The sequence below is a fragment of the Triticum urartu genome, chromosome 3A (assembly GCF_056163025.1).
Source record: "Triticum urartu cultivar PI428250 chromosome 3A, HENAU_Tu73, whole genome shotgun sequence".
Lineage (NCBI taxonomy): Eukaryota > Viridiplantae > Streptophyta > Magnoliopsida > Poales > Poaceae > Triticum > Triticum urartu.
Window position 1 is genome coordinate 44,194,475 of NC_141875.1, and position 72,089 is coordinate 44,266,563.

A 72,089-nucleotide genomic window follows, 5' to 3' on the forward strand; every position below is an offset into this window, starting at 1 on the left:
TTGCATTAGATCAATCCTCACACATTGCATGATTAGGATCTAATTAAATTGTGGGATGGGAAGTAGATGAGGTAGTACCTATTACCTGTTTATTATCAAACCTTTGGGAGTTACTTCTACGTTTGCTTATTATGCCATGCTATGCTAGTAGACATGGATTGGGTGAGTGAAATCCATGACAGATGTGAGATTGTTAATTAATGGTTTATCTAAGGTGGCAACTTAAACACACATCTGGGTGGATTGAGGCACCTGGGTATTCCAGGACTTACCTGTTTTCTTTTGGACCGCCACCCAGGCTCAAAGGGATCATGAGACTATTCATACTAGAAAAACTTCCGTGTGCAGCCACAAGCTATTATGGGCTCTAGCATAGTTGACTAAGTCGTGCGAACTCTTACAGTGGTAGACTAGCAGATGTAGGGGATGTAGGTGGTACGGTCTACCCATCGTAAGGTGCTAGCGCTTCTGAAAGACTATGTCTCGGTCATCCGTCTTCTCAAACACCATGCAGTGCGAGAAACCAAACGGAGGCGATCGAGTCTTGTGGAAAAAAGTGCGCAAACCTCTGCAGAGTGTAATAAACTAATCATGGTTAGCCGTGCCCCCTATTATGGACATCTTGAGTATCTAGTACCTGGATTATCATGTGAATCTCAACATGTTACTCTAAATTAATTTTGTTGGGTTATGTTTAATGATGATGCTTAATTGGGATTGAGAATGCCGTCAACCATTCTCAATGTTTAACAACCACCATGATAGTAATTAAATTTATTCCTTTGAAGTAGGGAAAAATTGGCATTACGCAAAACTGTAACCATAGAGCTTTCCACCAGCCAAATATGCATATAGTATAGCTGTTTCATTCTATTACTCTCTATGTGTTACCTTGCCAGCATATTCCATGTGCTGGCCCATTTCGGGCTGCAACGTTAATATTGCAGACTTTTCAGATGACGATTAAGGAGTTTTTAGGTCATGGTTCTATACTCAATGATGCCGTTGGAGTTGATGGACTCACTTATCTTCCAAGCCTTCCGCTATTATCGTTATTAGATGGCCTTAAGCCATATCTATTGTAATAAGTTCTCTTCTGAGACACTCGATGTAATAAGTGTGTGATTGCTACTCTGCTATAAATCCTCCGAGTACTGTGTGGTGTCAGCATTACTGATCCAGGGATGACACCGGAGCATAGAGATCAGACTGTTTGAGGTCTGGTCGCTACAGAGATGGTATCAGAGCACACGCTGACTGTAGGACACGACCACTAAGCACAAGACCTAGGTCACTATTCACTCTCTTCTCTTCTGACCTCTCATCTTTTCTACTCTTTAGGATGGCGGATGCAAGGAACAAGTTCACACAACCGGATGAAGATACACCCTTTGGACGACACTTGAAGGAAGTCACTAGATATCTGAACATAGGAGTACCAAGCTTCACGGGAATCTACAACGCCACTTTACCTGAAGAAGAGCGCTGGATGATTCAAGTTCAAGTTCCAGGAAGGACGTTCATGCCAGTCACTGAGCCCATAGAGTTTTCTTTTGATGCACCAACTTGGAGTCTAGGAAAGAGCATGGCAGCTCACATCGCCATGGGACGCATTGGAGAAGTCTACCGCAAGGATCTCAAGGATACTATCTACCAGATTTGTGGGCGCCGAGATGAACACTGGGAGATGATCAACACCAGGAAGGATAGATCAATTGCAGCTTTTATCCAGGAGTTAAACCAGCACATTCGACGACAGGAGAACCAGATGTGCGCCGACATGATAGATCTGAAGAAGGCTAAGACTAGAATCAAGGAACTGGAGGAAGAACTCAAGGCTACACGTGAAGATTATGAAGAGGGAATTGAAGTATTGGTGGAGAAGAATGACGACCTGATCAAGAAGATTGGAATATTTATGGGAGACACTATGCCCGTAGATGAAGACAAAGAACCCCAGGAAATTAGCCCGGAAGACTACATCATCATCGACGGCACCGACTCGGAAGCAGATAGTAGCGATGATGACTATGTTGATGAAGCTGGAGCAGATATTATGGAGTCAACAACCGAAGAATATTTCTAGTAGACCACCTCATCAGTAGTAGTAGTCCACCATGTAAATATAGTAGTCTGAGCACTTTTGCGATAGTTAGATCGATTGTATGCCCTTGTTTGATTGATTGAAGTGAATTGTTTGTTTTGCCTCATGTGCATATGGGTAGTGTTTTCTCTTTAGACCCCCTCTATTCTTATATCTCATCTTTTCTAAACCCTCAGATGCCTCCGAGACGTGACCCCGGATTTGCCTTTCCACCGGAGCTCACCCAGTTGATCCAGCAGCAGAACACATTGATGTAGTTGCTAGTCCAGAATCAGAATCAGGGGAACAACAACAACAACCCACCACCACCACCACCACCTATTGACCACTTAGCCCGTTTTCTTAGGCTGAATCCGCTGGTGTTTTCCAGTAGCACCGAGCCGATAGTAGCAGATGATTGGCTCCGCAAGACAGCTAGGGAGTTGACCACAGCAGGATGCACAGATGCGGAGAAGGTGAAGTTTGCCGCACATCAGCTAGAAGGACCCGCAGCATCATGGTGGGAGAATTTCACCGCCACTTTCCCTGTCGACACTATCACATGGGACCAGTTTCAGCAGGCTTTTCGTACTGCCCATGTTTCAGCAGGAGCTATGGCCATGAAGAAGCGTGAGTTTCGCAACTTGCGCCAAGGAGGAAGGACAGTTTGCCAGTATGTGGAGGAATTTAGTAAGTTAGCACGTTATGCCCCAGATGACGTCACTACAGATGCAGCTAAGCAGGAGAAGTTTCTGGAAGGACTGATGATGAGTTGAGCATGCAGTTGATGGTAGCAACATTCAACAACTACCAGGAGTTGGTAGATCGTGCTCTTATGATTGAAGGGAAGCAACAACAAATTGAGAATCGCAAGAGGAAGTATGGACAAGGAAAGTACAATTCAGGAGCTCAGCAGAAGCCACGTTTTACCCCTAGACCGGGAGGACATTTTCAGCATACCCATGGAGGAGGTAGCTCGCACAATCACAATGGCACCAAGAATGGTAATGGCAACGGAGGAAGCAACGGCCAAAACCGCACCAACCCCTCAACCCCAGCCAAGAAGGACCTAAGCCAAGTCACTTGCTTTAAGTGTTCGAAGACAGGACATTATGCCAATGAATGTCCTGAATTACCAAATGGAAATAGCAATGGAAGTTCAGGGAAGAAGCCGAACCCTTTTAACAGGGGATAGGTGAACCACGTTAGCGTGGAGGAGGTTGAAGCTCAGCCCGATGCAGTAATAGGTAAGTTTTTGGTTAAGTCAATTACTGCACTCATTCTTTTTGATACTGGAGCATCACATTCATACATCTCAAGGGGATTTGTGGATAAGTATAACCTACCAACCCAAGCCCTTAGGTCACCCATGTTAGTAACCTCGCCCGAAGCAGAGTATGTGGCTAGTCTATGGTGTGATCGGTTACCATTAAGGATTGGTAACTATGTTTTTCCCTCAGACCTAATAGTATTGGAATCTCAAGGATTGGATGTGATATTAGGCATGGATTGGTTATCAAAGTATGAAGGGAATATTGAGTGTGCTACTAAGTCAATTTTGCTTACCACACCAGAAGGGAGAAGGATCAAGTATGTATCCCGGCATGTGCCAAAGAGGACTCAAGTAAATTGCCTAACAGGAGTTGTGCAGGAGGAAGTACCAGTGGTAAGGGATTTCCCTGATATATTTCCAGAGGAGTTGCCAGGCATGCCACCGGATAGAGATATTGAGTTTTGATTGAGATATTGCCAGGCACAGGTCCAATATCAAAGAGACCATATAGGATGCCAGCAAAGGATTTGGTGGAAATTAAGAAGCAGATTAAGGAGTTACTGGATAAAGGATATATTCGCCCAAGTTCTTCGCCTTGGGGATCGCCAGTACTTCTAGTGGAGAAGAAGGATGGATCGTTAAGGATGGTTGTTGATTATCGAGGATTGAATGAAGTAACGATCAAGAACAAGTACCCACTACCAATGATCAACGATCTATTTGATCGATTGCAAGGAGCTAAGGTATTTTCCAAGATTGATCTGCGATCAGGATACCACCAGTTGAAGATTCGAGAACAGGATATTCCGAAGACAGTTTTTACTACCAGGTATGGGTTGTATGAGTATACCGTTATGTCATTTGTTCTGACTAACGCACCTGCCTATTTTATGAACATGATGAACAAAGTGTTTATGGAGTTTTTGGATAAGTTCGTCGTAGTGTTCATTGATGATATCCTGGTTTATTCAAAGAATGAAGAGGAACATAAGGAGCATTTGCGTTTAGTACTTGGAAAGCTCAGAGAACATCAATTATATGCCAAGTTCAGCAAATGTGAGTTTTGGTTGAAGGAAGTAGGATTCCTCGGACATGTTATATCTGGAGAAGGTATAGCAATGGATCCCGCTAAAGTTGAAACTGTGACCAAGTGGGAAGCCCCAACAACAGTTGGAGAGATCCGGAGTTTCCTTGGACTCGCAGGATACTACCGGAGATTTATTGAGAATTTCTCAAAGATTGCGAAGCCTATGACTGAGTTGTTGAAGAAAGATACCAAGTTCATATGAACAGGCGAATGTGAGGCTAGTTTCCAGGAGTTGAAGAAACGTTTGGTTACCTCACCAGTGTTGATTTTGCCAGACCAGACCAAGGATTATGAGGTGTATTGCGACGCTTCACGTCGAGGACTTGGAGCAGTGCGTATGCGGGAAGGGAGAGTTGTTTCATATGCCTCAAGACAACTGAAGCCTCATGAGTTGAATTATGCTACGCATGATTTGGAGTTAGCAGCCGTAGTGCATGCATTGAAGACATGGAGACATTTTCTCATTGAAAATCATTGTGAGGTGTACACGGATCATAAGAGTTTGAAATACATCTTCACACAGAAGGAGTTAAATCTCAGACAAAGGAGATGGTTGGAGCTCATCAAGGATTATGATATGAGATTCCATTACCACCCCGGAAAGGCTAATGTAGTAGCTGACGCATTAAGCCATAAGAGCCATGTCAATACATTAATGACGGGAGGAATACCAAAGGAGTTAGCAGATAATCTTCGTGAACTATGTTTGGAAATAGTTCCGAGAGGCTATGTAGCAGCATTGGAGATTCAGTCAACTTTGATGGATAGAATCAGAGAAGCTCAGAAAGCTGACAAAGAGATTGCCGCTATAAAGGAGAAACTGAGCAAAGGAAAAGCTAAAGGATTTCGTGAGGATGAGCACGACACCTTATGGTTTGAAGACCGCGTTTATGTGCCCAATGACCCGGAGATCAGAAATTTGATTTTGCAAGAGGCACACGACTCACTGTATTCGATTCACCCAGAAAATACCAAGATGTATTTGGATTTGAAGGATATTTTCTGGTGGACCAGAATGAAAAAGGATATTGCGGAGTATGTAGCAGTTTGTGATGTATGTCAGAGAGTAAAGGCAGAGCATCAGAAGTCAGCAGGATTGTTACAACCATTGCCGATATCCGAATGGAAGTGGGATAAGCTAGGCATGGATTTTATCACGGGATTGCCCAGGACTCGTTCAGGCTATGACTCGATTTGGGTTGTAGTTGATCGATTGACGAAAGTAGCTCATTTCATCCCAGTAAAGACCACTTATACCAGTGCTAAGTTGGCAAAGATATACATGACCAGGATCGTATGTCTGCATGGAGTTCCAAGGAGTATCGTATCAGATAGAGGAACCCAGTTTACCTCAAAGTTCTGGAAGCAGTTGCACGAAACTTTGGGAACCAGGCTAGAATTCAGTACAACTTTTCATCCACAGACAGATGGACAGACCGAGAGAGTCAATCAGATTTTGGAGGATATGCTGAGAGCTTGTGCGCTAGATTACGGATCTAGTTGGGACGATAATTTGCCATATGCAGAGTTCTGTTACAACAATAGTTATCAAACCAGTTTAAAGATGGCCCCTTTCGAAGCTTTGTACGGAAGGAGGTGCAGGACACCGTTGTCATGGGATGAAGTTGGAGATCGCCAGTTGTTTGGTCCTGACTTGATTAAAGAGTCTGAACATAAGGTGAAGTTGATTCGCGATAGGCTCAAAGTAGCCCAGTCCAGACAGAAGAGCTATGCAGATTCTAAACGCAAGGAGACAATTTACGAAGTCGGAGACAGAGCTTATCTTCGAGTATCTCCACTTCGAGGAACAAAGCGTTTTGGAGTTAAAGGGAAGTTAGCGCCACGATTTGTAGGACCATATCGAGTTTTGGAGCGTATGGGAGAAGTGGCCTACAAGTTGGAATTGCCCGAAGGATTGTCAGGAGTACATGATGTGTTCCACGTTTCTCAGTTAAAGAAGTGTCACGCGGAGATGGCTGACATACCGTTGAGAGACACAGTGCTATTGGAAACTATTCAGTTGGATAACGATTTGACCTACGAGGAGAAAACAATTAAGATCCTCGAGTTTGCCAGCCGAGTTACTCGCAGCAAGGTTATCAAGTTTTGCAAGGTTCAGTGGAGCCACCACACGGAGGATGAAGCCACCTGGGAACGAGAGGAAGATTTGCTCAAAGACCACCCTCACCTATTTTCTAGCCAACCCGAATCTCGAGGGCGAGATTCATCTTAAGGAGGGTAGGTTTGTAACATCCCAAATTTTCAATTTGGAATATTATATATTAGATCATCATGCATATCATATTTTATTTTGCATTTTGGTTGATCCTAGAAATTCTACGCAACTCAATGACCCACAGAGAGAGTTGGGCATTTCGTTATTTTCATATTTGAGTTCTCTCAAATTTTGAGAATAGGATCATTTGATTTTATTTATTTTATCATCAATTATTTCTATTACAAAAATATGAGAGAGGGAATAAAATGACTTTCCCAAGATAAAGAAATATTGAGGATTTAATAAAAAAATCAAATAAGATTTTATTTCGAAGTTTTTCGGTGTTTTATTTGAATTTAGGAAAAAAGTGCGTTTTTCAAAATTGCATTTAGGGCCCAAATAAATGTTCACCTTGTGCGGCTTGATTTTAGAAGCCCGCGAAAATTTATTTCGGAATTTTTGGAGTCCGTTTAGTATTTCTTTTTATTTTTCTTCCGAGCGGAATAATTAAAAAAAACGAACCGACTTCGGGCCGTACCCGAGCGGGACAACGCCCGGGGGCAGCCTTTAAATAGCGTCGCCCCAGCCCATCAGCCCCGCCTCGATCCGGGCGCGCCGCCGGAGTCGCCGCCGCCGATGATCCCGCCGCCCGAGGTTCGTCGCGCCTCGATTTCCGTGTCGAAAAAAAATTCAACGTTCGTCGTTTTTCTTTTTTCTCGGATTAAATCCGCGATTTTTCTGATCGCGATTCCTGATCCGATTTTTGTTTTAGTTTAATTTTTCGCTCGTTTATCGGAATCAGGCGATTCAAGCGCCTAGAGTTTCGTCTCGAAACCCTTTATCCGTTTAACCAACTTAAACAAGATTTTGCTACTATAAAATTTGACCTAGATCCAGATTGCTAGAATGAAGTTGTTTTCTTTCGCCATTTGACTTTCGTTGCTTCGTTGGATTTGATTCTTTTTGCCAACCGGAGTTCTTAAGTTGAACCTTCTGGTTAGAGACCTAATTTGAGTTTTACATGTGCATTAGATGAGTACTTATTGTATGCTTGTTTGTTTGTCTGCGATAGAATACCCGGAGTGTGCCGCCTGTTACTTATCTTCCAAGCCTTCCGCTGTTATTGTTATTAGATGGCCTTAAGCCATATCTATTGTAATAAGTTCTCTTCTGAGACACTCAATGTAATAAGTGTGTGATTGCTACTCTGTTATAAATCCTCCAAGTATTGTGTGGTGTCAGCATTACTGATCCAGGGATGACACTGGAGCACAGAGATCAGACTGTTTGAGGTCTGGTTGCTACATGGAGTCGTGGGGGTGTCATCATGCCAGTCGATGAAGCCATATTGTTTAGTTCATGACACAGAAAATTCAGAGTTTGTCACAATAAAAACAGAGAAAAAGAGTGAAGGAAATATGCCCTAGAGGCAATAATAAAGTTGTTACTTATATTTCCTTATATCATGATAAATGTTTATTATTCATGCTAGAATTGTATTAACCGGAACTTAGTACATGTGTGAATACATAGACAAACAGAGTGTCACTAGTTTGCCTCTACTTGACTAGCTCATTGAATCAATGATGATTATGTTTCCTAACCATATACATGAGTTGTCATTTGATTAACGGGATCACATCATTAGAGAATGATGTGATTGACTTGACCCATCCGTTAGCTTAGCACGATGATCGTTTTGTTTTTGTTGCTATTGCTTTTTCCATAACTATACATGTTCCTATGACTATGAGATCATGCAACTCCCGAATACCGGAGGAACACTTTGTGTGCTACCAAACGTCACAACGTAACTGAGTGATTATAAAGGTGCTCTACAGGTGTCTCCGATGGTGTTTGTTGAGTTGGCATGGATCAAGATTTGGATTTGTCACTCCGATTGTCGGAGAGGTATCTCTGGGCCCTCTCGGTAATGCACATCACTATAAGCCTTGCAAGCAATGTAGCTAATGAGTTAGTTACAGATGTAGCATTACAGAACAAGTAAAGAGACTTGCCGGTAACGAGATTGAACTAGGTATTGAGATACCAACGATCGAATCTCGGGCAAGTAACATACCATTGATAAAGGGAACAACGTATGCCATTATGCGGTTTGACCTATAAAGATCTTTGTAGAATATGTAGGAACCAATATGAGCATACAGGTTCCGCTATTGGTTATTGACCGGAGATGAGTCTCGGTCATGTCTACATAGTTCTCGAACCCTTAGGGTCCGCACGCTTAACGTTCGGTGACGACCGGTATTACGAGTTTATGTGTTTTGATGTACCGAAGGTAGTTCGGAGTCCCGGATTTGATCACGGACATGAAAAGGAGTCTCGAAATGGTCGAGACGTAAAGATCGATATATTGGAAGCCTATATTTGGACATCGGAATGGTTCCGAGTGGTTCGGGCATTTTTCCGGAGTACCGGGAGGTTACCGGAACCCCCCGGGGAGTATATGGGCCTTAGTGGAATAGAGGAGAGGGAAGGGAAAGGAGGGAGGCGCGCCCCCAAGCCCAATCCGAATTGGGAGGGGGGCCGACCCCCCTTTCCTTCCTCCCTCTCGCCTCCTTCCTTCCTCTCCTACTCCTACTTGGAAGGGCTCCTACTTCTACTAGGAAAGGGGGGAATCCTACTCCCGGAGGGAGTAGGACTCCCCCAGGGCGCGCCATATAAAGGGCCGGCCCTCCCCCTCCTCCACTCCTTTATATACGGGGGAGGCGGGCACCCCATGGACACACAAGTTGATCATTGATCTTTTAGCCGTGTGCGGTGCCTCCCTCCGCCATAATCCACCTCGATTATATTGTAGCGGTGCTTAGGCGAAGCCCTGTTTCGGTAGCATCATCATCACCGCCATCACGCCGTCGTGCTGACGAAACTCTCCCTCGAAGCTCTACTGGATCGTGAGTTTGCGGGACGTCACCGAGCTGAACGTGTGCAGATCGTGGAGGTGCCGTACGTTCCGTACTAGGGATATATCGGTCGATCGTGAAGACGTACGACTACATCAACCGCGTTGTCATAACCCTCCCGCTTAGGTCTACGAGGGTAAGTGGACGACACTCTTCCCTCTCGTTGCTATGCATCACCATGATCTTGCGTGTGCGTAGGAACTTTTTTGAAATTACTGCGTTCCTCAACAAAGAGGACAGGTGAGGAATCAAGGATACCTGAGAATCTACGCAGGAATAATATCTCCTGCCAAGGTTCGCCGAACTCCAGGATATCCACCGCGGCGCCTTCCTGCCGTACCGAGCACAAATCATCGCCGGCTCGTAAGCCATTGGTTGCTCCCGATAGGGCACCAGAGACCTTGCTGCCGCGCCTCTCCTTCGGAGCCCACTGCCTCGAGAAGCCGATGAATTACCAGAGGAGCAAGACATCGTGGTGGTTCGTCGCGGCGGCGCCGGCAAACACCATCCTCTCCTTGTCGCCAATCATGGCTGACAAACCCTAGCACGCTGTTCCCCACTGAGAAAGAGAGAGCTGGGAGAGGGGTTAACCCAAGTGGAGCAATTAAGTGGCAAATCGGCGTCCCACGGTGCCATGTCACCTAATCCTCTTATCAGACGCAATAAGGACGAAAACGACCGGGATTAGGGAGTCGAGGGTGCCGATTTCAGGGTTTTGGAGGTTGGGGTTTAAAAACGATGGAGCGTATGAGTTCAAGGTTTAAAATAGATTTTACTCTTATTACCTTCATTGTCATCTCTAGGCGGCTTTTTCCGACTGGATGCGCTTCACGTTGATGAACTCTAAGTAGTGAAACGCCGGTCTTTCCTTGGTGTTGTGGAACTTGCAAGGCTAGCCCAGGCTCTCGTCATATTCATAAGACAACCTCTGCGATTTGCACTACTGCCGCAGACGATCTTGCTGCGAGCTGTCATCACCATGCTTGGGAGCCACGACCAAGTTGGCATCACTGACTCCATCCCTTCCGCCACCTTTGCGCTTATGTTTGCAGTTATTGCAGCTGTTTCTTCGGTCGAAGTTAGAATTGCCTTTAGGCACGGAGGACTCGGCTTTTGATTTGCTCTTGTCCTAAGGGACCTTCGCCTTGAGGATCATGGTCTCCTCTCTGGTGGCAAATTTGTTGGTGAACTCCATGAGTGGGCCAATAGTTTGCACATCGTTTTCTGGCCAGCTTGTGCCACAAGAGCTTGTTCTTGACCCCCTGTTTGAAGGTTTGAATGGCCTGGGCCTCTAAGACGTTCTCGATAGAGTTGCAGAGTTGGGTCCAGCGACGGACGTAGTCCCTAACCGACTCATCGTTCCTTTGGTTGCAGTTCCAAAGGTCTTGCGCAGTTCTAAGTTGCTTGCAAGATCACTTGAAGATCTTGGCAAGGGTCTCCTGGAGATCAGCCTAGTCAAAAATACTCCCTCCATCTCAAAATAAGTGTCTTAAGTCTAGTAAAACTTTGTACTGAAGTTATTATAAAATTGAGACACTTATTTTAGGATAGGGAGTACTATCCTCTGGCAGGTTGTCAATGCATGCATGAGCTGAGCACTCGAGCATTGTTGTAGCCGATATTGACACCAAATAGTTGGTACATCATACTTGCCGATCCTGTTGGCGATCCAGAATCGTGACAGGGATAACTCGGTCCAGATGCGCCTGTTGAAGCACAAAGGACCAAGGGAGCTCAATCGAATCGATCGATCAACTTCGCCACATCGGTTCTGCCCACGTCCTGGCCGCAAGAATTGCTTCGATGCCATCCTGCACAATACGAGGTTGCTCAGCTCGGTCACGAGCAGGCGGATACCTCGAGCCCCGTGCTAGCGGTTACCCAAAAACCAACACGTCACGACTAAAACCCAACCGGCACGCTAAAGGGTGTTTGGTTCAGGGACTTTTTAGTTCTAGAGACTAGAAAAAGTCCCTAAAAACTCCTTAGGAATAAAATGGGAGGGACTTTTCTACAGGGACTAGAAAAAGACTCTACTAGAGAGTCTTTTTTATTAGTCACACGGACTAGAAAAAGTCCTAGGACTTCTCAACCAAACACCCTCTAAAACTTCTATGCCGCCTGATCTACACCCGATTTCGAAATATTCTCGCCGCCGGTCGCCGCTACCGCCACTTCCGCGACTGTCCCCAGCCCTGCCATTCGTTTTCGTTGGCCGAGACAACTGTTGCAAGCCGACCGCTACCACAGAAGCTTGGAACGCGCCGTCGATTTCTAACCTGTTCCGGTCATTTCCCTGCCCCCACCGTCTGAGATGGTCGTGACGCACCACCATCGGTCGTCGAGGTAGATTAGCGGGTGGACTACCTCCAATCCCGGTCTGACCATCGCCGGGCCGCCGGCCCCGTTCGGAGGTCTTGGCGAGGCCACGCGACGCGCCACCGATGAAGTTGGCCGCACCCCCGGCTCCTGGTCCTTCTTGCCTCCTATCCTAGTCGCCCTGACCGTTTCGACCCCAACGACCTTCCCGAGCCAAATTCGAGCTCGCCTCCTAGCAACTGCTAGATCCACCTCTTGGTGTCCCCACTGTTGGATCTCATGTTTCAATTGGTTTCCAATTTTACGTCACCAAGTTTTTCATTATGTGTTAAAGCAACAGCTGCCGTGGTGATGATTTTTTTCTCACTCAAATCCTATATTAGTCTTTACATGACCAAGTTTTTCATCATTTGTTGGAGATGCTCTAACTACTCCATTAAGGGATGACGATGAGCCAAGTTTAATATCCTCGGTGAAGCTATTGGTCCAAATGTACTAGCCAGCGAGCAGGACAGTGACCGGATGGGACAATAATACCTGGCTTTCCTGTCTATCGCCTGTAGCGAAGTATAACGCACAATCAGTACAATTCGCGCACCCTTCTAGACACATGGGGCGGCCCAAAACTATAGCCAGCAGTTTCTCCTTTTCTTCACAATTTTCATTTTTTTTTCTCGACGAGAGGCTCACTGGCTGGGGCCGTTCTTTTAGGGTTTTCCTCGGGTGTCCTAGTTTTTTGTAGGTTTTTCTACCGGTTTGCATTTTTTCCCATTTCCTTTTTCTTTTGATTTTTCATCTTTTCATTTCCTTTTTCTTTTCTCCTTTACTTTCTTACAATTCATAATCATTTTTTTAGAATTCATGAGTTTATTAAAATTTTCATTTCAAAACTTTTGAATCTATTTTAAAATTCATGGTTTTTTAAAATATTATGAACATATTTCAAATTTACCTTTTTTAAAAAAACTTGGGGATATTTCTTAGAAACTCAAGCACATCTTCTTGAAGTTTGTGATTTTTTTGGTAAAAATTGTGAATATTTTTTATAAGAATATTAGAGCATCTACAGCCAGGCCTCTCGTACCCGTCTCAAATGTCCGGGCAGGCCGTCCGGTCACTGGCTGATAAAAAAATCGACCCAGTCAGACCTCTTAAACCGCGGACAAACGCTCGGGCTGACCGACACCCCTCATATGTAGCCCAAATATAGGGCGGATATGGGGCGGCCCGGACACGCCCGAGTGCGTCCGCCTGACAGGCCCGGCCCATCATCGACCCCACAAGAAACCCCAATCCGATCGACGAGCTCAAACCCTAGCTCACTCTCTCCCTCTCTCTCGCTCCGTCCATTCCTCTCCCATCCACTTATGGACCAACAAGTGGGATGAAAAATTACAGAAATTTAACTTGCACTGGTGGTTAAGCGAGCGATGGCTCAATTCGTCTCTGTCTTTTTTTTCAGCAAGAGTTCTATCCTACTGATGTTGCAGAACTCTGAAGCGTTATTGTCACGCACCTGCTTCAAACCATGTGCTTATGAGTAAAGAAATCATCGCTTTGGTTGTCAGATACTTATTTGGCTCTGGAAGACAAACATTTTCACCCATCGGATGAGGAGATCCACCTGGCAGTGTTTATTCCGTTTGGGGGCGTTGAACCAGTTGACATGGCAGTGGCACCGCCCATGCCTTGTAGTTAGAGGCGTTGTGTTGTAATCTTCAGGTGCTGCCCTTCCTAGGGCTTTTATGTTCTCTTCTTTCTATGAATGTATCGAGACGCAAACCGTTTGTGTCTTCTCATTTTTATTTTTGCAACTGTAGTGATATAATTCTGGACTTCTAAAAATAACTTGAAGATATTAATTAGTCGCAACTTTATAAATTTTGGTGTCAGATTTGCCTCTCAAACTGTAAGTCTGAGTAGTTGAACCTCTTGTATGACTAGTAGAATGCCCGTGATTTGCTACGGGCAAATGATGGTAAATAAATTAAGGGACGACTATACCTAAAAAATATTTCTTGTGCCCGCCACTTTTATTTTGGACCATCAGATCAACATCCAACGTTTAGGAGCATGTCACCAAATGTTCATCTTCCTCCTCTCCCATGACGGCTCCTCCTCCTTTCCCATGGCCTATGCAGGCCTAACCGCCTGCCTCCACCCTCCACGGCTGCCTGTTGTCGCTGCCCTACCCTCGCATCGACCTCCCCCATCGTCGTCTTGCCCCCCCCCCCATTAAGTTTCGGACTTGCTCTTGCCGGCTCCCACTCATACACGGCTCAGCATCGCCGTCCCCACCTTCGGCCTCGTGCAAAGCAAAAAGTGACTAACATAAAAAAAATCAGGCCTGTGAGATTTCACAAAACCGATAAATCAAATAAGATACTTTCAGATACGTACTTCATGTTGCAAATTTATCATCATAAGTGACTAATGAATGAACAATTATTTGATGTCACAATGATGTAATTTGTCCTTCACCTGAAGGTCCACATGAAGCACAGTCTCTTCTATCATCTTCTTTACCAAATCAATTACAACCTATGTTCCTACAAAAATGGAAGTGATTGTACAAATTTATCAGTTACTCGTGTCTAGTGGCTTGTCGTCTTTTTCAACAGACTACACCAAACATTGAGCTTCACAATAACCCCAACAATCATCCTAAATGAGTTTACCATCTTCTTCGACAACAATTGTGTGGAGCTGCCAAAGTTGCGGACTTTAAAAAAAATACAATGAACATGAGCATTGATGGAAAGGGAACAGTTGCAACACGATGGCAATCTAACCTTGGGGCACAACTTCGCTTTCATCCTATGTCAACTCCTTTGGTGTCTACCTCCTTTCTCTCAGCTTCACCGCCTCCCTCCCTCCTTCCACATCCCCCACCTTTCTCCTTCGCTTGTCGCATCATCTCCATCGGTGTCTATCATTTGTATCCCTTAGCTCGCTACCATCATTTCCTCCTACTCCAGCTCGACAAGTGTGTCTCAACATCACCTTCCATAACGCCTAGCACAACAACAACAAAAAACATAGACCACCTTTGTGACGAGTGAGAAACTACAACAATTAGGAGTCACCTTTGCCCTATTGAAAGATATTTCATGTTAAGGTCAATCAAAATAGCAGAAAAACATACACCAAAACTTGATAAGTTCAAAGGCAAAAAACAACATTATTTGAAGTTCACCATCGTTTGAAAATCTTCCTTTAACTTTAGCAAGTCTATGGAAACTTGACCATGGATGCATTCCTAAAAATTAAACATGTTCCAGCATGACCATCAACATCCCTCGCTCAACAACCTAGCTACAAAAAATGTGTATAATTTTTTTAGCAATTAATTGTTCTATCATTTGACTCGGAAACATAACAAGCAAATTTTCCTTGCAAGTAGGTTTACCCTCCTTCGAAAAAATAAACTACAAACATCTCCATGTCTAAAAAATGGGATGGGAGGTCCATTAAATACAAATGAAGTAGCACACATCATCATAAGTACAATCTGCAACCAACCGTAAATTAACTTTTTTTTTTCTAATGATCGAAGTTGTACAACAAGTTATTCTCATACCTCTTCTTATTGACTTTGAGCTGAAAATCAAATTACTCATCTGCTCCACCACACGCACCCTCACCGCATCTTACCACGGACTGCCCACGGGGATAGGCTAACGAAGGTCCTAGTGATGCCAAACATGACTTGCCACCGCCGGAGCCGACGGGCAACACGTAGTTGCACTGCCAGAGCACCTCGGCCTGCAGCCAAGGCTTCACTGTACTAATCTATTCTCAAGTACCATCTCCATAAGAAAACTATTGTCAGGTTCAGAGAGCATACCAAAACTGAGTTATGAAACAGAAATAAAGAAAAAAAATCAAACCTCTATTGGGAAATTGCATTTTTGGGCCTGAAACCACATCGTCGTTCCGGTCAGAGCACTGAACATGTAGAGCAATATGCACTCTGCGTGCTAAATGTGGCACACAAAATGAATATCCTAACATTGATGAGAACTTTAGAAAATCGTTAATGAAATGGAGTTAAGATTGTAAACTATGTGAGGCGTGGTAAAAATTCACAAACGGAGTGCGGTATACGTACGACAGAGTATAATACGTGAATGGTAAAAGGATGCTTCCATTCAGCACATGGGCCTTGTTTGGATCATGGGGTTAGAGCTTGTTTGGGTTAGTTGGAGGCTTAAATAACCCAAAAGTATCCAAACAGGGAGGGTTAGAGTGGGTTAGTTCTATTTAACCCAACTATCCCGGTGGAGAGGTGCTTATTTGGGTTAGAGTGGGTTAGAAAATAACTCTAACTCTAACTGTGTTAGAGTATCCAAACATGGTCATGGATTAGTAGTTATAACAGGGACATAATGTGATAGCTTATAATCTAAACTAAAAAATCTTTGCGGTCACCTAACTGTAAGCATGAGCATCCTAACAAAATAAGAAAAATTGTCCAACAACAATAACCAAATAAGGGATGTCATTCATCGGATGTAGGTTTACTGTGCTGCCAACAATAACTTTGCGCTAATGTGAAACATATCAAGGTTTTTTCCAGAGGAAATATTCTGCAATTGTCAAGGATAGGTAGAAGTTACAATAAAAGTTTAGTTTACCATACAACAAGAACACATATCTGGCAAAATTCACTCTACTAAAAGGCACATTTTCACCAGGCACATTTTCTTTATGTCCATCTACGTGAGTATGAATGTAGTGTAAAAAGTATAAAAATGTCACCATCTGTCCAAACAAATATTGGTACCGATCAACTACAATTAAGATAAAAGTTGAGAATTGTCTTAGTCGTCTTATACCTGAAACTACAAAACCATCATTGCCTTAACAATATGTGTGCGCCTTTGTGGCAACGAAAACCCGCAATTCCTCATGGATACATTGATCATACATTCATGTTACTGTGGTAGAAGAAAACACTGTGAAGTGTAGCATATCCAAAACAATTCAGACAAGGGTCGCCTCCAGGCCACTGCATCGTTTGTGGCCTCGTTGTTGACAGTGCATGTGCATGCACGTTCAGATATGACAACTGATATATGATCTATTAATTTCAGATATCCATTAATCATATCAGCTCATCGGGAAGGATCCTCCATAAATAAGAAGAATCAATTTTCATTGCTTATCAGTGTATCCTCTTGAAAGAAGTGTTCATATCATTCGTCAGAACAACCTTCAATCAAACGGTGAATATTGTAAGGTAGAAATAACCAATTGATTAATTATTGATAAGTTTGCAAAATGTTTTTTGAGTTTTCCAACCAAATTTCAGTGAGAACCGTTTCTCTATTATGCCTAAAATGTATACCCAACAGGAGAATGTAATTCATAATCTTCTGCTCTAGGAAATCACAACACTATCCAAGAGATGCACAAATAAATACTATCAAAATAAATGAATAACTATTTAGTTGCATGTTGTACCTATTTCTTAACAACCAAGAGATGTACCAAGCTAAGAAATACATAGCAGAGGAATAAGTGTTCCTAGGGATTTCAATACCCTTACAATTTGACATCTAAGGCTGTGAAGAACGTGATCTGTCTACAAGTACATATGGACCTTAATAGTTTAGTTCTAGGCTCCAGCAAGTTAGTATAATTTCAGGTGCCCCCAAGTGGCATTTAGATAGCAAGATTTTCTCAAATAATATTATTTTCTGAAACAAGAAAAACACAGTATTCACGTCATAGAATGATGGTTAACACCAGTTCAAGAAAACAAGAGAAAGTGCAGGTTTCCAATGATTGAATATGTTGTGATCAGTCAATAGTATTTTAGAAAACATCAGAGCATTACCTTCAGAGTTCAGTCTGACAAGCATCTGTAGATGCCCAACTTCTAGGCCTCTCCAACACAAGGAATTAACCAGCCGCAGCGCCATGTCAGCACGAGCACAACTTGTGTGGCAAGTCGGTCATTTCGCAGGGAAGACTGGTTGCAAAGATTGCAAAGTAGCAGCCGCAGATCAAATGGTGCTCAATGGTGGACTGGTGGTTCACCTCATAATTCAATACTGTATGGGCGGTACCAATTGCCTGCAGAAAGAGAATGGAAGGGATTTTTCTAAGCCCGCAGCAACTCGAGCTGCTGGAGCCGCTGGACCTCCTTGCCGAGGATGTTGTATCGAACCATGCTGCCTGTGGTGCGCCACACCAGCTGGAGGTCGGCCCACGGCTCGCCGGGCGCCATCCGCTTGTGTAGGTGGCAGTCGAACGCCGGCCCCAGCCGACCACCAGTGCCTCGTGTCCCGTGTTTTCGCCGTAGAACAAGCGTTGGAGCAGGTCCAAGATTCTGAACGTCAGCACGAACTCATCGTCCCACCGCCGCAGGTACCCGCGCCTGATCCCGGTCTCCTTCACCGCGCTCTTCAGCCGTCGTTCCTTGGCCATTGCCCATCGCCTACACGCAAAGCTGCCCGGACTTGGACGTGAAGTAGATGCCCTTGCCGGAGCACCGGGTCACGTACCCCGCCGCGTCGCCGACCAGGGCCACGCGCCACGGGCGCGGGTGCTCCGGGATCTGGTGCACCTCCACCTTGATCACGCGGCACCCTGCAATCTTGGGGCCCACCCGCGCTTGGATGCTGGACTGGAGCTTCTTGATCTTGGGCTTGGCAACGATAGTGCTAGTCCCAACGCACAACTGCAGGTTGGTCTCCATAGGGGAGGAAGGTCTCGGCTAGCGGAAGGATGGCGGCAGCGGTGGGTGCGCGAGTAGGATACCCTCGCTCGGGAGTTAGCAAATGGGTGGTGCGTTTGTTTTCTCTAGAGGAGGCTTTATCGTTGATTTGGTAGAGAACAAATAGGAAAGGAAGGTGATAAAAAGTTTTCTGTTTTCCTGCGTGAATAGAGATACGTGGGATGGAGCGAGGCGAAGGAGTTTGATCCAGAGAGCAGCGACACGTTAATTTTCTTAAAATTGATCATTTGTTTTCTAATTAATGTGATTGAGCGATTTAAGTTAAGTCTAATTAATTTAGTTTTGATCTTTAAAGATTGATCGTGATTGATTCTTTCATATAAAGGCATTACTAAACTGATGACGCGAAACATGAAAAGTTCTGATCCGTTCAAATTTTTTCTCATTGTGTGAGAGGATGACGCGAAACTAAACCGGTGGGGTAGGGAGACGGACGAAAAAAAACCAATGAAATAAAACGGTTGAAAGTGGTAGGACGAAACTAAATCATACTATTTAATCAACTCAGACATTAAGAGTAAAGATATATACGTCGTTCAAGAATGTTGGACGTTCGACCTAATTACTGAATACTACTCTCTTCATTCCGAATTACTTGTCTTAGATTTGTCTAGATACGGAGATATCTAGCACTAAAATAAATCTAGATACATCCGTATCTAAACAAATCTAAAACAAGTAATTCAAAACGGAGGGAGTAATTTATTTAGAAAGATATCAGGTTTGCCTTGGTCACCGAGGAATCACATGGTTGAAGTAGCATTCTAGAGGAAACTGGAGCAACGTTTCCTACAATCCGAATGAGCAATCTATCAAAATTCCTATTGAACACCGATTCCTCAGATTTCCTCTGAAAATCCTTTCAACTAAATAAGGTATTACTTATCGTCAGATATCTCTTTGTTTGAACATGAAAGATAGCTCAAACACATGACGTGTTATCTAAGAGCATATGCAATGGTTGATAAAATAGTCTGATCTTAAGTTTTGTATGTAATTTAGAGATGACAAAGAAAAATGTTTACAATGAATCATCTCTTAGCCTTATCTTCAATAAGGGCATGTACAATGGTTCTATCTTAAGACTGCCACGTAGGATAAATGATGAGGTGGAGGAGAGAGAAATCATAAGAGAAAGCTTGTTTTATCTTATTTAAGAGAAGACAAGAGATGATCTCTTAGCACAATTTGTCTCACCATATTTTTAGGAACAACTAATTATTGAAGATAAGGCTAAGAGATGACTCATTATAAACATGTTTTTTGTCATCTCTAATTACATGCAAAACTTAAGATAAGATTATCTTATCAACCATTGTACATACCCTAACTAGCAATTTCTAAAAATATGATGAGACATATTATACTAAGAGATCATCTCTTGTCTTATCTTAAATAAGAGAAGACAAGCCTTCTTTTATGAGTTCTCTTTCCTCCATCTCATTATTTATCTTACCTGACACTCCTAAGATACCATCATTGTACATGCCATAACCCATGTCAGGTGTTACATGGAGCAGAACATGCGGTTGAATTAGACGCTGCAGGCAAGCTTAAGGGGATTCAGAGTGCCAAAGCTACAACTACTACTCGAACTTGCTCTCAGTGAGCGACAGGTGTTACCTGGAGCAGAGCAGGCGGTTGAATTGGACGCGCAGGCGAGGTCAGAGGGGTTCAGAAGTGTGCCATGACGTTTTTTGGGGCTTCAGCCTATTGGATGAGGTTTGGAGATTAGTTCCTATTCCTTTCCATAGATAATTTTTATAAATAGTGAGTTATGTATCTGAACAAGTGCGGCGATCCGGATGCACCTGGACGTGAACAATAAATTCAAATAAAACAGTAAAACAATTCTAAAAAATCTAGTTCTTTTTGGCATCGAAGATGCTCGAATCAATGCGTGATGTGCGTGCAAAAGTCCATGGTGTTTGGACATTCGAGAAGGTCGTTGTAAAAAATGAAATTTGGTTGTGAAAAAACCATTGAAAAAGAACATTGTTGGGACCTGATTTTATTTGTTTACATATAGCTCCTCGAGTGGCCAAACACCACGAAAAATTTTATGCTCCTTGCACACCTGAGCATCTTCGGTGCTAATAATTTTTAGATGTTTTTTTTATTTTTGCTATTTATTTTGAATTCTCCATTGGATGCAGATGAGCCAAGGCTTCGATGCAAACTACCGTATCTTTGACTCTTCATATTTTCTAAACATATTGGTTACTCCAAAATCCAAACGATTGGTGTCTTGTTTGGAGTAGTGTTTTTGGAGTACACATGAACTTTGAGATGCATTATGTTTGCATGTGGAAAGAAACTTGAGGAGCGGAGGCAACATACACGACATCCTACTAATTCATAAAAAATAGTCCAGGGTTTTATCAGTTTTCTCCTGAACAACACTGATTTGGCCACCGGATGTACGAGCCCTTTTACTCTTGGACAGGGAGGCAACGCCACTATTGTTGGACATGAACACATCGGTGAGGACGGTGCTGGACTGTAGGGAAGCCTTGAGAATATCCAATCCCTGCAAGCAAATTAGTTGAGCGGATCGATATTATTAACAAAAACAAAGTGTGCATCGACATCACGCACCTCTTGTTGACCGATCTTGACAGACTTCTCCTCGAGTACGAGGCCCTTCTCTTCCCCGTTGAGCTTGCTGAGCAGCGCCATGACGGAGACGTTGGACATGGGTGTGATGGTGAGGTCGTGCATGACGGTGTACGTAACCAAGCCTTGCACGAACCCGCCGGCCACGACGGAGCCGCAGCTATGGCAGCCGCGTGAAACTGTCGTCGGGAACGCAGGCGCAGCGACAGCCGGGTATTGGGGTCGATACGACACAGATGACAGTGGCAAGTGATGGAATTTAGTCTATTTTAGGCAGCCTAATAACTATTTCAGAAATTCCTAATAAATTCTAGAGGCCCATTTAGCCCATTTGTGCAAGGTAAGGGATACTACTAAAATTTAGTCCCACATTGCTAGTTTAGTGGGAGTTGGACCTCCTTATAAGGGAGGTTCTTTCCCCACTTGTACGAGCATGAGAACAAGAGGGATATCCACGCGCGCTCCTCCTCCGCCACCCGCCTCGCCACGTCTTTGACGCGCCGCGGGAATGAGCCAGGCCGATACCTAAATTTTTGCCACGCACTACGGGTTGAATATGAACGATGCACCCTTCGGCTGCTGTCTGTTCGGGTTGAGCACTGCGCTGCTGCTACGTTCTTCCCCATCCCGTCTTGCGGCGTGCACCGCAGGTCGGGACAGTAGGCCTCCGAAACCGCACCTTTTGAGTCCTGTACGGGAGAAGGGTGATAAGGTTTTTGGGAAGCGCTCAGCGCGACTACTGGCTGCTTCATCACGGACGATCCGGTCGCCGACGACTACTTCCCCGCCGAAGACTTCTTCCCCGACGTCCACGACCTCCTCGACGACATGGCAGGCGAGGACACCGACCCCAAGTCCAGTGCTTCTGCTGCTGCTGTCCCATACGTGTTCTTGTCTTTCCTGTTAAAGGTTCTGCCGCAGTTCCTTGTTCTAGTCCTTGTCCTACACATGATAGGTTCTACTTCATATATGCTACTTGCTATACTGTCTGGTTTAGATATGATAGGCTACGGTTCATATATGCAGAAGCTATTTACCTTCTCTCTGTCAGAACGCATGACTTATTTTATCTCTACTATATTAGTCATGCTTTATCTAGTATTTCTGTTAATAAAATCATTTGGTAAATTGCTCATATTTCCAACAATCCAAAAACCTTATTATAGGTAATTTACACCAAGTGGTTTTGCTGCTTCCATGAGACCTTCTATGTTTGAGGGTATCCACTATAAGAGGTGGCGCGTGAGAGCAGTCTTATGGTTTCAAACCATGAGTTGCTATGACGCCACTCTCGGCAAACCTGAAGGAGAGCTTGATGCTCAACAGGCACAAGCTTTTCAGAAAATGGATACTCTGTTTAAGACTGCTCTCTTGAGTGTTCTTGGTGAGAACATAGTTGATGCTTATGCATCAATTGATAATGGAAAAGATATGTGGGATGCACTCGAGGCCAAGTTTGGGGTCTCGGATGCTGGCACTGAGCTGTACATCATGGAGCAATTCTATGATTACAGGATGACTGAAGAGCGCTCCATGGTTGAGCAAGCTCATGAGGTACAGTCATTTGCTAGAGAATTTGAGCAATTCAGTTGTATGCTACCGGACAAATTTGTTGCCGGAGGTATCATCACTAAGCTTCCTCCTTCATGGAGGAAATTTGCTACCTTGCTGAAGCATAAGAGGCAGGAGTTTTCCGTCCCGGATCTCATTGGCACTCTTGATGTGGAAGAAAAGGCGAGAGCAAAGGACACACGTGCTCGAGGTATTGAGGGAGGATCTAGTGCCAATGTGGTACAGAAGCAGAACTTCCAGCCCCACAAGTTCAAGAACAAGGGCAAGTTTGATGGTAAAGCAAAGTTTGATGGGAAGAACAAGGCTGTGCAACACACGAACTTTAAGAAGAAGAATGGCAAGAAGAAAGGTGCTTGTCATGTGTGTGGGGATCCTGATCATTGGGCTCCTAGTTGTTGGAAATATGCCCTAGAGGCAATAATAAAAGCATTATTATTATATTTCTTTGTTCATGATAATTGTCTTTATTCATGCTATAACTGTATTATCCAGAAATCGTAATACACGTGTGAATACATAGACCATAATATGTCCCTAGTAAGCCTCTAGTTGACTAGCTCGTTGATCAACAGATAGTCATGATTTCCTGGCTATGGACATTGGATGTCATTGATAACGGGATCACATCATTAGGAGAATGATGTGATGGACAAGACCCAATCCTAAGCATAGTACAAAGATCGTGTAGTTCGTTTGCTAGAGCTTTTCCAATGTCAAGTATCTTTTCCTTTGACCATGAGACCGTGTAACTCCCGGATACCGTAGGAGTGCTTTGGGTGTATCAAACGTCACAACGTAACTGGGTGACTATAAAGGTGCATTACAGGTATCTCCGAAAGTGTCTGTTGGGTTGACACGGATCGAGACTGGGATTTGTCACTCTGGATAACGGAGAGGTATCACTGGGCCCACTCGGTAATGCATCATCATTATGAGCTCAAGGTGACCAAGTGGTTGATCACGGGATCATGCATTACGGTACGAGTAAAGTGACTTGCCGGTAACGAGATTGAACAAGGTATTGGGATACCGACGATCGAGTCTTGGGCAAGTAACATACCGATTGACAAAGGGAATTGTATACGGGGTTGATTAATCCTCGACATCGTGGTTCATCCGATGAGATCATCGTGGAGCATGTGGGAGCCATCATGGGTATCCAGATCCCGCTGTTGGTTATTGACCGGAGAGTCGTCTCGGTCATGTCTGCTTGTCTCCCGAACCCGTAGGGTCTACACACTTAAGGTTCGGTGACGCTAGGGTTATGAAGATATGAATATGCAGTAACCCGAATGTTGTTCGGAGTCCCGGATGAGATCCCGGACGTCACGAGGAGTTTCGGAATGGTCCGGAAGTAAAGAAATATATATAGGAAGTGTTGTTTCGGCCATCGGGACAAGTTTCGGGGTTATCGGTATTGTACCGGGACCACCGGAGGGGTCCCGGGGGCCCACCGGGTGGGGCCACCTGTCCCGGGGGGCCACATGGGCTGTAGGGGGTGCGCCTTGGCCTTCATGGGCCAAGGGCACCAGCCCTACTAGGCCCATGCGCCTAGGGTTTCCACCACGGAGGAGTCCAAGTGGTGGAAGGCACCCCGAGGTGCCTTGGGGGGGAGGGAAACCCTCCCCTGGCCGCCGCACCTAGGAGATCAGATCTCCTAGGCTGCGCACCACCCCCCCTTGGCCCTCCTATATATAGTGGGGGAGAGGAGGGATTTCATACCTCAGCCTTTGGTGCTTCCTCTCTCCCCGTTACGTCTCTCTCTCGTAGTATAGGCGAAGCCCTGCTACTGTGACGCCCTGCATCCACCACCACACCGTCGTGCTGCTGGATCTTCATTAACCTCTCCTGTCCCCTTGCTGGATCAAGAAAGGAGGAGACGTCATCCGTTCCGTACGTGTGTTGAACGCGGAGGCACCGTCCGTTCGGTGCTTGATCATCGGTGATTTGAATCACGTCGTGTTCGACTACATCATCCCCGTTCTTTGAACGCTTCCGCTCGCCATCTACAAGGTACGTAGATGCATCTAATCAGTCGTTGCTAGATGAACTCCTAGATGGATCTTGGTGAAACCGTAGGAAAATTTTTGTTTTTCTGCAACGTTCTCCAACAGTGGCATCATGAGCTAGGTCTATGCGTAGTTCTCTTGCACGAGTAGAACACAAAGTAGTTGTGGGCGTTGATTTTGTTCAATATGCTTGCCGTTACTAGTCTTATCTTGATTCGGCGGCATCGTGGGATGAAGCGGCCCGGACCGACCTTACACGTACTCTTACGTGAGACAGGTTCCACCGACTGACATGCACTAGTTGCATAAGGTGGCTAGCGGGTGTCTGTCTCTCCTACTTTAGTCGGATCAGATTCGATGAAAAGGGTCCTTATGAAGGGTAAATAGCAATTGGCATATCACGTTGTGGTCATTGCGTAGGTAAGAAACGTTCTTGCTAGAAACCCATAGCAGCCACGTAAAACATGCAAACAACAATTAGAGGACGTCTAACTTGTTTTTGTAGGGTATGCTATGTGATGTGATATGGCCAAAAGGATGTGATGAATGATATATGTGATGTATGAGATTGATCATGTTCTTGTACAAGGAATCACGACTTACATGTCGATGAGTATGACGATCTACAAGGATGATCATGGAGCCCCAAGATGGAGATCAAAGGAGCTATGTGATATTGGCCATATCATGTCACTGTTATTATTTGATTACATGTGATGTTTATCATGTTTTGCATCTTGTTTACTTAAAACGACGGTAGTAAATAAGATGATCCCTTACAACAATTTCAAGAAGTGTTCTCCCCTAACTGTGCACCGTTGCTACAGTTCGTCGCTTCGAAGCACCATGTGTTAATCGGGTGTGATAGATCCTTTCGTTCACATACAACGGGTGTAAGAAGTTTTACACATGCAAAAACACTTAGGGTTAACTTGACGAGCCTAAGCATGTGAAGACATGGCCTCGGAACATAGAGACCGAAAGGTCGAACACGAGTCGTATGGAAGATACGATCAACATGGAGATGTTCACCAACGATGACTAGTCCGTCTCACGTGTTAATCGGACACGGATTAGTTGACTTGGATCGTGTAACACTTAGATGACTAGAGGGATGTCTAATCTGAGTGGGAGTTCATTAATAATTTGATTAGATGAACTTGATTATCATGAACTTAGTCTAAAATCTTTACAATATGTCTTGTAGATCAAATGGCCAACGTTGTATTCAATTTCAACGCGTTCCTAGAGAAAACCAAGCTGAAAGACGATGGCAGCAACTATACGGACTGGGTCCGGAACCTGAGGATCATCCTCATAGCTGCCAAGAAAGATTATGTCCTACAAGCACCGCTAGGTGATCCACCCGTCCCACAGAACCAAGATGCTATGAACGCTTGGCAGACACGTTCTGATGACTACTCCCTCGTTCAGTGCGGCATGCTTTACAGCTTAGAGCCGGGGCTCCAAAAGCGTTTTGAGAGACATGGAGCATATGAGATGTTCGAAGAGCTGAAAATGGTTTTTCAAGCTCATGCCCGGATCGAGAGATATGAAGTCTCCGATAAGTTCTTCAGCTGTAAGATGGATGAAAATAGTTCTGTCAGTGAGCACATACTCACTATGTCTGGGTTACATAACCGCTTGACTCAGCTGAGAGTTAATCTCCCGGATGACGCGGTCATTGACAGAATCCTCCAGTCGCTTCCACCAAGCTACAAGAGCTTTGTGATGAACTTCAATATGCAGGGGATGGTAAAGACCATTCCTGAAGTATTTGCTATGCTGAAATCAGCAGAGGTAGAAGTCAAGAAGGAACATCAAGTGTTGATGATGAATAAAACCACTAAGTTCAAGAAGGGCAAGGGTAAAAAGAACTTCAAGAAGGACGGCAAGGAAGTTGCTGTGCCCGGCAAGCAAGCTGTCGGGAAGAAGTCAAAGAATGGACCCAAGCCTGAGACAGAGTGCTTTTATTGCAAAGGGAAGGGTCACTGGAAGCGGAACTGCCCCAAATACTTAGCGGATAAGAAGGCCGGCAACACCAAAGGTATATTTGATATACATGTGATTGATGTGTACCTTACCAGTACTCGTAGTAACTCCTGGGTATTTGATACCGGTGCCGTTACTCATATCTGTAACTCACCACAGGAGCTGCGGAATAAACGGAAACTGGAGAAGGACGAGGTGACGATGCGCGTCGGGAATGGTTCCAAGGTCGATGTGATCGCCGTCGGCACGCTACCTCTACATTTACCTACGGGATTAGTTATAAACCTCAATAATTGTTATTTAGTGCCATGTCTGAGCATGAACATTGTATCAGGATCTCGTTTAATACGAGATGGCTACTCATTTAAATCCGAGAATAATGGTTGTTCTATTTATATGAGAGATATGTTTTATGGTCATGCTCCGATAGTCAATGGTTTATTCTTAATGAATCTCGAGCGTATTACTACACATATTCATAGTGTGAATACCAAAAGATGTAAAGTTGATAATGATAGTCCCACATACTTGTGGCACTGCTGCCTTGGTCACATAGGTGTCAAACGCATGAAGAAGCTCCATGCAGATGGACTTTTAGAGTCTCTTGATTATGAATCATTTGACACGTGCGAACCATGCCTCATGGGTAAAATGACCAAGACTCCGTTCTCAGGAAAAATGGAGCGAGCAACCAACTTATTGGAAACCATACATACTGATGTGTGCGGTCCAATGAGTGTTGAGGCTCGCGGTGGCTATCGTTATGTTCTCACCCTCACTGATGACTTAAGTAGATATGGGTATGTCTACTTAATGAAACACAAGTCTGAGACCTTTGAAAAGTTCAAGGAATTTCAGTGTGAAGTTGAGAATCATCGTGACAGGAAAATCAAGTTTCTACGATCAGATCGTGGAGGAGAATACTTGAGTCACGAATTTGGCACACACTTAAGAAAATGTGGAATAGTTTCACAACTAACGCCGCCTGGAACACCTCAGCGTAATGGTGTGTCCGAACGTCGTAATCGCACTCTATTAGATATGGTGTGATCTATGATGTCTCTTACCGATTTACCGTTATCTTTTTGGGGCTATGCTTTAGAGACTGCCGCATTCACTTTAAATAGGGCTCCGTCGAAATCCGTTGAGACGACACCGTATGAATTATGGTTTGGGAAGAAACCTAAGCTGTCGTTTCTAAAAGTTTGGGGATGCGATGCTTATGTCAAGAAACTTCAACCTGAAAAGCTCGAACCCAAGTCGGAAAAATGCGTCTTCATAGGATACCCTAAAGAAACTTATGGGTATACCTTCTACCTCAGATCCGAAGGCAAGATCTTTGTTGCCAGGAATGGATTCTTTCTAGAGAAAGAGTTTCTCTCGAAAGAAGTAAGTGGGAGGAGAGTAGAACTTGATGAAGTATTGCCTCTTGAACCGGTAAATGGCGCAACTCAAGAAAATGTTCCTGAGGTACCTGCACTGACTAGAGAGGAAGTTAATGATGATGATCAAGATACTTCTGATCAAGCTCCTACTGAAATTCGAAGGTCCACAAGGACACGTTCCGCACCAGAGTGGTACGGCAACCCTGTCTTGGAAATCATGTTGTTAGACAACAGTGAACCTTCGAACTATGAAGAAGCGATGGCGGGCCCGGATTCCGACAAATGGCTAGAAGCCATGAAATCCGAGATAGGATCCATGTATGAAAACGAAGTATGGACTTTGACTGACTTGCCCGTTGAACGGCGAGCCATAGGAAATAAATGGATCTTTAAGAAGAAGACAGACGCGGATGGTAATGTGACCATCTATAAAGCTAGGCTTGTCGCTAAGGGTTATCGACAAGTTCAAGGGGTTGACTACGATGAGACTTTCTCACCGGTAGCGAAGCTGAAGTCCGTCCGAATCATGTTAGCGATTGCCGCATTCTATGATTATGAAATATGGCAAATGGACGTCAAAACGACATTCCTTAATGGTTTCCTTAAGGAAGAGTTGTATATGATGCAGCCGGAAGGTTTTGTCGATCCTAAGAATGCTAACAAGGTGTGCAAGCTCCAACGCTCGATTTATGGGCTGGTGCAAGCATCTCGGAGTTGGAACATTCGCTTTGATGAGATGATCAAAGCGTTTGGGTTTACACAGACTTATGGAGAAGCCTGCGTTTACAAGAAAGTGAGTGGGAGCTCTGTAGCATTTCTCATACTATATGTAGATGACATACTTTTGATGGGAAATGATATAGAACTCTTGGACAGCATCAAGGCCTACTTGAATAAAAGTTTTTCAATGAAGGACCTTGGAGAAGCTGCTTATATATTAGGCATCAAGATCTACAGAGATAGATCAAGACGCCTCATAGGTCTTTCACAAAGCACATACCTTGATAAGATTTTGAAGAAGTTCAAAATGGATCAGTTCAAGAAAGGGTTCTTGCCTGTTTTGCAAGGTATGAAATTGAGCTCAGCTCAATGTCCGACCATGGCAGAAGAGATAGAAGAGATGAGTGTCATCCCCTATGCCTCAGCCATAGGTTCTATTATGTATGCCATGGTACCAGACCTGATGTAAACCTTGCCGTAAGTTTGGTAGGAAGGTACCAAAGTAATCCCGGCAAGGAACACTGGACAGCGGTCAAAAATATCCTGAAGTACCTGAAAAGGACTAAGGAAATGTTTCTCGTTTATGGAGGTGACGAAGAGCTCGTCGTAAAGGGTTACGTCGACGCTAGCTTCGACACAGATCTGGATGACTCTAAGTCACAAACCGGATACGTGTATATGTTGAATGGTGGAGCAGTGAGCTGGTGCAGCTACAAACAGAGCGTCGTGGCGGGATCTACATGTGAAGCGGAGTACATGGCAGCCTCGGAGGCAGCACATGAAGCTATATGGGTGAAGGAGTTCATCACCGACCTAGGAGTCATACCCAATGCGTCGGGGCCAATCAAACTCTTTTGTGACAACACTGGAGCTATTGCACTTGCCAAGGAGCCCAGGTTTCACAAGAAGACAAGGCACATCAAGCGTCGCTTCAACTCCATTCGTGAAAATGTTCAAGATGGAGACATAGAGATTTGTAAAGTACATACGGACCTGAATATAGCAGATCCGTTGACTAAACCTCTCCCTAGGGCAAAACATGATCAACACCAGAATTCCATGGGTGTTCGATTCATCACAATGTAACTAGATTATTGACTCTAGTGCAAGTGGGAGACTGTTGGAAATATACCCTAGAGGCAATAATAAAAGCATTATTATTATATTTCTTTGTTCATGATAATTGTCTTTATTCATGCTATAACTGTATTATCCGGAAATCGTAATACACGTGTGAATACATAGACCATAATATGTCCCTAGTAAGCCTCTAGTTGACTAGCTCGTTGATCAACAGATAGTCATGATTTCCTGGCTATGGACATTGGATGTCATTGATAACGGGATCACATCATTAGGAGAATGATGTGATGGACAAGACCCAATCCTAAGCATAGTACAAAGATCATGTAGTTCGTTTGCTAGAGCTTTTCCAATGTCAAGTATCTTTTCCTTTGACCATGAGATCGTGTAACTCCCGGATACCGTAGGAGTGCTTTGGGTGTATCAAACGTCACAACGTAACTGGGTGACTATAAAGGTGCATTACAGGTATCTCCGAAAGTGTCTGTTGGGTTGACACGGATCGAGACTAGGATTTGTCACTCTGGATAACGGAGAGGTATCACTGGGCCCACTCGGTAATGCATCATCATTATGAGCTCAAGGTGACCAAGTGGTTGATCACGGGATCATGCATTACGGTACGAGTAAAGTGACTTGCCGGTAACGAGATTGAACAAGGTATTGGGATACCGACGATCGAGTCTTGGGCAAGTAACATACCGATTGACAAAGGGAATTGTATACGGGGTTGATTAATCCTCGACATCGTGGTTCATCCGATGAGATCATCGTGGAGCATGTGGGAGCCATCATGGGTATCCAGATCCCGCTGTTGGTTATTGACCGGAGAGTCGTCTCAGTCATGTCTGCTTGTCTCCCGAACCCGTAGGGTCTACACACTTAAGGTTCGGTGACGCTAGGGTTATGAAGATATGAATATGCAGTAACCCGAATGTTGTTCGGAGTCCCGGATGAGATCCCGGACGTCACGAGGAGTTCCGGAATGGTCCGGAAGTAAAGAATTATATATAGGAAGTGCTGTTTCGGCCATCGGGACAAGTTTCGGGGTTATCGGTATTGTACCGGGACCACCGGAGGGGTCCCGGGGGCCCACCGGGTGGGGCCACCTGTCCCGGGGGGCCACATGGGCTGTAGGGGGTGCGCCTTGGCCTTCATGGGCCAAGGGCACCAGCCCTACTAGGCCCATGCGCCTAGGGTTTCCACCACGGAGGAGTCCAAGTGGTGGAAGGCACCCCGAGGTGCCTTGGGGGGGAGGGAAACCCTCCCCTGGCCGCCGCACCTAGGAGATCAGATCTCCTAGGCTGCGCACCACCCCCCTTGGCCCTCCTATATATAGTGGGGGAGAGGAGGGATTTCATACCTCAGCCTTTGGTGCTTCCTCTCTCCCCGTTACGTCTCTCTCTCGCAGTATAGGCGAAGCCCTGCTACTGTGACGCCCTGCATCCACCACCACACCGTCGTGCTGCTGGATCTTCATTAACCTCTCCTTCCCCCTTGCTGGATCAAGAAAGGAGGAGACGTCATCCGTTCCGTACGTGTGTTGAACACGGAGGCACCGTCCGTTCGGTGCTTGATCATCGGTGATTTGAATCACGTCGTGTTCGACTACATCATCCCCGTTCTTTGAACGCTTCCGCTCGCCATCTACAAGGTACGTAGATGCATCTAATCACTCGTTGCTAGATGAACTCCTAGATGGATCTTGGTGAAACCGTAGGAAAATTTTTGTTTTTCTGCAACGTTCTCCAACACTAGTTGCCCTAATCTCTTTGACAAGCGTCATCCTGGGAAAGGCGGCAAGACCGCTAATGTTGTCATTGGAGACACTGGCATGAAGGATGCTGGGTATGGTATATTTCCCACTATTCTTTCAGTATGTCATTCTCCTGACTGGTTGATTGACACGGGTGCTAATGTGCATGTATGCGGTGATATTTCCATGTTTTCGTCTTATCAGACCGCAGGGACTTCAACCATGCTGATGGGCAACGGTTCAAGTGCTTCTGTTCGTGGTGTTGGCACGGTCGATCCGAAGTTTACTTCGGGGAAGATCGTGCGGCTGAAGAACGTGCATTATGTCCCCTCCGTCAATAAAAATCTTGTTAGCGAATCTCTTCTGTGTAGAGATGGCTACAAGCTTATCTTTGAGTCGAATAAATTTGTAATATCCAAGTATGGAACCTTTGTTGGTAAAGGCTATGAGTCAGGAGGCTTGTTTCGTTTATCCTTATCAGACGTTTGCAATAAAGTTGTTAATCATATTTGCAACAATAGTGAATCCAATGTGTGGCATTCACGTCTTTGTCATGTTAACTTTGGTTGCATGTCGCGACTAGCGAAGTTGAACTTAATCCCTAGTTTCACCACCGTCAAGGGATCTAAGTGTCAAGTGTGTGTGCAAGCTAAGCAACCTCGTAAGTCTCACACGACCGCGGAAATAAGAAATCTTACACCACTAGAGCTCATACATTCAGATCTATGTGAAATGAATGGTGTGTTGACAAAAGGTGGAAAGAAATATTTCATGACGTTAATTGATGACTCCACTAGATACTGCCGTGTGTATCTGCTGAAGTCTAAGGATGAGGCTTTGAACTTTTTCAAGATCTATAAAGTCGAAGTGGAAAACCAACTTGATCAAAAAATCAAGAGGCTTAGGTCCGACCGTGGTGGAGAGTATTTTTCCAATGAATTTGATGCTTTTTGTGCGGAACATGGTATAATCCATGAGAGGACGCCTCCCTATTCACCTCAGTCAAATGGGGTGGCCGAAAGAAAGAACCGTACTCTAACAGATTTGGTTAACGCCATGTTAGACACTTCGGGTCTCTCCAAGGCATGGTGGGGGGAGACAATATTGACTGCATGTCATGTCCTAAACCGAGTTCCCACAAAGAACAAAGAGATAACTCCATTCGAGGAATGAGAGAAGAAAAGGTTAAAACTCTCTTATCTGCGAACATGGGGTTGTTTGGCAAAAGTCAACGTTCCAATTCCAAAGAAGCGGAAACTTGGACCAAAGACTGTGGATTGTGTTTTCCTGGGATATGCTTTTCATAGCATTGGCTATAGATTCTTGGTTGTAAAATCTGAGGTACCTGACATGCATGTCGGTACGATCATGGAGTCGAACGATGCGACTTTCTTTGAAGATATCTTTTCCATGAAGGATATGGCTACCTCATCTAATCAGGAGATGCCTAGTTCATCGAATCAGGAACCAGTTACAATTACCGAACCTACAATTTCGATGGAACACTTTGAAAGTCCTATGGAGGAGAACAATGAAGTTCCTATTAGGAGCAAGAGACAGAGGACTGCAAAGTCCTTTGGTGATGATTTTCTTGTGTACCTCATAGATGACACTCCCAGTTCTATTTCAGAGGCCTATGCATCTGAAGATGCTGACTACTGGAAGGAAGCGGTTCGTAGCGAGATGGATTCCATCTTGGCAAATGAAACTTGGGAGATAACTGATCGTCCTTATGGGTGCAAACCTATAGGATGCAAATGGGTATTCAAGAAGAAGCTTAGGCCTGATGGTACTATTGAAAAGTACAAGGCTCGGCTCGTGGCTAAGGGTTATACCCAAAAGGAAGGTGAAGACTTCTTTGATACTTACTCACCTGTGGCTCGACTGACCACTATTCGAGTTCTACTTTCACTAGCTGCCTCGCATGGTCTTCTCGTTCATCAAATGGATGTTAAGACTGCTTTCCTAAATGGAGAGTTGGACGAGGAAATTTATATGGAACAACCAGATGGGTTTGTACTAGATGGTCAGGAAGGGAAAGTGTGCAAGTTGCTGAAGTCTTTGTACGGACTTAAGCAAGCACCTAAACAGTGGCATGAGAAGTTTGAAAGAACTTTAACAGCTGCAGGCTTTGTTGTGAACGAAGCTGACAAATGTGTGTACTATCGCCATGGTGGGGGCGAGGGAGTTATCCTGTGCTTGTATGTTGATGACATACTGATTTTCGGAACCAATCTGAATGTTATTAAGGAGGTCAAGGATTTCCTATCTCGTTGTTTTGAGATGAAGGATTTAGGAGTGGCTGATGTCATTCTGAACATCAAGTTGTTGAGAGACGATGATGGTGGGATTACATTGCTTCAATCTCACTATGTGGAAAAGATCTTGAGTCGCTTTGGCTATAGTGACTGCAAGCCCTCTCCAACACCATATGATGCTAGTGTGTTGCTTTGAAAGAATCAAAGAATTGCTAGAGACCAATTGAAGTATTCTTAGATTATTGGCTCGCTTATGTACTTAGCCAGTGCTACAAGACCTGACATCTCTTTTGCTGTTAGCAAACTGAGTCGGTTTATTTCAAAACCAGGAGATGTGCATTGGAAAGCTCTAGAAAGAGTTTTGCGTTATTTGAAAGGCACTGCAAATTATGGAATTCACTACACCGGGCATCCAAAGGTGCTTGAAGGGTATAGTGACTCAAACTGGATCTCAGATGCTGATGAGATAAAGGCCACGAGAGGTTATGTATTCACTCATGGAGGTGGTGCTGTTTCTTGGAAGTCTTGCAAGCAGACCATCTTAATGAGGTCAACAATGGAAGCAGAACTCACAGCACTAGATACAGCTACGGTTTAAGCAGATTGGCTTCGCCGGCTCTTGAATGACTTGCCGGTTGTTGAGAAACCTGTACCGGATGTCCTTATGAACTGCGACAATCAAACTGTGATCACTAAAGTGAGCAGTTCAAAGGATAACATGAAGTCATCAAGACACGTTTAGAGAAGGTTAAAGTCTGTCAGGAAAATGAAAAACTCCGAAGTTATTGCGTTGGATTATATCCAAACGTCTAAAAATCTGGCAGATCCTTTTACTAAGGGTTTATCACGTAATGTGATAGATAATGCATCGAGGGAGATGGGTATGAGACCCACAATATGAGTTGTTCATAGTGGTAACCTATTCTTTGTGATCGGAGATCCCGTGAATTAGATGTGGAAGACAGGCTGTTGGTCAACTGAGAGGAGAGTATCCTTACTATTTATAATACCACTCCATGAAGATGCAATACTCTCCTAATCTGTATGGCAGGTTGATGTATATCTTAATGTGTTCTAAGTGGCTTATTTAAGCAGAGATGTTATCCTGCAGAACATCTTTTGAAGAACACACCTATATGAGTCTGACTGTCAAACGTCGCAATCTATGAGAGTAGGGTTCTCTCTAGTAAACTCATGAAAGGTCACCGAGTATGATGCATAAGCTCCACCCGCGGGGAAGATCCACGGTAGCCACATATCGGTCAAGGCTTTATGTGAAGCTAGATTCGCAGAAAACTTGCAGTTCAAGGCCCAGTCCACTGTTCAAGTTTCTTACTAGTGTAGCTTAGAGTTCTAGGTGGAAGTTCAACTTAACAGTCTACACTTCAGTACCGGTATATAAAACAGTGTTTTGGAACCAAAGGCAAATTTCCGTGTGCCTCTGGGATCTGGTGGGGGATTGCTGGAATTTAGTCTATTTTGGACAGCCCAATAACTATTTCAGAAATTCCTAATAAATCCTAGAGGCCCACTTAGCCCATTTTTCAAGGCAAGGGATACTACTAAAGTTTAGTCTCACATTGCTAGTTTAGTGGGAGTTGGACCTCCTTATAAGGGAGGTTCTTTCTCCATTTGTACGAGCATGAGAACAAGAGGGATATCCACGCGCGCTCCTCCTCCGCCGCCTGCCTCGCCACCCCACGCCTCGTCACGACGCGCCGCGCCGCGGGAATGAGCCGAGCCAATATCTAAATTTTTGCCACGCACTACGGGTATACGAAAGGTCACTCGGGAGCTGGAAAGTTTTTGCTGTAGTGGATATTGAATACGAACGCTGCACCCTTCGGCCGCTGTCTGTTCGTTTCATCTCCTGCGTTCCCTTCAGCTCCCGGCGCAGCCTCTCGCCTCCTTCTCTTGCGCCTATAAAAGGGAGGTCGCTCCTCTCAAAGAGATGCACCAGAATCTCTTCCTCCTCTCGCCACAAGTTCCTGAGCACTGCGCTGCTGCTACGTTCTTCCCCATCCCGTCTTGCGGCGTGCACCGCAGGTCGGGACAGTAGGCCTCCGAAACCGCACCTTTTGAGTCCTGTACGGGAGAAGGGTGATAAGGTTTTTGGGGAGTGCTCAGCGCGACTACTGGCTGCTTCATCACGGACGATCCGGTCGCCGACGACTACTTCTCCGACGTCCACGACCTCCTCGACGACATGGCAGGCGAGGACACCGACCCCAAGTCCAGCGCTTCTGCTGCTGCTGTCCCGTACGTGTTCTTGTCTTTCCTGTTAAAGGTTCTGCCGCAGTTCCTTGTTCTAGTCCTTGTCCTACACATGATAGGTTCTACTTCATATATGCTACTTGCTATACTGTCTGGTTTAGATATGATAGGCTACGGTTCATATATGCAGAAGCTATTTACCTTCTCTCTGTCAGAATGCATGACTTATTTTATCTCTACTATATTAGTCATGCTTCATCTAGTATTTCTGTTAATAAAATCATTTGGTAAATTGCTCATATTTCCAACAGCATGCTCCGTGGCACGGACGTCGAGGGTGCCGGGGGTGCCGGGGGTGCCGTGGTCGCCCTCGAAGGGAGGCCTCGGATGGCAGGGCACTGCAGGAGCGTGTACCGGTGCGAGTTGAGGAGCGCGTTCCGCACGCCGCTGCTCTACATGTACGCGGGATTCATCCCTTCGGCGCTGGCATAGATGTTGGCGGCACCAGCACCATTGCTGGCGGCCCTAAGCAGCTTGGCGACGGTGCCGACTGGTGTCACGAGGATGCCGAAGAGGAAATCGACGGCGTCCTTGCTGGCCTCCGCGTAAAGCACGTGCTTGGCCTTCGCATCGATGAGCAGCTTGATGGTGGGAGCGGATGAGGCCGCGGCTGCGGCAGGGGCAGGGGCGATGGCAGAAGACATGCTTGAACTAGTGACTAGGTTACGTTCGCAGGCGGTGTCGCTATGTGATGTCGCGTGCGTGCGTGTGGTGGGAAGAACAGAAGAGGCAAAGCAAGAAAAGGTAAGAAACACGGAAAAATTTCTAGGTCTACATAATGTCTAGAAACACGCATGACAAATAGTTGGAGAGGGAGGTTAATTATCCCAATCCGGTCAATCATTAAATCTCCCCCACCCCACCCCCCACACCACCCGCACCCCCAACCCCTCTCCCCCTCCTCCCTCTCCTACTTTTTTTTGAGATAATTAACCTCCCTCTCCAACTATTCGGGGAAGATTTGTGTGAGATCTCACATTGGGTGTGAACTATAAAATCGATTTTTATTAAGAAAAATTACATGTTCAAACATTCTCAATTTTTTTAGACACATATCAATATTTGATGTGCAACCTCAAAAAGTCCAAGCTTCTAATTCAACTTACATTAATAGAAACAAAAAAGACAAAATCAAATGTGAATAGTGTCAAAGTACTATTCACCCATAACCGATACTATTCATATTCGAATTTGACTTTTTTAAATCTCTAAATGTATATCGAATTTTGAGCTGATTTTTTTGGAGCTGTAGACATATCTCACATGAATGTTGTCAAATAATTTCAATATTTTTTCAAAACGTCTAAATATGATTTTTTTGGGTCTGATCTCATGATCTCACCTAAGAGTGAGATCTCATACATCCCAACTAGTCTTTATTTTTTCTCGAACTACTCAAGGACGAGAGCAACTAGTTAGCAAGCGCTCCTTTGGGAGCCTCGTAGCGCGCTCTCAGCCGCCGCCACGTGTTGCGCTCTGGGCGCTACCTCTGAATTTTGTTTTTTATTTTTCCGCACGCATTTTTTGCTTTTTAAATGATTTTTTTTCCTTTTTTGGTTTTTCACCAGTCTTCCTTAACTTTTGGACCAAAAAATTTTTGCGCGAAAAAACGCATTTTTTTTGCTTTGAAATGAAAAAAAATGTGTTTTTTGTTTTTTCTTCCGCAAGAGGCATGGTTGTGCTTTTCGCGAGAGGCACGGCTGTGCCTCTTTCGGAAAGGAAAAAAACCGTGCTCTCGGTTCGGTTTTTTCACGAAAAAAAGTTCATCAAAACCTATCAACATGGTATCTAGTTTGAAAGATATCGACGCGAGGAATCCAACGGTGAAAACGGTTCATGATTTGGACGCACGGTTTAAGAGATAAAACATTTTGAATATACAGATCTACGAAAAAAGGAAAAAAATAACAGGTTGCGACAAGTGGCGCACATGCAGCACGCAACTTGTCACAATATGAGAAGGTGGGGGTGATCTTTGCAAGGAGTACTCCTCAATTAATAATTTCGCTTAGGAACTCAAGCATGTCTCACCTCGAAGAGGTTCTAAATGGGCCAGCCCATAATCCTGCAGATATACATACATCCGTTTTTTTTGTTTCGATTTTTTAAATTTTTTTGTTTATATTTTCAAATCTATACCTTTCTTTTTATAATAATAATAATAATAATAATAATAATAATAATACTAAAAGAAGGAAGATTTATTAGTTCTCCATATGTCACCCCTATGTATTTGTTGATTTCCTGGTTCTCCTTCCGCCGCCCCTTTATGTCCATTGATTCTGATGGCTGAGATTTAAACGTAGATCTACGCACTACGCACCACGAAAGTTTATGTCTCTCATCCGGTTCTGTCATACGACTCAAATTCCTATAATGTGAACGGTGCAAACACGTATATTTCTCTCAGTGTGTTCTCTTGATCGCTATAAACTACACGGAGCATCCACAATCGATCCACACGCGCGCGCCGGCACCGATCGGAGGCTATTGCAGTGCCGTTGCAAATGGAAGGAGCGCCACACCATGGAGGTCGTAATCCACGTGGGCGAGCATGGCAGCGCGCACACCATGTACCATCCTCTGTAGCCCGGCGTAGGTATCAGGTGCACAATCACCGCTGCATCACTTTTCGTCTCCATAGCATCGGCCTCCATCTACTCCAACCTCTCGTCGTACAGATGAATCGGTGGTTGGCTGCTTCTAGGTCCAAGCATCACCTTCATCACCCCCGCCACGTCATCCAAATCAAGCGAGGCCCGAACGCGAGAGAGGTACTAGGCCTAGCGAGCTTGCTATCCGGGATCATCCTACTCTGCCTCGTCCATCGCCCGAAGAATTATCTCCATTTGAATCGCCCCCTCCCCAGGAATCATTTGTTGCAGCTCCGCCTTCGATGCATCCAAGGTTATCAGAATCGTGATTCTGAATAGGATCGAATCTCCGATGATAGGATCATAAACCATAGAATCTCCACTATCAGAATCGTAGAAACGTAGATTCTATAAACCAAAATCATAAATCACTGGGTTAGTTTGGAGGTTTGGATCGTAAATTCATAAAATCGTACAACAGAATTGCGATTATGACAACCTTGGTTGCATCCAATGTCACGCCCACCGCCGCCTTGATTAAATACTTCATGCTCGGAAACCAGGATCAGATATCCTTGCACTTCGCCAAATTGACTACATCGCCTCTCGCAAACTCCAGCACTGTTCGCTTCCATCCATGTTTGCAACTGTGTGGTGGATGCAAGAGTGATGAATGCGAGAGGGTTGAGGAGAGTGGTGATTGCCAGTGGTCATTTGACCGAAACATGGTGCTTCCTGGCTTCTTCCTCTTTGCCTAGCGGCAAAGCACTCTTTGGCCTTAAGACTCACACATTTCACATCCAAACTTAGCTCGTTGTTGTGTGTTCTATGTGATTGAAACCGATTCAATGCAATTTGTGTGACTGAAACTGGATCCAGTGAAACCGACTAAAACTAAATCAATTGAAACTGACTGAATTCAGTGAAACTGAGTGGTGTGTGCCAGTGACTGAAACTGAATTTTGGTTAATTCAGAGAAAAAACACAAGGATAATTTAGGAAAAAAAATTATATTAAATTTTGTGTATACAACATTTGAATATAAAAGTCAGGCCCATGTACAAAAATTCAGTCTCTGTTGTAAAAAATTAAGTTTGAAATTTTTTAAAAAATTAGTATACACTAAATTGACATTGCAATCACAAATATGACATCATCATCACTATAATTCACATTGACATTGCCACATGCAGTTCACAAAAGCCACTACATTGCAACATGCACATGGCTGACTACAACAAGATTGCCCTGCACCTAAATTGCCGTTACAACCGAAAATCCACCTTACCTCATCAATATCACAACACAAAAATAAGCAGAACGGGGCAATTATTATTGCAACACTACTTCGTTTCCTAGTAGCCACACATGCTTGCAACTATCACATAAACATCAACATCATAAACATTATGAAAATCTCCAGCTTCTCCTTGTTCACCTTCCTCGGCTCCATCTTCATCTTGCGAATCTCCTCCCCCATGCCATCTTCATCATCTGTCAGCGATATCACACCAACAACATTCAAAGCATTGGAGGTGATGTATGCAACGCTAGACGAGCTCCTCCACCTTCTCACGCTGCACTAGCCTATGGAGGCACTGGAAAAGATATATCAACACCTTGCAAGAAATCAGTTTTTGCTCCTCGCCGGGATACTGAACAAGGCGTCATGAATACACAAGAATAAAGAGAGCATGTAGTTATTCCATGGGAACATACCATGAATTTCCACCTGGATGCCTCTGCTTCCCACCTATAGCTGACCGTCGCCTGAACTGAATGTTCGCCCTCCTCAGCCTCAGCTTCGTAGGCAACTTGGTCCTTCTTGTTTTCTTCGCTCATTGTTCCCTCGGCCTCTGTGATGCAACAGACAACCACAACGTGCTTCCTTGTATAGCTTCAGCCGCCGCCGCTTCCTCTGATGGTAGATCGTCTTACCCGCCGCAGGAACCCTAACCCTAGCAAGCGAGGGAGCACACGAAATAGGTTGAGTGTGTGGGTCGCTTGCATGTATGCGAGAGAGTGACTCGAGGTGTGAGTGTGGCGCAGTGGGTCGGGTGTGAATGCAGTTGAATGATACATTTCCAACGTATCTATAATATATGATGGTTCCATGCTATTAAAGTATCAATCTTGGATGTTTTATATACATTTACTAGCAACTTTATACCATTTTTTCGGACAAACCAATTAACCTAATGCCCAATGCCGGTTGCTGTTTTTTGCTTGTTTTCTACTTCGCAGAATATCAATATCAAACAAAGTCCAATTGCCACGAAACTTTTTGAAGATTTTTTTTCTACTGATAATGGACCCTGGAAGCTTCTGGAGCACACGAGAGGAGGGCCATGGGGCCCACTAGGCACTAGGGCATGCTAGGGGCCTCTAGCGCCCTGGTGAGTAGTGGAGCCCACGAGATCCCTCTTGACCTACTTCCGTCTCTATAAACACTCTAAAATCCGAAAAAACCTAGGGGAGTCGACGAAACACTTTTTTCGCCGCCGCAAGTTTCAGAACCACGAGATCCAATCGTGCGTCCACATTGATGGAGAATTCAACCCATGAAGGGTAACGACTGCACGAGTCCAGGAGGGCTCCACCCACGAAGGGTCCACAAAGAAGCAACCTTGTCTATCCCACCATGGCAATCGTCCATGAAGGACTTGCCTCACTGGAGTAGATCTTCACGAAGTACGCAATCTCCTTGCCCTTACAAACTTCTTGGTTCAACTCCACAACATGTCGGAGGCTCCCAAGCGACACCTAACCAATCTAGGAGACACCACTCTTCAAAAGGTAATAGACGGTATGTTGATGATGAACTCCTTGCTCTTGTGCTTCAAATGATATCTTCCTAACACTCAACTCTCTCTCACAGATTTGGCTATGGTGGAAGAAGGATTTGAGTGGAAAACAAATTGGGGAAGGCTAGAAATCAAGGTTCAAATGGTTGGAATGGAATCTCTTGATTTCACAATGGTACATCGAGCTGACCCCTTTCTGTGACGGCATTTTAAACCGCCACCTGGCGAGTGTGGGCGATAGGGGGGTCCTTCCCACACGACCCAGAAACCGTCGGGAATAGGGAGCCATGATGCATACAGTTGTCCCTATAAAATTGTTTCTGATATCTCGAATATCCCAAACGCTCCATCCTTGCTACTTGTTTGTACTTCCATTGCCATCGCAGTCGGTATTCTGTGGTACTACATTTACGATGCGCGACCCATCACAAACAACACGCTTATAGAACATGTACGATTAGCAGGCAATCACACACATTTACTTTTCCTCGACTATATACGATTCGATGTAAGAGTGCATACAATTGTCCCTATAAAATCGTATGCGAAGCTTGAATATAGCCCACACGATTCATCCGTCAAACCCGCGTTGGATGAAGACCTATCGCACGAGTTCTTTTATGAGCAAACGTTTGCGATGCGCACGACATCATAAACAGTCCATAATTGCCAAGCATGTGTGATAAGATGACTTTCACAAACATTTAATAAGAAGGAACTGTGTGCGATACTGTTGTTAATCTCACACATTTTTTCTTGACTGATCGTGTGTGCAGTAGAGATTGATCACACACACGTAGTGGATCCAAGAAACGTGTCTAATCTCCATGTTTATCGCAGACGTTTTGCTTTCGCAAACCATGTGCAGTGTAATCCCTAATTTATCTCTAATCTAATTCCTAATTTAATCCTTGCATTTAAAAATTACAGATTTTGAATTCAAAACTAGGCAATCATTTATTTCATATCAAATCATGTTTATTACAAATATAGATTCAAGCACGATTGCATAATTCGATGCACCGGTACATATATGGAAAAACTACAGAAGCGCCAAGTAAAGAATGAATGAACCACAGTTGTACTAAAGACTGTATAAAAAGAGGCAAAAGACATTCTGGTTGCTGGAGAAGGTGAAGCGGAATGCCCATATTGTGCCCCCCTCCATGCGTAATGCGCGCACGACTCTAGGCCAACCCGTTGTGATGGCTACCCGGCCATCCTTCACTGTCTTCACTACACTACTAGGAAAAGGGCTATAGATGGAATTGACACTAATGGCACACTGCACATGTGGTGCGCCATTATTAAATAGTAATGGCGCACCATGTGTTGGTTCGCCATTAGTGTGCAAATAATAATGGCGCACCACATTCACGGTGCGCCATTAGTAATTTTTTTTAAATTCTTTTCAAAACTACTAATGGCGCACCATGGGAGTGGTGCGCCATTACTAGTTGAACTAGTAATACTAGTAATGGCGCACCACTCCCACGGTGCGCCATTAGTAAACTACTAATGGCGCACCATGGGATGGTGCGCCTTTACTAGTTGGCGCACCGTGGGAATGGTGCGCCATTACTAGTTGAACTAGTAAAGGCGCACCATCCCATGGTGCGCCATTAGTAATTTGGCCCAAATTTCTCCGAATGCACCCCCCCGACCTCCTTTTCAGTTTCAAAAAAATAAAAGAAAATGATAGAAATGTCAAAAAATAAAAGAAAATAAGATTCCCATGTGATATTTGGTCTAGTTGTTAGCAAAATTTACAAACATGAATTTTCAACTTTTTTGCAAAATCTCTCGAGAATTTGTAAAATTGGGCATAACTTTTGCATACGAACTCAGATGAAAAAGTTTTTTATATGAAAAATCATCTACCCAAAAAGTTACATCCGAATTTAACTGGGGGAACCCTGTTAAACATTTTCAAAATCCTCAAAAACCTAACAGGAAAAAAGATACGGGGCTTTTAAGATCTGGAGAGACAAAAAAATTCAAAAAAATTCAAACTTACTAATGGCGCACCTGCCCATGGTGCGCCATTACTATCTTCCCGCCTTCCAAATTCAAAATAAGTCAAAAAAAATAAAAAAAAAGTTACTAATGGCGCACCTGCCCACGGTGCGCCATTAGTATCTTCCCGCCTTCGAAATTCAAAATAAATAAAAAAAATAAAAAAGTTAGTAATGGCGCACCTGCCCGCGGTGTGCCATTACTATGCCGTATATATGGCTGGACGTGGTCCTCTCCTCCTTACCTCTTCATTCTTCTCCTCCACTCCACCTCTCCTCCACTCCATCTCCTCCTCTCCTCCACTCCATCTTCCCTTCTCTCCTCCACCATACTACCCACTCCTCTCCGGCGACCTCCTCCTCCTCATCTCCGGCGACCTCCTCCTCCTCTCCGGCGACCTCCTCCTCCCTCCTCTCCTCCCCTCCCCTCCCCTCACGGTTTCTCCTCCCTCCTCTCCGGTGAGCTGCTCCTCCCTCCTCTCCTCCCATCCCCTCATGATTTCTCCTTCCTCCTCTCCGATGCTCCGGTGAACTCCTCTCCGGCGACCTCCTCCTCCTCTCCGGCGATGTAGGCAAGCGCCTCTCCGGTGACCTCCTCCTCCTCCTCTCCGGCGAACTCCTCTCCGGCAAAAGAACACGACAAAAGAACGTACAAGATCCAAAAACAGGAACAAAATTTGAAATAATATCATGCCAAAAAACGAGCAAAAAATGGGCAAAAAAATCACGATCCAGATCCAAATTCAAAATTCAAAAATAGCAATGGCGCACGGTGGGGGTTAGACGGTGCGCCACTACTATTTTCCCGCCTTCAAAATTCAAAAATACTAATGGCGCACTAGTGGCCTATACTAATGGCGCACCAGTGGCCTATACTAATGGCGCGCCGTGGCATATACTAATGGCGCACCAGTGGTGCGCCATTAGTATACCAGATACTAATGGCGCACCAGTGGTGCGCCATTAGTAAAAAATACTAGTGGCGTGATACTAATGGCGCACCAGTGATGCGCCATTAGTAGGCAAAACTGATGCGCCATTAGTAGCCCTTTTCCTAGTAGTGCTAGGACTTCTCGATGCTCATTGTAGTCTCGATGAAATACTTTAACCTTCATTGTGTGTCCACCAATCATGTACTTTTCGAGGTAATCTTGAGTAAACTGCTTTGGGAACCATTGCAAGCGAAAAAGATTCAGACATTGTTGTCTAACAACTCATTATGGGCAGTAAAAAAGAAGGTTGCAGAGTTTGTAGTTACCATCCAACAGCTCACTATTGTGTTGGATAGAGCGTAAGCAAATAATTTGCATGCCATCGTTCGTATCTTTTTGCTAATAATCCTTATCAGTTTCCTTATTTGATGCTTGTTCATAAATTTCAGCACCAACTGAAATCACCGAAATTCAGTGAACTTCAGTGATTTCGGTTTGCATTTCAGCCAAAGGGCCGAAAAGTTCACTTGAATTCATTTTTTTGAAATTTTTGAAAAGATTTTGAAAAATATTTGAATTCCTATGTACTACTGAAATTGCTGAAATATTTTGGCCGAAACATTAGTATCTTAGTATCCGCTGAAATTAATGAAATTCAGTGAATTTCATCGAAATCTCACTAAATGGGAAACCATGCGCAAGACATGAGCTCCAAGGAATCAAATGGTTGAAGCAGCATTTTGGAGCAACGGTTCCTACAATCTGAATGAGCAATCCATCAAAATTCCTCTAGAACACCGTTTCCTCAGATTTCCTGTTAAAATCCTTTGAACCTAATAAGGCATTACTGCCGTCAGACATCTCTCTGTTTGAGCACGACAGATAGCTTGCTCAAACACAAAGAGTGTTATCTAACCCATGTCACTATTGGAATATTAGATTAAAAGAGGGAGGGGTGATGACAACGGCGCGCCTTCGGTTCGCTTTAGTGCTTGTAGTCATCGCTAGGTGGTCTACGGATTTGGATGTAATTTTTATTATTTCTAGTGTTCATTGTACTACCATGATTGAAGATGAATAGATTGGAAGTTTTTCTCGCAAAAAAAAGAGTGACAGCAGGTGTTACATGGAGCAGAACAGACGGTTGAATTGGACGGCGCATGCAAGCTCAAGGGGATTCAGAGTGCCAAATCTACAACTACTACTCGAACTTGCTCTCAGTGAGTGATATGCGCTTCCTTCTTCCTTCTCAAAATCGACTGGCCGAAATCGGAAAATTTCAGTCGACTCACATTTAGCTATTGTGAATTTTTTAGATGTTTTGGACTTTTTTGCTATTTATTTTGAATTCACTGTTCATTGGGTACAGATGAGCCAGGGGTCAGATGTGAATTAGAGTACCTTTAACAATCCATGTTTTCTTAAGATGTTTTTCTCCAAAGTCCAAACTATTGGTGTCATGTTTGGACTAATGTTTATGGAGTACACAAACTTTGATATGCATTATGTTTGCATGTGGAAAGATACTTCAGGAGCGGTGGCAACATACATGACGACCTACCAATTCATAAAAAATAGTCCAGGGTTTTATCATTTTTCTCCTGAACAACACTCATTACGCCACCGGATGTACGAGCCCTTTTATTCTTGGACAGGGAGGCAACACCACTATTGTTGGATATTAATACATCGGTGAGGACAGTGCTGGACTATAGCGAAGCCTTGATAATATCCAATCCCTGCAAGAAAATTAGTTGAGTGGATCGATATATCGAGACACCAAGAACTGCCCAGACACAACTCGCATCTCATGAATATGATTCTTTGTCTTAATGGCCCTATAAGGATACTTACATATAGGTAGTACATAAACAATTACTAGATAAGGGCGAAGGAACAGAGACACAAAGTGTATTTATTTTTGTGTGGATCTCACACCTATGTAATTTGGCGTGGGAGAAGGTTTGTGTATTATTTTGCCTTTTCCTTGAGCATCCCATGTGTAACTGATATAACCCATCTAGCAGTTACCAAGTGTCATAACCCATTCATATTACTTTCCTTTTCCCTTGTGGGTTCCATGTTACAGACATAGCCCATCTAGCAATTACCCAAAGACCAGAGAGGTAATTGAAAATATCCTTTTCGGCCTCAACATACCACACATGTTTGGCCTTCTTATCGATTAGAACTTTCATGGTCGGTGCGGGCATGACCGCGATGGCTGCTACTAGAATGATTTTTCTAGTAATTAGGACTAGTTCTCGTCTTGCTAATTAAGTTTCATCGTGAACTTTCTAGTACCTATAGTATTGGTTCTCGTCGTGATCTTTCTATTTACTAGGAATGTTTACTAAAACGTTTCCAACATATCTATAATTTTTAATTGTTTCATGCTATTATATTATCCATCTTCAATTGCTTTATTATGATATTTTATATCATTTTTTGGGACTAAGCTATTAAATCAGTGACCAGTGCTAGTTGCTATTTTTCCTTTGTTTGGCTTTTCAGAAAAACAATAACAAACAAAGTCCAAACATGATGAAACTTTACGATGATTTTTTCTGGACTAGAAGGGACACTAGAACATTCGGTGGGAGGCCAAAAGATGTACGGGAGAGCGATGAGCTCACGTGATGCGCCCTAAGGGGGTGCCCCCTGAGCTCGTGGGTCCCATGCAGCTCCATTTGACCTATTTCCACCTCTATAAATTCCCAAATATTCCCAAACCAACAAAGAACCACCCGAAACCATTTTTCTGCCTCTACAAGCTTTTGTTCTTCCGCTATCCCATCTAGAGACCTTTTTGGGTACTCTGCCGGAGGGGGAATCGATCATGGAGGACTTCTACTTCAACCTTTATGCCCTACTGATGATGTGTGAGTGTGTTCACCACCAACGTACGGGTCCATAGCTAGTAGATAGATGTCTTCCTCTCTCTGTTTGATCTTCAATACAATGTTCTCCTCGATCTTCTTGGAGTTCTATCTGATGTAATCTTCTTTTGCGGTGTTTTTGTTGGGATCTGATGAATTGTGGATTTATGATCCGATTATTCATTGAGAGTCTTTTCTGAACTTCATTATGTATGATTATTATAGCTTTGTATTTCTCTCCAATCTATCCATTTGGTTTGGCCAACACGATTGATTTATCTTCATTGGAAGACATGCTTTTGTAGTGGGTTCAATCTTGCGGTGTCCTCACCTCGTGACAGAAGGGGTAGTGAGGCACGTATTCTATTGTTGCCATTAAGGGTAAAACGATGGGCTATAATCATATTACTTGGGTTTACTTTGTCTATGTCATGTCTGTTGGCGAACGTAGTAATTTCAAAAATTTTCCTACGCACACGCAAGATCATGGTGATGCATAGCAACGAGAGGGGAGAGTGTGATCTACGTACCCTTGTAGACCGATAGAGGAAGCGTTAGCACAACGCGGTTGATGTAGTCGTATGTCTTCACGGCCCGACCGATCAAGCACCGAAACTACGGCACCTCCGAGTTCTAGCACACGTTCAGCTCCATGACGATCCCCGGACTCCGATCCAGCAAAGTGTCGGGGAAGAGTTCCGTCAGCACGACGGCGTGGTGACGATCTTTATGTACTACCGTCGTAGGGCTTCGCCTAAGCACCGCTACAATATTATCGAGGATTATGGTGGAAGGGGGCACCGCACACGGCTAAGAATATGATCACGTGGATCAACTTGTGTGTCTAGAGGTGCCCCCTGCCCCCGTATATAAAGGATCAAGGGGGGGTGCGGCCGGCCAGGAGGAGGGCGCGCCAGGAGGAGTCCTACTCCCACCGGGAGTAGGATTCCCCCCCTTTCCTAGTTGGAATAGGATTCGGGAGGGGGAAAGAGGAGAGAGAGAAGGAAGGGGGGGCGCCGCCCCCCTCTCCTTGTCCTATTCGGACTAGGGGGGGAGGGGCGCGCGGCCCAGCCCTGGCCACCTCTCCTCTCTTCCACTAAAGCCCACTAAGGCCCATATACCTCCCGGGGGGTTCCGGTAACCTCCCGGTACTCCGGTAAAATCCCGATTTCATCAGGAACACTTCCGATATCCAAATATGGGCTTCCAATATATCAATCTTTATGTCTCAACCATTTCGAGACTCCTCGTCATGTCCGTGATCACATCCGGGACTCTGAACAAACTTCGGTACATCAAAATGCATAAACTCATAATATAACTGTCATCGAAACCTTAAGCGTGCGGACCCTACGGGTTCGAGAACAATGTAGACATGACCGAGACACGTCTCCGGTCAATAACCAATAGCGGAACCTGGATGCTCATATTGGCTCCTACATATTCTACGAAGATCTTTATCGGTCAGACCGCATAACAACATACGTTGTTCCCTTTGTCATCGGTATGTTACTTGCCCGAGATTCGATCGTCGGTATCTCAATACCTAGTTCAATCTCGTTACCGGCAAGTCTCTTTACTCGTTTCGTAATACATCATCTCACAACTAACTCATTAGTTGCAATGCTTGCAAGGCTTATGTGATGTGCATTACCGAGAGGGCCCAGAGATACCTCTCCGACAATCGGAGTGACAAATCCTAATCTCGAAATACGCCAACCCAACATGTACCTTTGGAGACACCTATAGAGCTCCTTTATAATCACCCAGTTACGTTGTGACGTTTGGTAGCACACAAAGTGTTCCTCCGGTAAACGGGAGTTGCATAATCTCATAGTCATAGGAACATGTATAAGTCATGAAGAAAGCAATAGCAACATACTAAACGATCGGGTGCTAAGCTAATGGAATGGGTCATGTCAATCACATCATTCTCCTAATGATGTGATCCCATTAATCAAATGACAACACATGTCTATGGTTAGGAAACATAACCATCTTCGATTAACGAGCTAGTCAAGTAGAGGCATACTAGTGACGTTTGGTTTGTCTATGTATTCACACAAGTATTATGTTTCCGGATAATACAATTCTAGCATGAATAATAAACATTTATCATGATATAAGGAAATAAAATAATAACAATATTATTGCCTCTAGGGCATATTTCCTTCAGTCTCCCACTTGCACTAGAGTCAATAATCTAGATTACACAGTAATGATTCTAACACCCATGGAGCTTTGGTGTTGATCATGTTTTGCTCGTGGAAGAGGCTTAGTCAACGGGTCTGCTATGTTCAGATCCGTATGTATCTTGCAAATCTCTATGTCTCCCACCTGGACTAGATCCCGGATGGAATTGAAGCGTCTCTTGATGTGCTTGGTTCTCTTGTGAAATCTGGATTCCTTTGCCAAGGCAATTGCACCAGTATTTTCCCAAAAGATTTTCATTGGAACCGATGCACTAGGTATGACACGATATGAACTCCTTCATCCAGACTCCTTCGTTTGCTGCTTCCGAAGCAGCTATGTACTCTGCTTCACATGTAGATCCCGCCACAACGCTTTGTTTAGAACTGCACCAACTGACAGCTCCACCGTTTAATGTAAACACGTATCCGGTTTGCGATTTAGAATCGTCCGGATCAGTGTCAAAGCTTGCATCAACGTAACCATTTACGATGAGCTCTTTATCACCTCCATATATGAGAAACATATCCTTAGTCCTTTTCAGGTATTTCGGGATGTTCTTGACCGCTGTCCAGTGATCCACTCCTGGATTACTTTGGTACCTCCCTGCTAGACTTATAGCAAGACACACATCAGGTCTGGTACACAGCATTGCATACATGATAGAGCCTATGGCTGAAGCATAGGGAACATCTTTCATTTTCTCTCTATCTTCTGCATTGGTCGGGGATTGGGTCTTACTCAATTTCACACCTTGTAACACAGGCAAGAATCCTTTCTTTTCTTGATCCATTTTGAACTTCTTCAAAACTTTGTCAAGGTATGTGCTTTGTGAAAGTCCAATTAAGCGTTTTGATCTATCTCTATAGATCTTAATGCCCAATATGTAAGCAGCTTCACCGAGGTCTTTCATTGAAAAACTCTTATTCAAGTATCCTTTTATGCTATCCAGAAATTCTATATCATTTCCGATTAGCAATATGTCATCTACATATAATGTCAGAAATGCTACAGAGCTCCCACTCACTTTCTTGTAAATACAGGCTTCTCCAAAAGTCTGTACAAAACCAAATGCTTTGATCACACTATCAAAGCGTTTATTCCAACTCCGAGAGGCTTGCACCAGTCCATAAATGGATCGCTGGAGCTTGCACACTTTGTTAGCTCCCTTTGGATCGACAAAACCTTCCGGCTGCATCATATACAACTCTTCTTGCAGAAATCCATTCAGGAAAGCAGTTTTGACATCCATTTGCCAAATTTCATAATCATAAAATGCAGCAATTGCTAACATGATTCGGACAGACTTAAGCATCGCTACGGGTGAGAAGGTCTCATCGTAGTCAATCCCTTGAACTTGCCGAAAACCTTTTGCAACCAGTCGAGCTTTGTAGACAGTAACATTACCGTCAGCGTCAGTCTTCTTCTTGAAAATCCATTTATTCTCAATTGCTTGCCGATCATTGGGCAAGTCAACCAAAGTCCATACTTTGTTCTCATACATGGATCCCATCTCAGATTTCATGGCTTCAAGCCATTTTGCGGAATCTGGGCTCACCATCGCTTCTTCATAGTTTGTAGGTTCGTCATGATCTAGTAGCATGACTTCCAGAACAGGATTACCGTACCACTCTGGCGCGGATCTTACTCTGGTTGATCTACGAGGTTCAGTAGTATCTTGTTCTGATGTTTCATGATCATTATCATTAGCTTCCTCACTAATTGGTGTAGGTGTCACAGAAACAGGTTTCTGTGATGTACTACTTTCCAATAAGGGAGCAGGTACAGTTACCTCGTCAAGTTCTACTTTCCTCCCACTCACTTCTTTCGAGAGAAACTCCTTCTCTAGAAAGTTTCCAAATTTAGCAACAAAAGTCTTGCCTTCAGATTTGTGATATAAGGTGTATCCAATAGTTTCCTTTGGATATCCTATGAAGACACATTTCTCCGATTTGGGTTCGAGCTTATCAGGTTGAAGTTTTTTCACATAAGCATCGCAGCCCCAAACTTTCAGAAACGACAACTTTGGTTTCTTGCCAAACCATAGTTCATAAGGTGTCGTTTCGACGGATTTTGATGGTGCCCTATTTAACGTGAATGCGGCCGTCTCTAGAGCATAACCCCAAAACGATAGCAGTAAATCAGTAAGAGACATCATAGATCGCACCATATCTAGTAAAGTACGATTACGACGTTCGGACACACCATTACGCTATGGTGTTCCGAGTGGCGTGAGTTGTGAAACTATTCCACATTGTTTCAAATGTACACCAAACTCGTAACTCAAATATTCTCCTCCACGATCAGATCGTAGGAATTTTATTTTCTTGTTACGATGATTTTCAACTTCACTCTGAAATTCTTTGAACTTTTCAAACATTTCAGACTTATGTTTCATTAAGTAGATATACCCATATCTGCTTAAGTCATCTATGAAGGTGAGAAAATAACGATATCCGCCACGAGCCTCAACATTCATTGGACCACATACATCTGTATGTATGATTTCCAGTAAATCTGTTGCTCTCTCCAGAGTACCGGAGAACGGTGTTTTTGTCACCTTACCCATAAGGCACGGTTCGCAACTACCAAGTGATTCATAATCAAGTGGTTCCAAAAGCCCATCAGCATGGAGTTTCTTCATGCGCTTTATACCGATATGACCCAAACGGCAGTGCCACAAATAAGTTGCACTATCATTATCAACTCTGCATCTTTTGGCTTCAACACTATGAATATGTGTGTCACTACTATCGAGATTTAATAAGAATAGACCACTCTTTAAGGGTGCATGACCATAAAAGATATTACTCATATAAATAGAACAACCATTATTCTCTGATTTAAATGAATAACCGTCTCGCATCAAACAAGATCCAGATATAATGTTCATGCTTAATGCTAGCACCAAATAACAATTATTTAGGTCTAATACTAATCCCGAAGGTAAATGTAGAGGTAGCGTGCCGACTGCGATCACATCGACTTTGGAACCATTTCCCACGCGCATCGTCACCTCGTCCTTAGCCAATCTTCGCTTAATCCGTAGTCCCTGTTTCGAGTTGCAAATATTAGCAACAGAACCAGTATCAAATACCCAGGTGCTACTGCGAGCATTAGTAAGGTACACATCAATAACATGTATATCACATATACCTTTGTTCACCTTGCCATCCTTCTTATCCGCCAAATACTTGGGGCAGTTCCGCTTCTAGTGACCGGTCTGCTTGCAGTAGAAGCACTCAATTTCAGGCTTAGGTCCAGATTTGGGTTTCTTCCCTTGAGTAGCAACTTGCTTGCTGTTCTTTTTGAAGTTCCCCTTCTTCTTCCCTTTGCCCTTTTTCTTGAAACTAGTGGTCTTGTTGACCATCAACATTTGATGCTCCTTCTTGATTTGTACCTCCGCAGCTTTCAGCATTGTGAAGAGCTCGGGAATAGTCTTATTCACCCCTTGCATATTATAGTTCATCACGAAGCTCTTATAGCTTGGTGGTAGTGATTGGAGAATTCTGTCAATTACGCAATCATCTGGAAGATTAACTCCCAATTGAATCAACTGATTATTATACCCAGACATTTTGAGTATATGCTCACTGACAGAACTGTTCTCCTCCATCTTGCAGCTATAGAACTTATTGGAGACTTCATATCTCTCAATCCAGGCATTTTCTTGAAATATCAACTTCAACTCCTGGAACATCTCATATGCTCCATGACGTTCAAAACGTCGTTGAAGTCCCGATTCTAAGCCGTAAAGCATGGCACACTGAACTATCGAGTAGTCATCAGCTTTGCTCTGCCAGACGTTCATAACATCTGGTGTTGCTCCAGCAGCAGGCCTGGCACCCAGCGGTGCTTCCAGGACATAATTCTTCTGTGCAGCAATGAGGATAATCCTCAAGTTACGGACCCAGTCCGTGTAATTGCTACCATCATCTTTCAACTTTGCTTTCTCAAGGAACGCATTAAAATTCAACGGAACAACATCACGGGCCATCTATCTACAATCAAACATAAACAAGCAATATACTATCAGGTACTAAGTTCATGATAAATTTAGGTTCAATTAATCATATTACTTAAGAACTCCCACTTAGATAGACATCCCTCTAATCCTCTAAGTGATTATGTGATCCAAGTCAACTAAACCATGTCCGATCATCACGTGAGATGGAGTAGTTTCATTGGTGAACATCACTATGTTGATCATATCTACCATATGATTCATGCTCGACCTTTCGGTCTCCGTGTTCCGAGGCCATATCTGTATATGCTTGGCTCGTCAAGTATAAGCTGAGTATTCCGCGTGTTCAACTGTTTTGCACCCGTTGTATTTGAACGTAGAGCCTATCACACCCGATCATCATGTGGTGTCTCAGCACGAAGAACTTTCGTAACGGTGCATACTCAGGGAGAACACTTCTTGATAAGTAGTGAGAGATCATCTTATAATGCTACCGTCAATCAAAGCAAGATAAGATGCATAAAAGATAAACATCACATGCAATCAATATAAGTGATATGATATGGCCATCATCATCTTGTGCTTGTGATCTCCATCTTTGAAGCACCGTCGTGATCACCATCGTCACCGGTGCGACACCTTGATCTCCATCGTAGCATCGTTGTCGTCTCGCCAATCTTATGCTTCCACGACTATCGCTACCGCTTAGTGATAAAGTAAAGCATTACATCGCGATTGCATTGCATACAATAAAGCGACAACCATATGGCTCCTGCCAGTTGCCGATAACTCGGTTACAAAACATGATCATCTCATACAATAAAATTTAGCATCATGTCTTGACCATATCACATCACAACATGCCCTGCAAAAACAAGTTAGACGTCCTCTACTTTGTTGTTGCAAGTTTTACGTGGCTGCTACGGGCTTAAGCAAGAACCAATCTTACCTACGAATCAAAACCACAACGATAGTTTGTCAAGTTGGTGATGTTTTAACCTTCGCAAGGACCGGGCGTAGCCACACTCGGTTCAACTAAAGTTGGAGAAACTGTCACCCGCTAGCCACCTTTGTGCAAAGCACGTCGGGATAACCGGTCTCGCGTAAGCGTACGCGAAATGTTGGTCCGGGCCACTTCGTCCAACAATACCGCCAAACCAAAGTATGACATGCTGGTAAGCAGTATGACTTATATCGCCCACAACTCACTTGTGTTCTACTCGTGCATATAACATCAACACATAAAACCAGGCTCGGATGCCACCGGCCAGGAGGAGGGCGCGCCAGGAGGAGTCCTACTCCCATCGGGAGTAGGATTCCCCCCCTTTCCTAGTTGGAATAGGATTCGGGAGGGGGAAAGAGGAGAGAGAGAAGGAAGGGGGGGGGGGCGCCGCCCCCCTCTCCTTGTCCTATTCGGACTAGGGGGGGAGGGGCGCGCGGCCTAGCCCTGGCCACCTCTCCTCTCTTCCACTAAAGCCCACTAAGGCCCATATACCTCCCGGGGGGTTCCGGTAACCTCCCGGTACTCCGGTAAAATCCCGATTTCATCCGGAACACTTCCGATATCCAAATATAGGCTTCCAATATATCAATCTTTATGTCTCAACCATTTCGAGACTCCTCGTCATGTCCGTGATCACATCCGGGGCTCCAAACAAACTTCGGTACATCAAAATGCATAAACTTATAATATAACTGTCATCGAAACCTTAAGCGTGCGGACCCTACGGGTTCGAGAACAATGTAGACATGACCGAGACACGTCTCCGGTCAATAACCAATAGCGGAACCTGGATGCTCATATTGGCTCCTACATATTCTACGAAGATCTTTATCGGTCAGACCGCATAACAACATACGTTGTTCCCTTTGTCAGCGGTATGTTACTTGCCCGAGATTCGATCATCGGTATCTCAATACCTAGTTCAATCTCGTTACCGGCAAGTCTCTTTACTCGTTTTGTAATACATCATCTTACAACTAACTCATTAGTTGCAATGCTTGCAAGGCTTATGTGATGTGCATTACCGAGAGGGCCCAGAGATACCTCTCCGACAATTGGAGTGACAAATCCTAATCTCGAAATACGCCAACCCAACATGTACCTTTGGAGACACCTGTAGAGCTCCTTTATAATCACCCAGTTACGTTGTGACGTTTAGTAGCACACAAAGTGTTCCTCCGGTAAACGGGAGTTGCATAATCTCATAGTCATAGGAACATGTATAAGTCATGAAGAAAGCAATAGCAACATACTAAACGATCGGGTGCTAAGCTAATGGAATGGGTCATGTCAATCACATTATTCTCCTAATGATGTGATCCCATTAATCAAATGACAACACATGTCTATGGTTAGGAAACATAACCATGTTCGATTAACGAGCTAGTCAAGTAGAGGAATACTAGTGACGTTTGGTTTGTCTATGTATTCACACAAGTATTATGTTTCCGGATAATACAATTCTAGCATGAATAATAAACATTTATCATGATATAAGGAAATAAAATAATAACAATATTATTGCCTCTAGGGCATATTTCCTTCAATGTCATCTTGCTTTAAGTGTTATTCTATTTGTTATGAAATTAATACCATAGATGGATGCTAGATAGCACACAATTAGTGGAGTAATAGTAGTAGATGCAGAATTGTTTCGGTCTACTTGTTGGGTGCATGTACTTCCTCTTTTGCGCAGGTACTTGATACGTCCATTTTGCATCATGTTTTCGTGCTGTTATTTATGATGTTTTTATCCATAATAATGCTTTTTGGAGTAATTCTAATGCCTTTTCTCTCATAATTTGCAAGGTACACACCAAGAGGGATAATTTCTGCAGCTGGGAATCTGAACCTGAAAAAGCTACGTCAGGCCACCTATTCTGCACAACTCCAAATGAGCTGAAACTTTACAGAGATTTTTTATGGATTATTTCAGAAATACTGGAGCCAATAAACACCATAGGGGGGCCACCAGGTGGGCACAACCCACCTGGGTGCGCCAGGCCCCCCAGGCGCGCCCTGGTGGGTTGTGGCCTCCTCGGCCTACCCCCGGTGCCCATCTTCTGGTATATAAGTGAAAGCACAAGTGCTCCCTAGGTGGTTTTGATAATTGATGACAACATATCTCTTGTTGGACTAACATTTCTATCTAGCATGTTTCAGATAAGTTCAACAATGGAGTGGCATGGACTAAAGGTTGTGGGGACTCCTTCAAGATGCTAAGGACAAAGGATTGGCTAAAGCTTCAAGCTCAAGACTCTTCATTTTACATTTTAGTGATCCAAGATCACATTTAGTCCATAGGAAAAGCCAATACTATCAAGGAGGGATGAGGTGTTGCTTAATGAGCCTCTTGCTTCATGTGCTTAATGATATGCTCCAAAATCCTCAACTACTTTCCCACTTCCACATATGACCTAAACCCAAAGCCAAACTCGGACCTACCGATTATTCCTATCCGGCGCCACCGAGTTTCACCTGTCATAGCCACTGCCAGAAACCCTAATCAGTTCGGTCTCACCGATGGGATCTCGGTCTCACCGAGATGGGCTTGCAAACTCTCTGTTACCTATTGCAATATTTTCGGTCCCACCGAGATATGCAATCGGCCCCACCGAGTTTGCTTGGCCAACTCTCTGTTTCACTTATTACCCAAATCGGTCCCACCAAGTTTGAGTAATCGGTCAAACCGAGTTTTGGATTTACCCTAACCCTAGCACATCGGTCCCACCGAGTTGATCCAGTCGGTCCCACCGAAAATCTCTAACGGTCACTAGGTTTCCTATTTCGGTCTGACCGAGTTTGTTGATTCGGTCCCACCGAGATTGGAAAACTGTGTGTAACGGTTGGATTTTGTGTGGAGGCTATATATACCCCTCCACCTCCTCTTCATTCGAGAGAGAGCCATCAGACGAAGCCTACACTTCCAGCATCCTATTTCTGAGAGAGAACTACCTACTCATGTGTTGAGGCCAAGATATTCCATTCCTACCATATGAATCTTGATCTCTAGCTTTCCCCAAGTTGCTTTCCACTCAAACCTTCTTTCCACCAGATCCAAATCCTATGAGAGAGAGTTGAGTGTTGGGGAGACTATCATTTGAAGCACAAGAGCAAGGAGTTCATTACCTACACACCATTTGTTACTTCTTGGAGAGTGGTGTCTCCTAGATTGGCTAGGTGTTACTTGGGAGCCTCCAACAAGATTGTGGAGTTGAACCAAGGAGTTTGTAAGGGCAAGGAGATCGCCTACTTCGTGAAGATCTACCGCTAGTGAGGCAAGTCCTTCGTGGGCGATGGCCATGGTGGGATAGACAAGGTTGCTTCTTCGTGGACCCTTCATGGGTGGTTGCTTCTTCGTGGACCCTTCGTGGGTGGAGCCCTCCGTGGACTCGCGCAACCATTACCCTTCGTGGGTGGAGCCCTCCGTGGACTCGCGCAACCGTTACCCTTCGTGGGTTGAAGTCTCCATCAACGTGGATGTAGGATAGCACCACCTATCCGAACCACGGGAAAAACATCCGTGTCTCCAATTGCGTTTGAATTCTCCAAACCTTTCCCCTTACATTCTTGCAAGTTGCATGCTTTACATTCCGCTGCTCATATACTCTTTGAACGCTTGCTTGATATGTATTGTGTATGTTGAAATTGTGCCTAAAACTCCACTCAAACCAAAAAGGCCTAAAAATTGCAACTTTAGCACTAAGTGTCTAATCACCCCCCCTCTAGACACATCTACTTCTAGATCCTACAATAAGTGCTTTTGACCTAAAAAAATAATAATAATACTTTCAGGACGGAGCGCCGCCGTCTCGAGGCGGAACTTGGACAGGAGCACTTTTGCCCTCCGACGGAGCGATTCTGCCGGGGGAACTTCCCTCCCGGAGGGGGAAATCATCATCATCATCATCACCAACAACTCTCACATCTTGGGGAGGGCAATCTACATCAACATCTTTGCCAGCACCATCTCATCTCAAACCCTAGTTCATCTCTTGTATTCAATCTTGTTACCGGAACTATAGATTGTTGCTAGGGGGTGACTAGTACTGTTGATTACATCTTGTAGTTGATTACTATATGGTTTATTTGGTGGAAGATTATATGTTCAGATCCATTATGCATATTAATACCCCTCTGATCTTGAGCATGTTTATCACTTGTGAGTAGTTACTTTTGTTCTTGAGGTCACGGGATAAATCATGTTGCAAGCAATCATGTGAATTTGATATGTGTTCGATATTTTGCCGGTTTGTATGTTGTGATTCCCTTAGTGGTGTCATGTGAACGTCGACTACATGACACTTCACCATATTTTGGGCCTAAGGGAATGCATTGAGGAGTAGTAAATAGATGGTGGGTTGCGAGAGTGACAGAAACTTAAACCCACTTTATGCACTATTCCTTAAGGGACCGATTGGATCCTAGGGTTTAATGCTATGGTTAGGATTTATCCTTAATACTTTTCTCGTAGTTGCGGATGCTTGCGGGAGGGTTAATCATAAGTAGGAGGTTTCTTCAAGTAAGAACATCACCTAAGCAATGGTCCACCCACATATCAAATTATCAAAGTAGCAAACACAAATCAAACCAACTTGATGAAAGTGACTAGACGAAATTCCCATGTACCCTCAAGAATGCTTTGCTTATCATAAGAGACCGTTTTGGCCTGTCCTTTGCCTCAAAAGTATTGGGCAGCTTACTGCACTTTTTTTACTACTATCGTTACTTGCTCGTTACAAATTATCTTGCTACCAAACTACCACGCTACTTACAATTTCAGGACTTGCAGACATTACCTCACCGAAAACTACTTGTCATTTCCTTCTGCTCCTCGTTGGGTTCGACACTCTTACTTATCGAAAAGAGCTACAATCGATCCCCTATGCTTGTGGGTCATCAAGGCTATTTTCTGGCACCGTTGCCGGGGAGTGAAGCACCTTTGGTAAGTGGAATTCAGGAAGGAAACATTTATCTAGTGTGCTGAAATTTATTGTCACTTGTTACTATGGAAAACAATCCTTTAAGGGGTTTGTTCGGGGTATCTTCACCTCGTTCGGAACCACAATTAATTGCCCCTCAACCTACTGCACCTACTAAAAATATTGCATATGAAATTCCTTTGGGTATGATAGAACAACTGCTAGCTAATCCTTATGCAGGAGATGGAACCGAACATCCTGATATGCACTTGATACACGTGGAACAAATTTGTGGATTGTTTAAGCTTGCATGTTTACCCAGAGATAAGGTGATGAAAAAGGTTTTCCCTTTATCTTTAAAGGGAAAATCATTGGCATGGTATAGACTATGTGATGATATTGGATCACGAAATTGGAATCGTTTGAAATTGGAGTTCCACCAAAAAAATTATCATATGCATCTAGTTCATCATGATCGGAATTATATATATAATTTTTGGCCTCGTGAAGGAGAAAGTATAGCTCTAGCTTGGGGGAGGCTTAAGTCAATGTTATATTCATGCCCCAATCATGAGCTCTGAAGAGAAATTATTATCCAGAACTTTTAGGCTCGACTTTCTCGTAATGATCAAACCATGCTGGATACTTCTTGTGCTAGTTCTTTTATTTAGAAAACTATTGAATTCCGTGGGATCTTTTGGAAAGAATTAAACGTAACTCTGAAGATTGGGAACTCGATGAAGGTAAAGAGTCAGGTATAAAGCTTAAGTATGATTGTGTTAAATCTTTTAGGGATATCGATGCTTTTCAAAAGTTTAGCACTAAATATGGACTTGACTCTGAGATAATAGCCTCCTTTTCTGAATCATTTGCTACTCATGTTGAACTCCCTAAAGAGAAGTGGTTTAAATATCACCCACCTAATAAAGATGAAATTAAAGAACCAGTACCAGTTAAAGAATAAACTATACTCTATAATGTTGATCCAGTTGTTCCTAGTGCTTATATTGAGAAACCACCTTTTCCTTTTAGGATAAAGGAACATGCTAAAGTTTCAACTGTGGTTAACAAAAGCTTTGTTAGAACACCTAAACCTGATGAAAAAAATTAGAGTTGAACCTAATATCGCTATGGTTAAAGATCTCTTAGAAGAAGATGTGGATGGGCATGTTATTTACTTATGTGAAGAAGCTGCTAGAATTGCCAAACCTGATAAAAAAGATAAAAATAGACCAGTTGTGGGCTTGCCTGTCATTTCAGTTAAAATAGGAGATCACTGTTATCATGGTTTATGCGACATGGGTGCTAGTGTGAGTGCTATTCCTTACAAGTTATATCAAGGAATTAGAGAAGACATAGCACCTACAGAATTAGAAGAAATAGATGTTACTATTAAACTTGCAAATCGAGACACCATATCTGTAGCGACCAGACCTCAAACGGTCCAATCTCTGTGCTCTAGTGTCATCCCTGGATCAGTAATGCTGACACCGCACAGTACTTGAAGGATATATAACAGAGTAGCAATCACACACTTATTACAACGAGTGTCTCAAAAGAGAACTTATTAAAATTAATATGGCTTAAGGCCATCTAATAACGATAACAGCGGAAGGCTTGGAAGATAGGTGAGTCCATCAACTCCAACGGCATCACTGAGTATAGAACCACGACCTAAAAGGCACCTTACTCGTCGTCTAAAAAGTCTGCAACATGAATGTTGCAGCCCGAAATGGGTCAGCACATGGAATATGCTGGCAAAATAACACATAGAGAATAATGGAAGAATAAAGCTATACTACATGCATATTTGGCTGGTGGAAAGCTCTATGGTTACAGTTTTGCGTAAAGCCAATTTTCCCCTACTGCAAAGGAATACATTTTATTTAACTATCATGGTAGTTGTTAAACATTGAGAGTGTAGATACCCTCTCAATCCCAATTAAGCATCAACATTAAAACCCAACAAAATTAATTAGAGTAACATGATGAGATTCACATGATAATCCAAGTACTAGATACTCAAATTGTCCATAACCGGGGACACGGCTAACCATGATTAGTTTATACACTCTGCAGAGGTTTGCACACTTTTCCCCACAAGACTCGATCTCCTCCGTTGGGGTTCTCGCACTACATGGCGTTTGAGAAATGGATGACCGAGACATAGTCTTTCAGAAGCGCTTGCACCTTATGAACGGGTAGACCGTACCAACCTACATCCCCTACATCTTCTAGTCTACCACTTTAAGAGTTCGCACGACTTAGTCAACTATGTTAGAGCCCATAGTAGTTTGTGGCTGCACACGGAAGTTTCTAGCATGAATAATCTCATGATCCCTTTGAGCCTGGGTGGCGGTCCAAAAGAAAACAGGCAATCGCGGGAATACCCAGGTGCCTCAATCCACCCAGATGTGTGTTTAAGTTGCCACCTTAGATAAACCATTAATTTAAGAATCTCACATCTGTCATGGATAGACTCACCCAATCCACGTCTACTAGCATAGCATGGCAATATAAGCAAACGTAGAAGTAACTCCCAAAGGTTTGATAATGAAACAGGTAATAGGCACTACCTCATTTACTTCCCAAAACCCACAATTTAATTTGATCCTAATCATGCAATTGTTTGAGGATTGATCTAATGCAATAAAACTTGGTAGTAGGAGGTATGATCAAAGTGTTACTTGCCTTGCTGATGATCCGCGGAACCTAGCGATTCGAAGTAGCAAGCGGCGCAATCCGGGTACTCTATCGCAAACAAACAAGAATACAATAAGTACTCATCCAATGCATGGGTAAAACTCAAATAAGAGATCAAACCAGAAAGTTCAACTTAACAACTCCGGTTGGCAAAAAGAATCAAATTGAACGAAGCAACGAAAAACAAGCGGCAAAAGAAACTAGCTTAGTTTACTAATCTGGATCGAGGTCAAATTTTACAGAGGCAAAAACTTGTTTGAGTTGGTTAAACGGAAAGAGGGTTTCGAGACGAATCTCCAGGCGCTTGAATCGCCTGATTCCGATAAATGAGCGAAAAGATATACTAGAATGAAAATCGGATCAGAAATCACGATCAGAAAAATCATGGAAAAATCCAAGAAAAAGAAAAACGATGAACAGATTAACGAACGATGAACGCGTTCGTTAAAACGAACGAACGAGCGAACGCTCGCTAATTAACCTAAATCGGAAAAAAAACCGATCTAATAAAAAAAGGATCTAAAACAAACGACGGAAAACTGGCGGAAAAACCGAACGGTTTTTCTAAAAAAAACCGGCGGCGGGGTCAACCTCGGCGGGCGGGTCCGGCGTCGGCGGCGGCGGCTTGGGGCGCGGGCTAGGGTTTCCTGTGGCGGCGGCCCGGGGTGGCGCTATTTAAAGGCCCCCGGCCAGAGGAGTCCTGGCCGATCCCGGCCCGTAGTCGGTTCGTTTTTTAAATAATTACGCACATGAAAACAAACAAAAGAAATACTAAACGGACTCCAAAAATCCCGAAATAAATTTTTCCCGGCTTCTAAAATCAAGACGCACAGGATGAACATTTATTTGGGGCCTAAATGCAATTTTGAAAGATGCGCATTTTTCCTAAATTCAAATAAAATTGCAAATAAAACCAAAATAAAAATATTATTTGATTTTATTATTAAATCCTCAATATTTATTTATTTTGGGAAAGTCATTTTATTATTAAATTCTCATATTCTTATAATAGAAAAAATTGAAGATAAAATAAATAAAATCAAATGATCCTATTTTCAAAATTTGAGAAAACTCAAATATGAAAATAACGAAATCCCCAACTCTCTCCGAGGGTCCTTGAGTTGCGTAGAATTTCTAGTATCAGACCAAAGGCAAATAAAATATGATATGCAGTGATGATCTAATGTATAACATTCCAAATTGAAATTTGGGATGTTACAAACCTACCCCCTTAAGATGAATCTCGCCCTCGAGATTCGAGTTGGCTAGAAAATGGGTGATGGTGGTCCTTCAGCAGATCTTCCTCTTGCTCCCAGGTGGCTTCATCCTTCGTTAGGTGGCTCCACTGGACTTTGCAAAACTTGATGACCTTGCTGCGGGTGACTCGGCTGGCATACTCAAGAATCTTGACTGGTTTCTCCTCATAGGTCAAATCACTGTCCAACTGAATCGCTTCCAGCGGCACTGTATCCCTCAGCGGTATTTCAGCCATCTCCGCGTGGCACTTCTTCAACTGGGAAACGTGGAATACATCGTGAACTCCTGACAATCCTTCGGGCAATTCCAACTTGTAGGCTACTTCTACCATACGCTCCAAAACCTTGTATGGTCCTACAAAACGTGGCGCTAACTTTCCCTTAACTCCAAAGCGCTTAACTCGTCGAAGTGGAGATACTCGAAGATAGACTCGGTCTCCGACTTCGTAAACTGTCTCATTGCGTTTAGAATCTGCATAGCTCTTCTGCCTGGACGGGGCTACCTTGAGTCTGTCGTGAATCAACTTCACCTTCTGTTCAGATTCTTTAATCAAATCCGGTCCAAACAACTGGCGGTCTCCAACTTCATCCCACGACAACGGGGTCCTGCACCTCCTTCCGTACAAGGCTTCAAAAGGGGCCATCTTCAAACTGGATTGATAGCTGTTGTTGTAGGAGAACTCTGCGTACGGCAAATTGTCGTCCCAGCTAGATCCATAATCTAGCGCACAAGCTCTTAGCATATCCTCCAAAATCTGATTGACTCTCTCGGTCTGTCCATCTGTCTGCGGATGGAAAGCTGTACTGAACTCTAGCCTGGTACCCAAAGTTTCGTGCAACTGATTCCAGAACTTTGAGGTAAATTGGGTTCCTCTATCTGATACAATGCTCCTTGGAACTCCATGCAGACATACGATCCTGGTCATGTATATCTTTGCCAACTTAGCACTGGTGTAGGTAGTCTTCACTGGAATGAAATGAGCTACCTTAGTCAAACGATCGACTATGACCCAAATCGAGTCATACCCTGAATGAGTTCTGGGCAATCCTGTAATAAAATCCATGCCTAACTTATCCCACTTCCATTCGGGTATTGGCAATGGCTATAGCAATCCTGCTGGCTTCTGATGCTCTGCCTTTACTCTTTGACATACATCACAAACTGCTACATACTCCGCAATATCCTTCTTCATTCCGGTCCACCAAAAAGTATCTTTCAAATCCAAATACATCTTGGTATTTCCTGGGTGAATCGAATATGGTGAATCATGGGCCTCTTGTAGAATTAACTTCCTGATCTCCGGGTCATTGGGCACATAAACACAGTCTTCAAACCATAAGGTATCGTGCTCATCCTCACGAAATCCTTTAGCTTTTCCTTTCCTCATTTTCTCTTTAATAGAAGAAATCTCCTTGTCAGTCTTCTGAGCTTCTCTGATCTTATCCATCAAAGTAGACTAAATCTCCAATGCTGCTACATAGCCTCTCGGAACTATCTCCAAACATAGCTCACGAAGATCCTCGGCTAACTCCTTCGGTAAATCTCCCGTCATTAGTGTTGACATGGCTTTTACGGCTCAACGCATCTGCTACTACGTTAGCCTTTCCGGGATGATAATGCAATCTCATATCATAATCCTTGATGAGCTCCAACCATCTCCTTTGCTTGAGATTCAACTCCTTCTGCGTGAAAATATACTTCAAACTCTTGTGATCCGTGTACACTTCACAATGGTTTCCAATGAGAAAATGTCTCCAAGTCTTCAATGCATGCACTACGGCTGCTAACTCCAAATCATGCATGGCATAATTCAACTCATGAGGCTTAAGCTGTTGTGAGGCATATGAAACAACTCTTCCCTCCTGCATAAGCACTGATCCTAGTCCTCGACGTGAAGCGTCGCAATACACCTCATAATCCTTGTTCTGATCCGGCAAAATCAACACTGGTGATGTAACCAGATGTTTCTTCAACTCCTGGAAACTGGCCTCACATTCCTCAGTCCATTTGAACTTGGTACCCTTCTTCAACAACTCCGTCATAGGTTTTGCAATCTTCGAGAAATTTTCAATAAATCTCCGGTAGTATCCTGCGAGTCCAAGAAAACTCCGGATCTCTTCAACTATTGTTGGCGCTTCCCAACTTGTCACAGTGTCAACCTTGGTGGGATCTACTGCTATACCTTCTCTAGATATAACGTGTCCTAGGAATTCAACTTCCTTCAACCAAAATTCACATTTGCTAAACTTGGCATATAGCTGATGTTCTCTGAGCTTCTCAAGTACCAAACGCAAATGTTCCTTATGCTCCTCTTCATTCTTCGAGTAAACCAGAATATCATCCATGAACACTAGGACGAACTTATCCAAAAACTGCATAAACACTTTGTTCATCATGTTCATAAAATAGGCAGGTGCGTTAGTCAGGCCAAATGACATAACGGTATACTCGTACAGCCCATACCTGGTGGTAAAAGCCGTCTTAGGTATATCCTGTTCTTGAATCTTCAACTGATGGTATCCTGATCGCAGATCGATCTTGGAAAATACCTTTGCTCCTTGCAATCGGTCAAACAGATCATTGATCATTGGTAGTGGGTACTTGTTCTTGATGGTTACTTCATTCAATCCTCGATAATCAACAACCGTCCTTAACGATCCATCCTTTTTCTCCACTAGAAGTACTAGCGATCCCCAAGGCGAAGAACTTGGGCGAATATAACCATTTGTCAGGACCCCGATTCCAAGTCACATCGATCTAGCCGGTAACACCTCATATCACTTTGCGGCCTCACACACGGTTTTCCCACGGGTGTCGCCTTACCATGGCCCGGGACCGTTTGCGCCTTTTGGCTCACGTATATGATAGTGTCGCTAGCGTCCATATGACAGAGAACCCGGGCCGACATGGCTAGTCATGAACCCAAAGCGGCACTAACCTATGGGGACATGCATACATGAATCACATCGAGCATGTCGGTCAGCAGCGTGTGAATCCGGGCTGTAGCACTGGGCTAACAGGACTCTGGGAACCCGGGCTGTAGCAGGCTAGGCAGGACTTCGGATGTCACCACGTGACATTTCCCCGAAGGGACAGACACAGGAACGAAGTGAAACACATGCCGGCCAGTCAAGTGTCCTGAGCAGTAGTGCTGGGCTAACAGGACTCCGGTGAACCGGGCTGTAGCGGACTACTATGGCTCATGGAAGCACTAGACTACATTTCCCCATAAGAGAGGCTGCCAAGGATAAACAACTAGATTGTCGGATCCCACACATACCAAGCATTTCAATCATACACACAATATGCTCGATATGTGTAAATACAACATGCCATCACAACATAACTCCACGACTCAAGTATTTATTCATTAGGCTCCGAGGAGCGAGATATTACAAACATGGGTCTCATGACCCAACATTCAGAGCATACAAGTCAAACACATGCGGAAGCTTAACATGTCTGAGTACAGACATCTACCAAATGAAAAAGGCTGAGAAGCCTGACTATCTACCAGATCCTATCGAGGGCACAAGATCGTAGCTGAGGTATCAAGCTAAACGTCGAAGTCCACGCGAAACTACTAGCGAGACTGAAGTCTCTCTGCAAAACATAAATTAAGCAAACGTGAGTACAAAAGTACTCAGCAAGACTTACATCAGAACTAGCTACATATGCATCGGTATCAACAAGGGGGGGGGGTGGAGTTTAACTGCAGCAATCCAGCTTTGACTCAGTGGCTAACCTGAACTACGACTGCAAGCAACTCTTTTGAGGTGGCGCACACGAGTCCACATATTCACCATATCAATACACCACTATGGATCCGCTCCCGTCTCCCAACGAGAACGCCATCCATAGCACTGACGCTTATCTTGCGCATTTTAGAGTATCCACTTTCACTTGTCTATGAACTGTTATAGGCAACCCAGAAGTCCTTTACCGCGGACACGGCTATTCGAATAGATGATGTTAACCCTGCAGGGGTGTACTTCTTCACACACGCTCTCGCCACTTACCACCATGTACGCGTCGTGTATCTCGGCAACCTTCAAGTGGAAGCCTGGCGAGGGAGTCGGCCACGACCTGACTAACCACACAAGTCTCTAGTCCAGGCTTATCGCCTATTCGGGTTCCATCCGCGAGGAGATCCGGCCGGAGTTTCGTTCACAGCCCCAAACTATGTGTGCAGGGTTCCTGAGACACCAAACGGGCGCCCGGTACATCGTGCCACGGTGTATCTACCGCATCATAGCCCACCCCTAGGGTCAGCGCTACGCACGGCCGCCAACACATATCCTACAAACACTAGAAACTAGTTGCAACTCCTGGACAGAGGGCAAGGGCAGTTAATAAGTCGAGACGGTCCATTGGTTTCGGGCCCAATGCGTGGTAGTAACTGTTTCATGGATCACAAACACAGAACTCAGTTCCTGAGGACGGCTTCAATGAGACAACCCACCATGTACTCCTACATGGCCTCTCACCGCTACCTTTACCAAATCGTGTTCACACACTTAGCTCACACATAGTAGGACATGTTCATCACCATTCCAATTCATTCCCGATGAATCAGACCCGACTCAACTCTAAGCAGTAGCAGGCATGACAACAAGCATGAATGAGTAGGCACATCAGGGCTCAAACAACTCCTACTCATGCTAGTGGGTTTCATCTATTTACTGTGGCAATGACAGGTCATGCAGAGGATAAGGGGTTCAACTACCGCAGCAAGTAACAGTTGAATCGTTGTTGTCCTAATGCAGTAAAAGAGAGTAGGAGCGAGAGAGTGGGATTGTATCGGAATGAACAAGGGGGTTTTGCTTGCCTGTCACTTCTGAAGATAATATAGTTCTTCATCGGTGTCATGGATCACGTTGTAGGAACCACGTCTATCGAGAGGGGACAAATACCGGCAAACAAAGAGGAAAACAATCAATGCAATGCAACAATTCTGATGCATGATAATGTCATGGCAATATGCTGTTGATTGAGCTAATGCAACCAGCAATCATATTAAATGAAGCTGGTTTGAACCAAGGGTTCAAATTCAAACTCCATATGTCCTTATTTAAATGTCAATTATGCAAATTGCCCTGTACAGCAACCCTGGGTTGTTCAAACATGCATGCAAATGCCATAAACAGATTCATTGAATTTTTCTGGTAATTTTTCATATATAATTTATTTCATTCTGAGTTATAGATTATTTTCTATGTTTTTTGGAAGTTTAGGGGATTTTCCAAAAATAAATAAATCATTTAGATTTATTTAAAATCCCAGAAGCATATAACGCGTCAGCATGACGTCGGGGGTAACGTCAGCAGGTCAAAGACGTTGACCAGGTCAAACCTGACCAGTGGGACCCACTGGTCAGTGACCCAGTCAACTAACTAAGTTAGTTAGCCCTAACTAACTGGGCTGGGCCCACTGGTCAGTGACTAACCTAAATAGGATTAGCCCTAACTAACTTAGTTAGCTGGGCGGGGCCCGCATGTTAGTAGCTAAGCTAAATTAGCTAGGCTTAGTTAATCCTAATCTCGGTTAGTTAGCAGGGCGGCCCCACCTGTCATTGAGCCAGGGGAGGTCAAATCCCTTGGTCAACTGGGGCTAACACGCCGGCGGCAGTAGACGCGGCAGAGGTGCAGGATTTGCACTCCGGCGACCAGAATGACGGTGGAGGCCATCTACGTGAAGCCGGGGAGCTTCCGCATCCAGTGGTGCAAGTTGCTGGACACGGGGACGCCGTAAACGACGTCGGCGAGCTCGACAGTGGTGGCCGGAGTTCGGCTATGCATGGGAAAGCGGCTGCAGTGAGCAAACACACGAACTAAAGCATGGGCAAGGCACTACGCGATGCGGCGGCATCGTTTGGCACGTTGGCGCGACCAAATGGGCATCGGAGTGGCGCCGGAGGCGAGCCCGAGCGGCGTTGAGCTCGGTCAGCAAGGAGTCGGCGGTTTGAGCTTGAAATAATGGCGGGGAGGAGGGGGATTCGGAGCAGGAACTCACTAGGGTCACGTAGAGCAGCTCGGTGGGCTCGGGGACGGGTTGGTGACGGCGTGCGGTCGCCGGCGATCTCGGCGGACCGAGGTTGAAGGAGACGGCGTGGCCAGCGTTTTAGGGCTTCCGGCGTCACGCGGCTCGGTGAGGAGGAAGACGGGGTCGGGGCAGAGCACGGGGACACGTCGGAGAGGCGCGCGGGAGGCGGTGGCTGCGTCTATGTCGAGCGGCGGCGACGGGCGTACTCGGGTGCGTGCGAGAGAGAGAACAGAGGAGGGGGATGAGCTCGAGGGAGTGAGCGAGAGGGCCAGGGGGTGCGTGGTGACGTCCTGGGCGTCGGGGCAGTGAAGGGAAGCAGGACGTGGCCAGGCGCGTCGGGCACACGCCCTCCTGCCTACTGGCAGGAGGTTGAAGACGGCGGCGGCTGTGGTGGTGGGCTGGGCTGACTTTGCCCAGCTGGGCTGCTACAGTGGTGGGCCGTTCTCTCTGGTGGGCTACACAGGTGAGGCCAGGTCAGCTCTCTCTGTTTTTCTATTTCTCTTACTGTTTTCTATTTTTATTCCTTTGTTTTGATTTAGTTTCTAAACCAAATCATTTTTGTAGCTTTTGAAAATTATCATGTGGCCTGATACACAATATTCAGAGCCACTCACAAGTTTTCAGAATTATTGGAGTTATAAAATTATTTATAGGAATTTATATCTCCAATTCAAATAAGTATTGACTTAATTCAAAGACCCAAATAAATATTTCTGTGATTCCAAAAATATTGGTTTGAATTTTACCTCTTGCCAATATTTTCAGAAATGAACATGAACATTTTCTTGGGTTTAGTTGAAGCAATTTTTTAATGTTGATCATTTTTAGAAAAGATTTTTGAGGCTTTCCACTTCCCCGAATTCAACTTTCATAAATTTAAACATGATGCAAGAAGATTGATGCAAGGACAAGTAGTGACTAGCTAGGGATGTGACAGCTCACCCCCACTATACAAGAATCTCGTCCTGAGATTCTAGACGTGAGGTAAGAAGACAGAGAGGGCACAAGACCAACACAATCTTCACGATCCAAGTTGTACCTCATAAGGTTATTGATTCGTTGCATACGTTGATCTTGACATCCTCGCTTTTGAGATCTTCATCCATGCGATGACGACGGAAAGAAACTCTACTAGGATTGATCTTCTCGAAGATCGAGCTATGCAATATCAACTCGCGAAATGAGATGTTGAAACATCTCGAGTTGGGACCCAAAACACATCGAGAGGGATGGAAGAACAAACGACGGGGTTTGACTTGGTGGGCAACAATTCCACACTTAGAAAGATGGTGGATGGTGTCAAGGTGGCGAGGAAATAATTGCCATGATCCCGTAACGGGGCACCTTGGGAGAGTTGACTTGTTGGACTGTTCCCTTAAGTGGCAAAAAGAATTAATTTTGATTTAGAGAACATTGAAATTCTCTATACCAACCTGAGGCAATTCACCAACAATCGTTTGGCGGGGTATGAAAGGATGGCATATCCGGATTCGTATGGATGATCTGGACTACCTTGTTGAAGACAACACGATGGATGCTTTTGCTTATCATCGAAAATGGATGGGACGCATGGTAGACTGACACAATGACGGGTGCAAGCTGGGAACAAAATGAAAATACTGGGAATGATTCTAGTGACTGGGGAAAAGCTCAACAGACGAGAGTGATTCCCCTGTTTGAATGGTTATAGCATAACCGAGGAAACCGAGAGTACAAGGACCCCTAAGGAACAACTTCTAGAATAAGTTGCACGAAATCCTCATGGAGAAGATGGTCATATAGCTCAATCAGGATACTACAGTGATAGATCTTCCGGCTAGGTGTGTCGGCCAGAACATCAACCTTGTCGGGACTTACATCATAGATCTTGGAAAAGTTCCAACCATCATATCTGCCTAAGATTCAGATCTGGTTGGTAACAGGATATTCCAGACTCATCAAGTCTAGAAAGAAAAATGAAAGTTTGCAACACAAATCGACGCGATGGCGTTGCAAGATTCTCGGGGAATGAACTACGATAGTAAGCTCCAAAACATGAGCTGGTTCTACTACACACATGTGAACACGCTGTCCTAGACAATCATGACCACATAGTAGTCTTACAACGCAACACTACCGAGTTTTGATTGGGAACCATCATTGAGGATAACGGAATAATGTACAAATCCATCTGGTACCTTCAGGAGTAGAACTTAGAACTTATTATCCTTGAACAAATCAATCAGTGGCTTGGTGTGCTAGGGATACATATAGAATGAAGGTTGCAAGTCTCCAAACCATAGAATACTTCGCACGTATGCATGACCGATTTGGGATGATTCTAGAGAAAGCAACATTGACTTTCTCGAATCCACGGCGGCAACTTGCATCAAATGCACATGAATTAGAGGAAGTCACTTCTTTCATCCGAACATATGCTTCATGAATGGAACACGAAGATAATGCTTATAAGTTTCCAATACTAGCTGGA

At 44.2% G+C, this 72,089-nt stretch overlaps 1 protein-coding gene across 1 annotated transcript; it reads right to left on the minus strand.

Moving 5' to 3' along the window:
• Window positions 1-21,005: 21,005 nt before the first annotated feature.
• LOC147978362 (uncharacterized) lies at window positions 21,006-36,958 on the minus strand. The gene is made up of 5 exons (XM_087514723.1): window positions 36,760-36,958; window positions 36,564-36,652; window positions 33,656-33,684; window positions 21,248-21,425; window positions 21,006-21,179 (listed from the first exon to the last, which is right to left on the minus strand). The coding sequence occupies exons 1-5, from the start codon at window positions 36,956-36,958 to the stop codon at window positions 21,006-21,008; spliced, it is 669 nt and encodes a 222-aa protein (XP_087370849.1).
• Window positions 36,959-72,089: the final 35,131 nt, after the last annotated feature.

Excerpts from the sequence above, each read along its gene's own strand:
- LOC147978362 (XM_087514723.1), bottom strand. The coding sequence starts at position 36,958 with ATGTCTTCTGCCATCGCCCCTGCCCCTGCCGCAGCCGCGGCCTCATCC. Across the intron at positions 36,653-36,759 it reads GGCCGCCAGCAATGGTGCTG|TGCCCTGCCATCCGAGGCCT; the intron begins GTGCCGCCAACA and ends ACGCTCCTGCAG. Across the intron at positions 21,180-21,247 it reads TCAAGATCGGTCAACAAGAG|GGATTGGATATTCTCAAGGC; the intron begins GTGCGTGATGTC and ends ATTTGCTTGCAG.